Raw genomic sequence first — 72,089 nt, forward strand, 5'->3', positions numbered from 1 at the left:
TTCTACAACAAGGTGGTGCTTCATGCTGATGAACCTCTCGAAGCGGAGCTTGAGAAGGAGCGTGAAGCGGAGGCAAGACCAACCGGATCCGGAGATGAAAGCCAATTCACCTGGACCAGCTCCAAAAAAGCTGAGAAGAACAAGTCCAAGGGCAATGATGAAGGCGCTTCTTCTCCGGTGAAGGAGGGTGAAGAGAGTGATGATGATGTGGTTTCTTCTCCGGCTAAGGAAGCGGAGAAGAACAAAGCACAAGCTAACGATGAGGGTCATTCTTCTCTGACCAAGGAGAAGTGACAAACTTGTTCCTGCGGAAAAAAATCATAAACACTGCATCATTTTTGCCCCATCGAGGGTTTGTAATATAACTTAAATATTTTTTAAGTAGCTAGGACAAAACGAGTGCATGGGCGGAAAAAACTTATCCTGCTATCCGTTTGATATTATATGCATGTTTCATTATTTGAAAGCAAGTGCTAGTTTCTAAGTTTCCTGGCTTGCTTATTTGACCTTCCACGAGCCAGAAGACCTTTAGCCGGAAAAGACTCGCCGACGACGACGAAGCCTAATAGCGATCCGTTAATAACCATGGAAACAAGCCCCCAGCCAAGGTGTTGGAAGTCGCTGTCAGGAATCCATAAGTTTGCAACAAAAAACTCATCCACCAGAAAACTTAAGCTTACGTCCTAAAGGATGATTTTGAAAATCACAACTTTTATACACGCCTAGGCGGAAACATTCAGCTATGTGGTTTTAGTCGGAAAACATACACGATCCAAAAATGAACAACTAAAGGAGGTAAAAGACTCAGAGAGTGAACCATATGCTTTATTTCATCGATCATGTATCATAACTATTACAAATTATGTAACGAAAAAATTGCTAAGTGTGGAAAGGACGTAGCTGTGCTATATTCCAAGAACGATCTATTTCATCGTATATGTTGATGACGCGTGAAGCACACGTCCGTTGGGAACCCCAAGAGGAAGGTGTGATGCGTACAGCAGCAAGTTTTCCCTCAGTATGAAACCAAGGTTATCGAACCAGTAGGAGATGAAGACCACGTGAAGGTTGTTGGTGAAGGAGTGTAGTGCGGCGCAACACCAGGGATTCCGGCGCCAACGTGGAACCTGCACAACACAATCAAGATACTTTGCCCCAACTTAACAGTGATGTTGTCAATCTCACCGGCTTGCTGTAAACAAAGGATTAAACGTATGGTGTGGAGAATGATATTTGCTTGAAAAGAACAACAGAGAACAATGATTGCAGTAGGTTGTATTTCAGATGTAAAATAATGGACCGGGGTCCACAGTTCACTAGTGGTGTCTCTCCAATAAGATAAATAACATGTTGGGTGAACAAATTACAATTGGCCAATTGAGAAATAGAGAGGGCATAACAATGCACATACATATCATGATGACTACTATGAGATTTACTTAGGGAATTACAACAAAGAACATAGACCGCTATCCAGCATGCGTCTATGCCTAAAAAGTCCACCTTCGGGTTAGCATCCGCACCCCTTCCAGTATTAAGTTGCAAACAACAGACAATTGCATTAAGTACTGTGCGTAATGTAAACAATACAAATATCCTTAGACAAAGCATTGTTGTTTTATCCCTAGTGGAACAGCACATCCACAACCTTAGAACTTTCTGTCACTGTCCTAGATTCAATGGAGGCATGAACCCACTATCTAGCATAAATACTCCCTCTTGGAGTTACAAGTATCAACTTGGCCAGAGCCTCTACTAGCAACGGAGAGCATGCAAGATCATAAACAACACATATATGATAGATCGATAATCAACTTGACATAGTATTCCATATTCATCGGATCCCAACAAACACAACATGTAGCATTACAAATAGATGATCTTGATCATGATAGGCAGCTCACAAGATCTAAACATGATAGCACAAGAGGAGAAGACAACCATCTAGCTACTGCTATGGACCCATAGTCCAAGGATGAACTACTCACGCATCAGTCCGGAGGCGGGCATGGTGATGTAGAGCCCTCCGGTGATGATTCCCCTCTCCCGGCAGTCTTTGGAGGTGATCTTGAAACCCCCGAGATGGGGTTGACGGCGGTGGCGTCTCGGTAACTTTTCTCGTATCGTGGCTCTCGGTACTAGGGTTTCGCGACGGAAGGATTATATAGGCGAAGGGCGAGTCGGGGGGACGCCCGAGGGGCCCACCCCATATGGCGGCGCGGCCAGGGGTGGGGCCGCGCCCCCCTATGGTGTGGCCGCCTCGTGGCCCCTCTTCGTCTCCTCTTCGGTGTTCTGGAAGACTCCGTGGAAAATAAGACCGTGGGCTTTTGTTTCGTCCAATTCCGAGAATATTTCCCGTGTAGGATTTCTGAAACCAAAAACAACAGAAAACAGGAACTGGCGCTTCGGCATCTTGTTAATAGGTTAGTGCCAGAAAATGCATAAAAATGATATAAAGTGTATATAAAACATGTGAGTATTGTCATAAAACTAGCATGGAACATAAGAAATTATAGATACGTTTGAGATGTATCAAGCATCCCCAAACTTAGTTCCTACTCGCCCTCGAGTAGGTAAACTTTAAAAAGGATAATTTTTGAAGTGACTTGCTACCATCATAATCTTGATCAATACTATTGTAAAGCATATGAGATGAATGAAGTGATTCAAAGCAATGGTCTATAGTTTGTTAACAAATAGATAATGACTAAACAACTGAATCATATAGCAAAGACTTCCATGAATAGTACTTTCAAGACGAGCATCAACAAGTCTTGCATAAGAGTTAACTCATAAAGCAATAGATTCTTAATAGAAGGTTTTGAAGCAACACAAAGGAAGATTTAAGTTTCAGCAGTTTCTTTCAACTTTCAACATGTATATCTCATGGATAATTGTCAACACAAAGTAATATGATGAGTGCAAATAAGCAAGTATGTAGGAATCAATGCACACAATTGACACAAGTGTTTGCTTCTAAGATAGAAAGAAGTAGGTAAACTGACTCAACATAAAGTAAAAGAAAGGCCCTTCGCAGAGGGAAGCAGGGATTACTCATGTGCTAGAGCTTTTTATTTTGAAAACATGGAAACAATTTTGTCAACGGTAGTAATAATTCATATGTGTTATGCATAAAACCTCCTGTAAGTTGCAAGCCTCATGCATCGAATATTAATAGTGCCCGCTCCTTGTCCTAATTAGCTCGGATTTCCATGGATTATCATTGCATTACATATGTTTCAACCAAGAGTCACAAAGGGGTACCTCTATGCCACCTGTACAAAGGTCCAAGGAGATAGATCGCATTTGATCTCTCAATTTTGATAGATCTCAACTTGAGGACATCCATACCGGGACAACATATAAAACAGATAATGAACTCCTCTTTTATGCTTTAAGCATTCAACAACAGATAATATTCTCATAAGAGATTTGAGGTTTAATGTCCAAGATGAAACTTCCACCATGATATATGGTTTTGGTTGGCGGCCCAAAGTTCTTCTCTAACAATATGCATACTCAAACCATTTAACTCATGGCAAATCTCCCTTACTTCAGAGAAGACGAACATGCATAGCAACTCACATGATATTCAACAAAGGTGTGACAGGTTGATGGCGTCCCCAGAAACATGGTTACCGCTCAACAAGCAACTTATAAGAACTAAGATACATAAGCGACATATTCTTTACTACAATATTTTTTTATGCTACTTTCCCATGAGCTATGTATTGCAAAGACAAGGAATGAATTTTTTTAAAGGTAGCACGCAAGCAATTTACTTTAGAATGGCAGAAAAATACCACATAGTAGGTAGTTATGGTGGACACAAATGGCATAGGTTTTGGCTCAAGGTTTTGGATGCATGAGAAGCATTCCCTCTCAGTACAAGGCTCTGGCTAGCAAGGTTGTTTGAAGCAAACACAAGTATGAACCGGTACAACAAAACTTACATAAGAACATATTGCAAGCATTATAAAACTCTACACTGTCTTCCTTGTTGCTCAAACACTTTTACCAGAAAATATCTAGACTTTAGAGAGACCAATCATGCAAACCAAATTTCAACAAGTTCTACGGTAGTTCTCCACTAATAGGTTTAAACCACATGATGCAAGAGCTTAAACATGATCTACTTGAGAGCTCAAAACAATTGCCAAGTATCAAATTATTCAAGACAACATACCAATTACCACATGAAGCATTTTCTGTTTCAAACCAAATAGCAATAAATGAAGCGGCTTTCAACTTTCGCCATGAACATTAAAAGTAAAACTAAGAACACCAGTGTTCAATATGAAAAAGCGGAATGTGTCTCTCTCCCACACAAGAAATGCTAGGATCCGAATTTATTCAAACATAAACAAAAATAAAAGCACACAGACGCTCCAAGTAAAGCACATAAGATGTGACGGAATAAAAATATAGTTTCACTAGAGGTGATCTGATAAGTGGTTGATGAAGAAGGAGATGCTTTGGGCATCCCCAAGCTTAGATGCTTGAGTCTTATTGAAATATGCAGGGATGAACCACGGGGGCATCCCCAAGCTTAGACTTTTCACTCTTCTTGATCATATTATATCATCCTCCTCTCTTGATCCTTGAAAACTTCCTTCAACACCAAACTCAAAACAATCTCATTAGATGGTTAGTGCATAATAAAAAATTCACATGTTCAGCGAGGACACAATCATTCCCAACACTTCTGGACATTACCCAAGGCTACTGAAATTTAATGGAGCAAAGAAATCCACTCAAACACAGTAAAGGAGGCAATGTAAAATAAAAGGTAGAATCTGTCAAAACAGAATAGTCCGTAAATACGAATTTTTTCGAGGCACTTAAAATGCTCAGATGAAGAATCTCAAATTGAATGAAAGTTGCGTACATATATGAGGATTACTCATGAATTTTTACAGAATTTTTAGATTCTCCTGCAGCGAGAACAGCTCAAATTCGTGATAGCTAAAAATCTGTTTCTGCGCAGAAATCCAAATCTAGTATCAACTCTCTATCAAAGACTTTATTTGGCACAACAATGCAATAAAGTAAAGATACAAAGGTATTGCTAAAGTAGTAACAAGCACCTTGACTCAAATATAAAACAAAAATTGCAGAAATAAAATAATGGGTTGTCTCCCATAAGCGCTTTTCTTTAACGCCTTTCAGCTAGGCGCAGAAAGTGAAAATCAAGTAACATCAAGAGAAGAAGCATCAACATCATAATTTTTTCTAATAATAGAATTAAAAGGCAACTTCATTCTCTTTCTAGGGAAGTGTTCCATACCTTTCTTAAGAGGAATTGTTATTTAATATTTCCTTCTTTCATATCAATAATAGCACCAACAATTCGAAGAAAGGGTCTTCCCAAAATAATAGGACAAGATTCATTGCATTCAATATCCAAGACAACAAAATCAACGGGGACAAGGTTATTGTTAACCATAATGTGAACATTGTCAATCCTCCCCAAAGGTTTCTTTATAGAATTATCAGCAAGATTAACATCCAAATAACAATATTTCAAAGGTGGCAAGTCAAGCATATCATAGAGTTTCTTAGGCATAACAGAAATAGTTGCACCAATATTATATAAAGCATTACAATCAAAATCATTGACCTTCATTTTAATGATGGTCTCCCAACTATCTTCTAACTTCCTAGGAATAGAATCTTCAAGTTTTAATTCCTCTTCTCTAACTTTAATGAGAGCATTTGTAATATTTTTTGTAAAGGCCAAGTTTATAGCACTAGCATTAGGACTTCTAGCAAGTTTTTGCAAAAACTTAATAATTTCAGAGATATGACAATTATCAAAATCAAAACCATTATGATCTAAAGCAATGAGATCATTGTCCCCAATATTCTGAAAAATTTCAGCACTTTTATCACAAACAGTTTCAGCAGTTTCAGGCAATTTTGCATGTTTTGTATTAGAAGTAGAAACATTGCCAACACCAATTATTTTACCATTGATAGTAGGAGGTTTAGCAACATGTGAAGCATCAACATTACTAGTGGTGATAATAGTCCAAACTTTAGCTACATTATTCTCTTTAGCAAGTTTTTCTTCTCTTTCCCACCTAGCATGCAATTTAGCCATCATTCTAATATTGTCATTAATTCGAACTTGGATAGCGTTTGCTGTAGCAAATGACTTAATATCTTTAGTTTCATTAGGCATAACTTTCAGTTTTAAAAGATCAACAGCAGCAGCAGGACTATCAACCTTAGAAGCAAGAACATCAATTTTACCAAGCTTTTCCTCAACAGATTTGTTGAAAGCAGTTTGTGTACTAATAAATTCTTTAAGCATGACTTCAAGATCAGAGGGTACACTCCTACTATTGTTTTAAGAATTACCATAAGAATTACCATAACCATTACCATTATTAGAAGGATATGGCCTATAGTTGTTATTACCAAAATTATTCCTATAAGCATTGTTGTTGAAATTACTATTTTTAATGAAGTTCACATCAACATGCTCTTCTTGAGCAACCAATGAAGCTAAAGGAACATTATTAGGATCAACATGAGATCTACCATTAACAAGCATATACATAATAACATCAATCTTATCACTCAAGGAGGAGGTTTCTTCAACAGAATTTACCTTCTTACCTTGAGGAGTCCTTTCAGTGTGCCATTCAGAGTAGTTGATCATCATATCATCAAGAAGCTTTGTTGCAGCACACAAAGTGATGGACATAAAAGTACCTCCAGCAGCTGAATCCAATAGGTTCCTTGAAGAAAAATTTAATCCTGCATAAAAGGTTTGGATGATCATCCAAGTAGTTAGTCCATGGATAGGGCAATTCTTTACCAAAGATTTTATTCTTTCCCATGCTTGGGCAACATGCTCATTATCCAATTGCTTAAAATTCATAATGCTACTTCTCAAAGATATAATTTTACCAGGAGGATAATATCTTCCAATGAAAGCATCTTTACATTTATCCATGAATCAATACTATTCTTAGGCAAAGATAGCAACCAATCTTTAGCTCTTCCTCTTAAGGAGAAAGGAAACAATTTCAGTTTTATAATGTCCCCATCTACATCCTTATACTTTTGCATTTCACAAAGTTCAACAAAATTATTAAGATGGGCAGCAGCATCATCAGTATTAACACCAGAAAATTGCTCTCTCATAACAAGATTTAGTAAAGCAGGTTTAATTTCATAAAATTCTGTTGTAGCAGCAGGTGGAGCAATAGGTGTGCATATGAAATTATTATTATTGGTGCTAATGAAATCACACAACTTAGTTTTCTCAGGAGTATTCATTTTAACAATAATAAAAATAAGTAAAGCAAACCGAATTAAGTAAAGTAAAACAAGTAACTAATTTTTTTTTGTTTTTGATATAAAGAAAGCAAACAAGACAGAAAATAAAATAAAGCAAGACAATAAACAAAGTAAAGAGATTGAGTGTGAGAGACTCCCCTTGCAGCGTGTCTTGATCTCCCCGGCAACGGCGCCAGAAAAATAGCTTGATGACGCGTGAAGCACACGTCCGTTGGGAACCCCAAGAGGAAGGTGTGATGCGTACAACAGCAAGTTTTCCCTCAGTAAGAAACCAAGGTTATCGAACCAGTAGGAGATGAAGGCCACGTGAAGGTTGTTGGTGAAGGAGTGTAGTGCGGCGCAACACTAGGGATTCCGGCGCCAACGTGGAACCTGCACAACACAATCAAGATACTTTGCCCCAACTTAACAGTAAGGTTGTCAATCTCACCGGCTTGCTGTAAACAAAGGATTAAACGTATGGTGTGGAGAATGATGTTTGCTTGCAAAGAACAACAGAGAACAATGATTGCAGTAGGTTGTATTTCAGATGTAAAAAAATGGACCGGGGTCCACAGTTCACTAGTGGTGTCTCTCCAATAAGATAAATAACATGTTGGGTGAACAAATTACAATTGGGCAATTGACAAATAGAGAGGGCATAATAATGCACATACATATAATGATGACTACTATGAGATTTACTTAGGGCATTACGACAAAGTACATAGACCGCTATCCAGCATGCATCTATGCCTAAAAAGTCCACCTTCGGGTTAGCATCCGCACCCCTTCCAGTATTAAGTTGCAAACAACAGACAATTGCATTAAGTACTGTGCGTAATGTAAATAATACAAATATCCTTAGACAAAGCATTGATGTTTTATCCCTAGTGGCAACAGCACATCCACAACCTTAGAACTTTTCATCCGTCCTGATTCAATGGAGGCATGAACCCACTATCTAGCATAAATACTCCCTCTTGGAGTTACAAGTATCAACTTGGCCAGAGCCTCTACTAGCAACGGAGAGCATGCAAGATCATAAACAACACATATATGATAGATCGATAATCAACTTGACATAGTATTCCATATTCATCGGATCCCAACAAACACAACATGTAGCATTACAAATAGATGATCTTGATCATGATAGGCAGCTCAAAAGATCTAAACATGATAGCACAAGAGGAGAAGACAACCATCTAGCTACTGCTATGGATCCATAGTCCAAGGATTAACTACTCACGCATCAGTCCGGAGGCGGGCATGGTGATTGATACGTCTCAAACGTATCTATAATTTCTTATGTTCCATGCTAGTTTTATGACAATACTCACATGTTTTATATACACATTACATCATTTATACGCATTTTCCGGCACTAACCTATTGACAAGATGCCGAAGCGCCAGTTCCTGTTTTTGTTCTGTTTTTGGTTTCAGAAATCCTACACAGGAAATATTCTCGGAATTGGACGAAACGAAAGCCCAGGGTCTTATTTTTCCACGGAGCTTCCAGAAGACCGAAGAGGATACGAAGTGGGTCCACGAGGCGCCCAAACCATAGGGTGGCGTGGCCAGCATGGGGCCCGCGCCGACCTATGGTGTGGGGCCCCCGTGCCTCCTCCGACTCTGCTCTTCCGCCTACTTATACTCTCCGTCGCGAAAACCCTATTACCGAGAGCCACGATACGGAAAAAGTTCCAGAGACGCCGCCGCCAATCCCATCTCGGGGATTCAGGAGATCGCCTCCGGCACCCTGCCGGAGAGGGGAATCATCTCCCGAAGGACTCTACATCACCATGATCTCCTCCGGACTGATGTGTGAGTAGTTCATCCTTGGACTATGGGTCCATAGCAGTAGCTATATGGTTGTCTTCTCCTCTTGTGCTATCATGTTTAGATCTTGTGAGCTGCCTATCATGATCAAGATCGTTTATTTGTAATGCTACATGTTGTGTTTGTTGGGATCCGATGAATATGGAATACTATGTCAAATTGATTATTGATCTATCATATATGTGTTGTTTATGATCTTGCATGCTCTCCGTTGCTAGTAGAGGCTCTGGCCAAGTTGATACTTGTGACTCCAAGAGGGAGTATTTATACTCGATAGTGGGTTCATGCCTCCATTGAATCTGGGACAGTGACAGAAAGTTCTAAGGTTGTGGATGTGCTGTGTTGCCACTAGGGATAAAACATCAATGCTTTGTCTAAGAATATTTGTGTTGATTACATTACGCACCATACTTAATGCAATTGTCTGTTGTTTGCAACTTAATACTGGAAGGGGTGCGGATGCTAACCCGAAGGTGGACTTTTTAGACATAGATGCATGCTGGATAGCGGTCTATGTACTTTGTCGTAATGCCCTAAGTAAATCTCATATTAGTCATCATTATATGTATGTGCATTGTTATGCCCTCTCTATTTGTCAATTACCCAACTGTAATTTGTTCACCCAACATGCTATTTCTTATTGGAGAGACACCACTAGTGAACTGTGGACCCTGGTCCATTCTTGTACATCTGAATAAAATCTACTGCAATCATTGTTCTCTGCTGCTCATTGCAAACAAATATCATTTTCCACACCATACGTTTAATCCTTTGTTTACAGCAAGCCGGTGAGATTGACAACCTCACTGTTACGTTGGGGCAAAGTATTTTGATTGTGTTGTGCAGGTTCCATGTTGGCGCCAGAATCCCTGGTGTTGCGCCGCACTACACTCCTCCGCCAAAAACCTTCACGTGGCCTTCATCTCCTACTGGTTCGATAAACCTTGGTTTCTTACTAAGGGAAACTTGCTGTTGTACGCATCACACCTTCAACTTGGGGTTCCCAACGGGCGTGTGCTTTACGCGTCATCAAGCTAAATTTCTGGCGCTGTTGCCGGGGAGATCAAGACACGCTGCAAGGGGAGTCTCTCACATCCAATCTCTTTACTTTGTTTTTGTCTTGCTTTGCTTTATTTTATTTTCTGCTTTGTTTGCTTTCTTTATATCAAAAAACACAAAAAAATTAGTTACTTGCATTTAGTTTATTTACTTTTTGTTTATTTCACCATGCTTCCTCCTAAGTTCACTCTGAAAGATATACCGGTAGGGCAAGGGTCTATCATTGGAAGAGATAATATAGAAGAATTTTTCACTCATGTTAGTATGGTTGAAGATTTTGAAGATAGACACTTGGTAAAAGTTGTTCCTACTTATGATAGTGCTACTGCCTCTTTAGTACACATGTTGGAAACTAGATTTGTTAATCTCAATCCTATAATGCAACATATGTTTCTTACACTCTCTGCTATGGAAATGAGAGAAAAGAGAGATTTTGTCTTAGAGGTCCTTCTTAGAGAATTTGGTGATATAGCTAAAGAAGCTAGAAAAGTTTTTATTAAGCATAAGAGGCTTGGCTTTTGTACCGATTTTGCAAAAACACTTGAAAAGATGGACATGGATAGATTAAAGTACACTAATAACGTCAATGGTGAGGGGGAGATTAAAGTACCGATACCTAGTAAGCTCCTAGGAATGCATGAAGCTCTAGAAAATAACTATGCTTGGCTTGTTCCTGAAAATTTGTTTGATGAGAATAGTAAGCCTAAGAGTAAAGAAAGAGGAGTTCCTTACATAGACAAGATACAATGCATAGTTGAGAAAACTCCAAACCCCTCTGTTGATGCTTCATCTCTTGATAATACTTGATTCACACTTTCTGCGCCTAACTGAAAGGCGTTAAAGAAAAGCGCTTATGGGAGACAACCCATTATTTTACTTCTGCACTTTTGTTTTATATTTGAGTCTTGGAAGTTGTTACTACTGCAGCAACCTCTCCTTATCTTTATTTTATTGCATTTTTGTGCCAAGTAAAGTCTTTGATAGTAAGGTTGATACTAGATTTGGATTACTGCGCAGAAACAGATTTCTTACTGTCACGAATTTGAGTAGCCCCCTCTGTAGGTAACTCAGAAAAATCTGCCAATTTATGTGTGTGATCCTCAGATATGTACGCAACTTTCATTCAATTTGAGCTTTTTCATCTGAGCAAGTTAAGTGCCCCTAAAAAATTCGTCTTTACGGACTGTTCTGTTTTGACAGATTCTGCCTTTTATTTCGCATTGCCTCTTTTGCTATGTTGGATGGATTTATTTGTTCCATTAACTTTCAGTAGCTTTGTGCAATGTCCAGAAGTGTTAAGAATGATTGTGTCACCTCTGAATATGTGAATTTTTGATTATGCACTAACCCTATAATGAGTTTGTTTTGAGTTTGGTGTGGAGGAAGTTTTCAAGGGTCAAGAGAGGAGAATGATACAATATGATCAAGAAGAGTGAAAAGTCTAAGCTTGGGGATGCCCCCGTGGTTCATCCCTGCATATTTCAATAAGACTCAAGCATCTAAGCTTGGGGAAGCCCAAGGCATCCCCTTCTTCATCGACAACTTATCAGGTCACCTCTAGTGAAACTATATTTTTATTCCGTCACATCTTATGTGCTTTACTTAGAGCGTCTGTATGTTTTTATTTTTGTTTTTGTTTGAATAAAATCAGATCCTAGCATTCTTTGTTTGGGAGAGAGACACGCTCCGCTGTTGCATATGAACACTGGTGTTCTTAGCTTTACTTTTAATGTTCATGGCGAAGGTTGAAACTGCTTTGTTCATTGTTATATGGTTGGAAACAGAAAATGCTTCATGTGGTAATTGGTATATTGTCTTGAATAATTTGATACTTGGCAATTGTTTTGCTCAAATAGATCATGTTTAAGCTCTTGCATCATGTACTTTGCACCTATTAATGAAGAACTACCATAGAGCTTGTTGAAATTTGGTTTGCATGATTGGTCTCTCTAAAGTCTAGATATTTTCTGGTGAAGTGTTTGAACAACAAGGAAGACAGTGTAGAGTCTTATAATGCTTGCAATATGTTCTTATGTAAGTTTTGCTGTACCGTTTCATACTTGTGTTTGCTTCAAACAACCTTGCTAGCCCAAAGCCTTGTACTGAGAGGGAATGCTTCTCGTGCATCCAAATCCTTGAGCCAAAACTATGCCATTTGTGTCCACCATACCTACCTACTACGTGGTATTTCTCTGCCATTTCAAATTAAATTACTTGAGTGCTACCTTTAAAATTTCATTCCTTGTCTTTGCAATACATAGCTCATGGGAAAATAGCTTAAAAACTATTGTGGTAAAGAATATGTAGCTTATGTATCTTATTTCTTATAAGTTGCTTGTTGAGCGGTAATCATGTTTCTGGGGACGCCATCAACTATTACACCTTTGTTGAATATCATGTGAGTTTCTATGCATGTTCGTCTTGTCTGAAGTAAGGGTGATTTATCATGATCAAATGGTTTGAGTATGCATATTGTTAGAGAAGAACATTGGGCCGCTAACTAAAGCCATGTATCATGGTGGAAGTTTCAGTTTGGACATTAATCCTCAATATCTTATGAGAATATTATCTGTTGTTGAATGCTTATGCATTAAAGAGGAGTCCATTATCTGTTTTCTATGTTGTCCCGATATGGATGTCCTTAGTTGAGATCTATCAAAAATGAGAAATCAAATGTGATCTATCTCCTTGGACCTTTGTACAGGCGGCATAGAGGTACCCCTTTGTGACACTTGGTTGAAACATATGTTATGCAATGATAATCCATGTAAATCCAAGCTAACTAGGACAAGGTGCGAGCACTATTGGTATTCTATGCATGAGGCTTGCAACTTATAGGATGTCTTATGCATAACACATATGAATTATTACTACCGTTGACAAAAAAAATTCTATGTTTTCAAAATAAAAGCTCTAGCACAAAAATAGTAATCCATGCTTCCCTCTGTGAAGGGCCTTTCTTTTACTTTATGTTGAGTCAGTTTACCTACTTCTTTCTATCTTAGAAGCAAACACTTGTGTCAACTGTGTGCATTGATTTCTACATACTTGCTTATTTGCATTCATCATATTACTTTGTGTTGACAATTATCCATGAGATATACATGTTGAAGTTGAAAGCAACTGCTGAAACTTATATCTTCCTTTGTGTTGCTTCAAAACTTTCTACTAAGAATTTATTGCTTTATGAGTTAACTCCTATGCAAGTCTTATTGATACTTGTCTTGAAAGTACTATTCATGAAAAGTCTTTGCTATATGATTCAGTTGTTTAATCATTGTCTTTACCATTGTTTCGAATCACTTCATTCATCTCATATGCTTTACAATAGTATTGATCAAGATTATGATAGCATGTCACTTCAGAAATTATCCTTGTTATCGTTTACCTACTCGAGGGCGAGTATGAACTAAGCTTGGGGATGCTTGATACGTCTCAAATGTATCTATAATTTCTTATGTTCCATGCTAGTTTTATGACAATACTCACATGTTTTATATACACATTACATCATTTATACGCATTTTCCGGCACTAACCTATTGACAAGATGCCGAAGCGCCAGTTCCTGTTTTGTGCTGTTTTTGGTTTCAGAAATCCTACACAGGAAATATTCTCGGAATTGGACGAAACGAAAGCCCAGGGTCTTATTTTTCCACGGAGCTTCCAGAAGACCGAAGAGGATACGAAGTGGGGCCACGAGGCGCCCAAACCATAGGGCGGCGCGGCCAGCATGGGGCCCGCGCCGGCATATGGTGTGGGGCCCCCGGGCCTCCTCCGACTCTGCCCTTCCGCCTACTTATACTCTTCGTTAGAAAACCCTATTACCGAGAGCCACGATACGGAAAAAGTTCCAGAGACGCCGCCGCCGCCAATCCCATCTCGGGGGATTCAGGAGATCGCCTCCGGCACCCTGCCGGAGAGGGGAATCATCTCCCGGAGGACTCTACATCACCATGATCGCCTCCGGACTGATGTGTGAGTAGTTCATCCTTGGACTATGTGTCCATAGGAGTAGCTAGATGGTTGTCTTCTCCTCTTGTGCTATCATGTTTAGATCTTGTGAGCTGCCTATCATGATCAAGATCGTTTATTTGTAATGCTACATGTTGTGTTTGTTGGGATCCGATGAATATGGAATACTATGTCAAGTTGATTATTGATCTACCATATATGTGTTGTTTATGATCTTGCATGCTCTCCGTTGCTAGTAGAGGCTCTGGCCAAGTTGATACTTGTGACTCCAAGAGAGAGTATTTATGCTCGATAGTGGGTTCATGCCTCCATTGAATCTGGGACAGTGACAGAAAGTTCTATGGTTATCGATGTGTTGTTGCCACTAGGGATAAAACATCAACGCTTTGTCTAAGGATATTTGTGTTGATTACATTACGCATCATACTTAATGCAATTGTCTGTTGTTTGCAACTTAATATTGGAAGGGGTGCAGATGCTAACCCGAAGGTGGACTTTTTAGGCATAGATGCATGCTGGATAGCGGTCTATGTACTTTGTCGTAATGCCCTAAGTAAATCTCATATTAGTCATCATGATATGTATGTGCATTGTTATGCCCTCTCTATTTGTCAATTGCCCAACTGTAATTTGTTCACCCAACATGCTATTTCTTATTGGAGAGACACCACTAGTGTACTATGGACCCCGGTCCATTCTTTTACATCTGAATACAATCTACTGCAATCATTGTTCTCTGCTGCTCATTGCAAACAAACATCATTTTCCACACCATACGTTTAATCCTTTGTTTACAGCAAGCCGGTGAGATTGACAACCTCACTGTTACGTTGGGGCAAAGTATTTTGATTGTGTTGTGCAGGTTCCACGTTGGCGCCGGAATCCCTGGTGTTTCACCGCACTACACTCCCCCGCCAACAACCTTCACGTGGCCTTCATCTCCTACTGGTTCGATAAACCTTGGTTTCTTACTGAGGGAAACTTGCTGTTGTACGCATCACACCTTCCACTTGGGGTTCCCAACGGGCGTGTGCTTTACGCGTCATCAGTGATGTAGAGCCATCCGGTGATGATTCCCCTCTCCGGCAGGGTGCCGGAGGTGATCTTCAGAACCCCCGAGATGGGGTTGACGGCGGCGGCGTCTCAGTAACTTTTCTCGTATCGTGGCTCTCGGTACTAGGGTTTTCGCGACGGAAGGATTATATAGACGAAGGGGCAGAGTCGGGGGACGCCCGAGGGGCCCACCCCATATGGCGGCGCGGCCCTGGCCGCGCCCCCCTATGGTGTGGCCGCCTCGTGGGCCCTCTTCGTCTCCTCTTCGGTGTTCTGGAAGACTCCGTGGAAAATAAGACCGTGGGATTTTTTTTCGTCCAATTCCGAGAATATTTCCTGTGTAGAATTTCTGAAACCAAAAACAGCAGAAAACAGGAACTGGCGCTTCGGCATCTTGTTAATAGGTTAGTGCCGGAAAATGCATAAAAATGATATAAAGTGTATATAAAACATGTGAGTATTGTCATAAAACTAGCATGGAACATAAGAAATTATAGATACGTTTGAGACGTATCATATGTCATCTGGATCTTCTTGCTTGCGTTTCCGGTACCAATTGGCAGGTCTATCATTTTACTCATGGAAATCAACGAGGTAATAAGATCCGTTGTGCAACACTTTTCTGATGATGAAAGGTCCTTTCCAAGGAGATTGCAACTTATGCTCTTTCACCTGCCGAAGGCGGAGGACCAAGTCACCTTCCTGAAAAACGAGCGGTTCCGAACTCGACGACTATGATAGCGTCGTAGTTTCTGCTGGTAAATGGTGGAACATTGGTCAGCTAGATTCCGAGCCTCTTCGATCAGGTCCACATATAGCTGTTGAGCCTCATCAGTAGTTTCTTCATTGTAGGCGGAAACTCACGGGGAATCATGGATGATGTCGGAGGGGAGCACAGCTTCAGATCCGTATACTAGAAAGAACGGTGTAAATCTAGTTGACCTATTAGGGGTAGTTCGTAAACTCCACAGAACAGAATCTAACTCCTCAGCCCAAGCTCCGGCTGCACGGCGCAGCGGCTCTTCAAGGCGAGGTTTGACTCCGGTTAGTATGAGGCCATCGGCTCGCTCGACCTACCCATTGGATTGTACATGAGCCACATATGCATGGTCAAGCCGGATCCCTATGTCATTGCAATAATCCTTTAGTTCTCGCTATGTCATATGCATGCCCATTGGATTGTACATGAGCCACATATGCCATTGTCTGTGATTATTCTGTGTGGGATGTCGTATCTCACTACGAGGCTGCAAACAAATTTTAGTGTCGTAGCACCATTGGATTTTCTCACTGGCTTTGCCTCGATCCACTTACTGAACTTGTCAATAGCGACCAAGAGGTACTTAAAACCGCAGGGAGATGATTTCTTTAATTTTCTGACCATATCGAGTCCCCAGACCGCGAACGGCCAAGTGATAGGGATGGTCTTCAGCTCCTGATCCGACACGTTTGGTTGAGTAGCATAGGACTGACAACCTCGACAAGTTTTCACTATCTTCTCAGCATCTTCTTTAGTTGTTAGCCAGTAAAGACCTTGCCGGAGAGCTTTTGCAACGAGGGATCTGAGAGCGGCGTGATGCCCACAATCACCTGCATGGATCTCTCTAAGGATTTTGATGCCGTCTTGATTTGAGACGCATTTCAGAAATACCCCGTTTGCACTTCGCTTGTAGAGCTGTCCATAAACTATTGTGTAGGATCTTGCTCATCTGACGACCTGTCGTGCGAGGACTTCGTCCTCCGGCAACTTCTGGTCAATGAGGTAGTCCAGAAAAGGTTGGGTCCAAGCCGGAGTGATAACCAACACCTCCTTAGCTGGAGACACCGCCACATCTGGGTTTTCCGGGTTAGCGCCCTTCACCAAGGGTATCCATAGATGCTCAAGGAAAATTCCGGGCGGAATGGGTTTCCTGCCGGATCCAAGCTTGGATAGCATATCTGTTGTTGTGTTATCATCTCTCTTGATGTACTTCACTTCATATCCGAGGAAGGACTTGGCAATCTCGTCAACTTCAACTCTGTAAGCCGCAGTAACGGAGTTTATGGCGTTCAAGGTTCCGGCTACTTGTTGTGCCACCAGGTCGGAATCTCCGCAGCATATAATGTGCTTGATCCCAATTTCCTCAGCGATGCGCAGACCGTGTAGTAGAGCCTTGTATTCCGCCATATTGTTTGTAGTTTCGAAGTGAATCTGCAGAACGTATTGCAGTTCTTCTCAGGTTGGTGAGTTCAGGGTAACTCCAGCCCCCGAGCCTTGATGCTGGTTGGATCCATCAAAATGCATAACCCAAGTTTCAGGTTCCGGCATAGGGGTTCCATCCGGAGCCTCAGTCCAATCGGCGGCAAAATCCGCCAATATCTGGGACTTGATCGAGGTTCTGGCTTTGTAGTTGATGTCGAAGGCGGAGAGTTCCATGCCCCACTTTGCTATGTGCCCTGTTGCGTCGGAGTTTGTTGATGATGGTTGACAGTGGAGCTTTGCTCACAACTGTCATAGGATGCTCCTGGAACTAGTGTCTCAGCTTCCAGCTACCTAGGAACACTCCATAGGCTAGCTTCTAGGAACACTCCATAGGCTAGCTTCTGAAAGTGAGGGTATCTTTGTTTGGATTCCGTCAGTACCTCGCTAATGTAATAGACTAGCCTTTGGACTCTGTATTCATGACCTTCTTCCTTTCACTCCACCACGATGTGACTAATAACCTTGTTGGAGGCTCCCAGGTAGAGGAGCATACACTCTGACTCTTCTGGAGCTTCCAAGATAGGCGGGGAAGAGAGTATGTCCTTCAACCCTGAAGTGTTTTGGACAAATCAAAAGCGACATGATAATTGGACAACTGACACAGACACTTGACACCACAACTTAACATAGTTTAGAAAATAGTAGCCAGCAAGTAACAAATAACAACACAAAGGTAAATTGCATAGTCTCAGCCAACATCTAGCACCACCATCAGCCAACAGAAATAGCTACAGCAGCTAGCGGACAACACAACAAGTGATTGGTTCTTTGGGCCTACTAGACCAGCATAAACATCAGCTTGCATCTTGCAGCTATTAGACCAACATAAACAACAGCTTGCAGGAAGCATCCATCATCATCTAGAGAGCATAAACATCAGCCATCAACCGCCACTCCAACAGAAATAGAAGCAATGCATCTTCACTCTTGAGTGATGATTGAAGTAGACTCATCCTACACACACACCAAATGATAGAGAAACATTAGTAAACTATGCACTTGTAGTTTTATATCAACGCATTTTAGTAATTTACCATCTCTTCTTCATCATCCTCAAGAACACTCTGAAATGTAGCAAAGAGAGTAGAATCCCATCCACCTGATGAAATAACAAACATTAGTAAATGGCAAGTTATTTGCAAAGTAAAAAATCAAATGCAAGTGCCAAACCATATTACCTAACAAATCAGCACGAGACCAAGCTTGCATGCACATGAGAGCTTCAACCACATTAGGAGTAAGTCTACTACGATGCACATTTAGTACTCTTCCACTAGTACTAAATGCACATTCCGAAGCCACATATGTTATTGGAATAGGCAATATATCACGAGCAAGTTTTTGCAAGGTAGGAAACCTCGAGCCGCTAACCTTCCACCAAGTGATGATATACAATTCTTGTGTTCTAGGTAAGCAAGCTTCTTCCAAATACAAGTCCAATTATGTATGGATTGATGAAGAAGGCACAGTGGGACGACTAGACATATACAGATCATAGAGTTTCATGGCTTCATCTTCTTCTGCAATTGGCTCAGCAACATAAGCATCCCATGTATCCTCACCTTCAACTTCATCTTTATATTGCTTCACTAATCCAATCAGTAACTTCCTCACCTTCTCTATTTCTGCGGTTGCATGCTCTCTTCCATAGAGGGGACCATAAAGAGCATTAAGAATATTAAGTTTATACCTTGGATCAAGAACTGTTGCAACGGACATAAGACCATGGATATCTTTCCAGTACTTCTGGAACTTATCCTTCATTTCCTCAGACATTTTTGTGTGTAAGCTCATTGTCACTGTTACCCCATTTCCTTATGGCTAAGCGAATGGTAATCACTTTAGGGAAAAAAAGATTTGATGTGACATAATTGGTGTCCGAGAATAACTCAGTTATATCAAAAAAGAGCTTCAACCTATCACATATTTCGTTTGCAAACTTCCAATCATCTTTGGTTGGGCAACACTTAAATTTCTTTTCACGTGCCTTTAATTTTTCAAATATCTTTATGTATTGTACTGCAATGCTAATCATGGTATAAGTTGAATTCCATCTAGTCTTACAATCAAGAGTTAACCTTTTGTTATACTCTATGTTCAAAGTTTTTGCCATCTTTTCAAACTTCTCATGCCTTTTAGGTGTGGCTGACCAAAATGCAACACTATCACGAACCCTTTCAATATCGTGCTCTAAGACACTAATTCCATCTTTCACAATTAAGTTTAATATGTGAGCAGCACAACGCATATGCATTAGTTGACCATTCATCATGAGAGAGCTTGTGTCCAACTTATCTTGTAATATATCCATAGCCTTGTCATTTGATGTGCAGTTGTCCAAAGTGATGGTGGAGATCTTCCTCTCAAGGTGCCACTCAACGAGACATTCATACAAGGCTTCACATATAACTTCAGCTGAATGTGGACATGGCACATAAGCAAACCTATTTAACACAATAAAACATAAACAAACCATTAGTACAACATAAACATGGAATGGTAATTGGTAATAGTTAGTATTGTGCTATGTTCAGATTTTACCTCATAAGAAAGCTCTTCAGGTTCCAAGAATCAATATAGTGTGTTAAGAATCATCAATATAGTGTGCAGTAACAGCCATATAACCTCTCTTTTGATAGCCTGTCCACAAATCTGTAGTGATAGCCACTCGGTGTTTGAAAGTTGCAAAGAAATTCACCATCTTCTCCCTTTGAGCAGAATGCATAGCCACAATATCATTCCTAATAGTATTTCTGCACACCATCTTAAACAGTGGCTGCAAAGAAGAACAAAATCTGCGAAACCCACTATGATCTACAATAGATAAAGGGTACTCATGTTCACATATCATCAATGCAAGATCTTTCCTGGCCTTCTCTTGGTCAAAAATGATGTTTTCTACATTCACTTTGCCACCTTCACCTTTTGTCAACCTTAATTTTTGTTGCTTTGGGCCCATAGGTGCATGCCTAGCAGGACAAGAATCCAAATGTGAACGCAAGTGAGTGGTGCCAGCTCTAGGTCCCCAAGCAAATTTTTTGTGACAGTAATTGCACTCGGCTTTCCATCCGCCATTTTCAAATTTTGATTCCATCTCTTGCCATACTGCAGATGTTAGCTTCCTCTTACAACTAACTCTACCAGATGTAACCTGAGATGTCGGAGTAGCAGCTTGAGATGCCGGAGTAGCAGCTTGAGATTGCGGAGTAGCAACTTCAGATGTTGGAGTAGCATGTTGAAACACCAAAGCATCAACGGAGATTTCATTCCCATTCCCTGAACCAGCCACAGCTGAACCTTCTGCTCCATCTTGAGAAGCCAATGATCTGTACATGATACAGAACAAATAAGTTTCTGAATTGCAAAAATATATATGACAATCCTACCACTAATAAAAAACTAGCAGAACACAATTAAGAATATTAGACAGTGTTGGACAATCTAAAATATATTAACACTAGTACACATTAGACTATTTTACGTCATTAGCTAGTTCCTGTACCCAAAGAAATTTTAGAGGACAAGACAGTGAAAACATGTATCCACCTCGATGCTAGTATACATCCACTGATATGCTAATATACATCTAGACCAAGCTAGCTAGTGGCCTCCAAAACATTCTGCTACAGGGAGAAAACACTCGCCTGTCATCCACCAGAACCAGTGCGGCAAATCAAGTAAACAACATTACGATTCAACTAGCAGGCAGCGTTAATAGAGGAATTGGAGGATAGCTAGGCTACAGTTCATCACATGATTCAAAGCATCTGTAGCTAGCTGAATTGAAAAATCAAGAGATACACGTCTTACCGGCCAGCGTTGCCACTAGAGCGGAGAGTTGGAGCCATCAGGATTTGTAGATGTGGCCGACTTGCTGTGGTAATACAGCCTAGACTGGCCCTCCTGCCGCCACGCACGTCACAGGTAAGCCGTTGCCATGCTCAACACCACCATAACCTGCAGCGACGGTAAGCGTGAAGAAACAGGGGAATTTGGGGAGGGCCTGATGGAGATCAGGAGATGGATTGCGGTTAGGTTCTCGCCGGCTCCATGGCTTCCCGTGGAGGAGAGATGGGGATTGGGGAGATGCTGAGAAAGCCTTGATGCTGAGGGACGGGGATGGAGTGAAGCCATGAGGGGATCGATGATTAATACGAGCTCGGGGAGCGGCGGCGACTGAGCAGACTGAGGGGATTGCGCTAACGATTGGGGAGACGAGGGGAGTAAGAATTAATTTGGCCGTCGGGGCCTGGGCTTGGCCGCTTGGCTGACGTGCCCTTCTTAATTGTTTGGTTACTGGCTTAGCTATGGACCCACATGTCAGGTGTTACGAGCAGGTATACCCGCGAATATCCGTGCCCGCGGTAAAAATTGCCATCCTTGGATGGGACTAGCATGTAATGGCGTGGCAACATGCCACGCCAGATGGTAGCTGCAATTTAAAAAATGAGGATATAACATTGTAAGTTTTACTTGCACGGCGAGTATTAGGAATGTATACCACTCACAATAATAGCAGAGTTCATCTCATGTCATACCAAACCACAATAAAAGAATGCCAAGCACAAACTGTCCAGGTTAAACTGCTAATTTATCTGCCAATACAGATGGTTCGAGACTCCAGCTATGAAATAAGAGTTCATAAACCGTGTGAAATACTTAGCTAGCTCCCTCAAGTAGGAAACTGAGAGAGACAGGGTAACTGCATCCTTCTAAGAATTGGATTTATTAAAAGACATCTAAAAACAAACAAAAAAACTAATTTTATGGATAGACTTATAAAAGAAATTGAGAAAGCAGAATGAAATACTCCGATTGACACACCAACAAGAATGGAAAATTGCCTCATCTATGTTGGTCCAGTGTCCAACCATTTGTGAACCTATGCATTTAGTTGCCAAAAACAACCGAATATTTTCAGGTAAAGCGGGGCAAAGTAAATGCAGATAATTCTGTACTGCTAATATTTTACCAATTGGCTCACCATCAAGTTCATGTGTATTATGAACTTTAAATAATGGATGGTATGAGTTAATTGATATATCTAGGAATAGCAACTAACCATTTCAGCCACTAATTATAGTTAAAATGAAAAGCCCAAAAGGAAACTAAACATTATAAACCTTTCAATAACATACAAAAGCATAAATTCATAAACTCAAAAAGATAGACTTATAAGAGAAACACACCATGGCTCAGCTTTGGAAAGTATTATGAACTCAGGGATTGAGGTCTAGCATGTTCTCCATGCCAAATTTTTAAAAAGATCTCCTATCAGATACTATAAAAGGTTTCCATGCCAAAGAAGAATAGATATATCTCCGTGCCAAAGAACAACAAATATACATCACATAGTAGTGCTACAGTTCTTTCAAGGAATTTCCCTATAGGAGACTTAGTTAGATTTTGTCAAAAACATTGCCTTGGTAAAAAAAATTACATCTGCATGTTCGTATAATGTCCTTGAGATCCCCACATCAAACTACCCATCAATAACTGAACTAATTGTCATTTTCGAATAACGGATTTCTAATATTGTCACAGTTTCTACGACGATAGTAAGGCCATAAAAAACGTCTTCCACTTTCATGCATGAGAGACTCCATGGTTCTCGGATAGTGTCGGAAGAAAACAAGTTTTTTCTCGTATAGTGTTGGATTATGCTCTTAAACTATTTATGTTTTTGAATGAGAGCAATGAACCAAGATGTGAATGTTGGTGTTGGGGATATGTCAACTAGTTGTGCACATCAGCGCCTTGATTCCCGGTAAGCTCGGGTGGCCCACAAATGATGGTGAAGCCTATGGCCTAACTAGACGGTCCAGTTGACGGAGAAAAGAAGTGGTTTGATTCGGCATGGAGACAATCTACCGAATCTAATCCATGACATATGCCGGTCGGATCCGTGAAGTGCAAGACAAGGAATACAAGGTAGTCTAGACTTAATCATACCTGGTAGGATCTCTACACCTACAACCCTAGATCTGGAGCCTTTATAAGCTGGATTCTGGGAGCCCTTGAAAGAGAACTGAACTCATTGTAATCTCGCACTTGTTACCTGAATAATTCCATACAAGCAATAGTAGGACCTCGCCATCGTCGTGAGCTTCCCCTCCCACTGGAGACTCCGGAGTACCATCGATCACGCAACGATAGTTGGCATTCATCCATAATACTATGTTATAATATTGTGTCTCATTAGACTTTCTAGCTTTTTAGTCACTGCTGATTTTGTGATATTGTATTCTAATTTTATGCGAGAGAGACTCCATGGTTCTCGGATAATGTTGGAAGAAAACCAGCTGAGAAGTAGCCTTTTTTGAACTAGATGAGAAGTAGCCGACCTACTACAAATCAGCAACAACTAAGAAGATAATTGTTTGTGTCGCTTCCCCAGCCTCCCTCCCCTGGGGCTATACCTAGGCATTATTGCTGCCGCAAAAAACCCAGGCCCATCTCGGTCAAGCCGTCGGCCCTAACTTTCAAGCCCAAGCCTAACCCATCAATGCAAAAAGCCCGTCGGGCCTCGGGCAAGGCCTCTTCCATATTTCACGCAATTCTCATGCCCAGACCCAGACCCGACCACCGGGCGTAAATCTTTGGCCCAGGCTCGGCCCGCAAGCATACTTGGGCTAGCCCAAGCCCAGAAATTTTGGGCCAGGCCGGACTTGGCCAGGTGTACCATGGGCTACCAAATGGACAGAGGAGAATGGGCCCATTTTCCCCGTGCCGGAGGGCCCCCCAAATTTCCCCTGCGGGGCTCTGGTTCCCTGGTTTTCTTAAGGTCCGACAGCCAAACAAGCCCTTGCAGAGAAGAAGGGGCACTCGTGCTCTTCCTTGGCTAGAGAGAGGAACCAGCGAGAGGGAGAAGGACCAAGGAGCCCCCACCCCCGCCCCGGCGCGCCGTCCCCCGTCCCCTGCCTGCGGTCCGCCGGCACCGCCGCCACTTCCGAGCGAAGTGTCGCGTGGGCGCGCTGTGGCGGCGCAACGGACGGGAATCGCCGTCTCCGTGGCGGTTACCGCTGGCCGCCGCGGCCCTCCGCAATAGCGCCGCTCGCAGCTTGCTGCTGCCGCTAGCCGTCCATCTCCCTGCCGTGTGCGCCTGGGGACGCCCCTGGACGCTGCTGCAGACACGCCACAGCTAGGTCACCGCGGCCGATAGGTGAGCGCCGCTAATTGAATAATTTCTGCTGGATCTTACTGTTACCGTGTACGTTGTGCAATACCTAGACCCGAACCCTATATGCTAAGGAAATCGAATTGGGATTGGACTTGTGTTTGATCTCCCTACTGAGAATTCGCGAAACAGTAAAATTAGGGACGGATTTTGCCAATGTTGTAAACATATAGTTCTCTAATCTGATGTTTCCGTGGAGTTTGTTCGCTAAATTATGGACTGGTTCGTACTAAGTCTTGGGCCGACTATATGGTTTTTGCTCTTAGCTTAGACAGTCAGTTCAGGTATAGAGTCCATCTTCCCCAGATGTCCACAGAAACATTTAGGGCCACTGTTAGCCATATGCAGGATAACCTAGGGTATAAATAAAACGATTCAAGAACCTCAATACCGAGTGTGCAGGGTTGCTTGTTAATTGCATTATCCCCGTGCATATCCTCACTATCGATAGTATATGAAGGTTCCTTAGCGATCGCACCAGAGAATCCCCATCCGCTTCTGGTCATTCCCCTGCATGTAACTAAGCAAATACCTCGATGGTTATTATAAGATATATGCATTTATATGTAAACCCTTTCTCATTTATGCTGTGTGTACATTCGTTTCTATTCATGGTGTTCGACGATGTGCATTATGCATAACTACCGACAATTAAGACCCAATTATGTGCTTTATGTATTGGAGGGATCAAGATGTCATAGCATGGAGCTTGCAGAATGTTACTCCAGCATTGTGTAATAGCACACATTAGTTTGCTTTGTTACACTAGTAGGCCTGTGAGTGCAAAGCATGTTCTTCCGGACAAAATTGTGCTCGCTTCAAACACCCGAAGTTTTGTATGGAAACATATAGAAATGCCGTCAACGTTGACAGCGATACATGTAAAAAGAGCCTTGACAGCGATAAATCCCAAATTCCAACAGCAGGGCCAATAAACCTCTGCATCAAGCTCTGAAACTTCTCTTCCACCGGTCTTCTCAGATCATTTATGTACGCCACTGTCTTTTTTTTTGTAATCACCATTCTTGTTCTGTGCAATCTATACTCTTCTTCGTTTCCTGCAAATTATCTCTGTTCTTCCCTCTTGTTTATTTTTGGTAAATGATTTGATCTGGGCACACCTGTGAGGTACATCTGAAGGTGAGTTAGCTGAGAGCCATGTGCCTTGGGAAGCAGAGCACATGATTGTAGGGTCTCTTTGAGGGTGGCAAGGAGCTGCTAAGCTCTCCTTGGGGATAGTTGAGGGATGAGTCGTGCACAACCTTGCTGGTGGATGCCTTTTTTAGTATAGATGAAGACTTTGCAGAACACTGTAGGGGATATTGTTCAGCTGGTACACTGTAGACGCGAATCCCTGCAACCTAGACTATTGGGTCGGCACTGATGAGCGGTTAATTTTGCGTCCCAATCATGGGATGCAACATTTCAATAGCAGTACACTATCTGGTAGTATAGATAAGCTTTCAACCATTCTAGAGTATGTTATTTCCTTTGCAGAACTATTTTGATAATCTCGTGTGTATATTGCTTGGTTGTTGTCCCGAGTGATAGTTTTGTTGTGCTTGAATCCCGACTATAACAAAATTGCTGAATTAACAGTTGAAAATACTTTGTTGGAACTTTCTTCCTCTGTGGCATTAAAATACGGAAATTTATACTTCTTCTATCAGGCTAAATACTGATCTTTTACGTAATCAGTTTTAGTACTTGATTTTTATTCGTTAAAGAATATAGCCACATGTTTTGTATTGGCTATTGCTGAGTGTGTGCTATATGGTTTATAGGTCATACATTTTATTTTCTGTACCACCAATTTTGGCTCTTCAGAAGTAAATATAATTATTAAGAATCGGTATTGAAGTCATGTTTTCCTTTTGATTTGATTTCATGTGATACAAATACTAGGTCAACCCCCCTCACAAAGAAGAAAGCACATCCGTGAGTCAGAAGGTTCTCGTTAACTTGAACCAGGGACATGCACATGGATGACGTGAGTTTCTTCTTTCCAAGTTTGTTTATTCCAGCTTGTCTGTTTTCATATTCGATCACATATTTATTCTTGCAAAGTATGCACATTTTTTTTGTTATTTACTTGTCTTTTCTTGTCATGATTGTATTCTTTCTAATATTGTGTTGGAGAGTGATGTATTTGTGTGCCAGTACAAACCACATGTTATATGCATGTCTTTGAATTTGTATTCCAAATGTAATTTCTTGTTTTTTTTTTAATAAACAGATCGTGTCCGATGCGGAAGATGATATTGCCTCCTGGGAGGAGATAAGCTCTGAAGAAACTGAGGATGTAAGTTCAAAACTCTGAATTTCTACTGTATCCTTCATCACTTGCAGCAGCACAACTGATTACAATTAAAGTGTGAAACGATGTTTTCCTTTCTCTAGTTGGTTAATTGTTTCAATCGTCTGAATCATGTAGTCTAATTGAATAACTTCAGGTGAAAATCTGTTTGATATGTGGAGATGTTGGTGAGAAGAAGAAGCTTGCTGTTTGCAGTAGATGCAATGATGGTGCTGTGCATACGTGAGTTTCTTTGTACTACTAGTAAGCTTGCATGTCCAATGCACATCTCAACTACCATCAATTATCAAAATAGCTGTCTAATATTTACATAGTTTTTCATCTGTGCATACTTTGTTAACAACAAAATGTTCGAGTGGAAGGTGCCATTAATAGTTAAACATCAATGGTTATATATCCTATGTAGCTAGCACGCAGTAATCACTTATTAGCTAATTCTATAGCCATATCATCTGCATGCTTCTATCCGCTGTCCATCAAGACATTGCTGCCTCCTACACAAATATGTTCACAGAAATTTTATATTGTAAATCCACTCAGTTCCTCTCCTAGCTACATGGATGTATTCCTCGAGATTTTGTACTACAGTAAGTCTCGAGGCAACACACAGGTAGTGATTGGAATGGACAGACATCCAAATTGAAACATCATGTGTCCAAATGAAGTCCAAATTAGAGTGGGCAGATATCCAAGTCGATACTGCACGTGTCCAACTGAAGTGCAAATTTAAAGTACATTGTTTAAGCAATATAGCACATGTCTACAAAAAAAAAAGACTATGAACAAGGAAAAATACCAAGAAAGTTTTTTTCTTACGAATGACTGAAGACAGAGAAATAAATACCATGTGTAGACTTGCTTATGTCTACTAAACCAAAGCTTGGCGTTCTCATGGATTAGCATTCGGTATGTATTTTATACATAGCCTTCTTGCCCAGTATTGCTGAAATCTTCGAGAAGAGCTGTGAATTTGAAGGTAAAGGCATACAATCTCATCTTTGCGGTGCAAACAATTAGAATTTTGTAACATGCCAAGATGATGGAAGAATCAACATATCTCGAAGTATCATGATAATATTTGATACAGCACATCAACTTCTTTATTTCTCACTATTATATTAAAAAATGAAATCACAGCAAGCGCTGAAGACATTGGGCTTATGAACTCAAATAAAAATGTTACTAAGGAAAACATTGAAAGCTAGTTTGCCAACACTATGGTCTATGAACACTTCAGGACATTGGTCACTTTGGCTGTAACTTGCAATCATGTTCCAACAAAATCGGCAGGTGGCTATGCAGTTATGTGTTTTTCTAAAGAAAACAATGTTGATCGGGATTGTATCTTCTTGTGTACAAATTTAAATCATCGAAAATCTGTATGTTCTAGTATCAGATAATTTTTTGTACCATTGTTCAGGAAATATTTTGTACCTTCAGTGTGGACTTTGACACCTTCAATGTTGTACCTTCCCTCAGTTAGTAGTAGAATCTTCTGAGATTTGAAATAGAATAAATTTGTTATCTCTATAAGGAATTAGCCTACCCCAACTTGTTTGGGACTGAAAGGCTTGGTTGTGGTTGTTGGTTGTATCTCTATAAGGAATTAAAAAACATGGTTAATTGGAATTCCTGAGCAGATTTGAGAACCAATGCAAAGTCAAACTGGCATCCACTGCTCTAACGGAACCATATCCCGAAACTGCTGGTTGTATCATAAATTTTAATACAAGAATTATAGGTTGAATCTCTATTGCAATTTTCAGGTTGAATCTCCAATGAATTTTCTGTAGGAAATATTTCACCCAAAGAATTTACATCAATGAATGAAAAAGAGATAGAGGGAATACAAAATTCAATTCAGTGCTCATACCTGCAAAGAGTGAGTGTATGCATGTACTAAACTATTAGCACTTGAATTGAGTTACAGTGTCATTGGAATTAGGCGTAACATCTTAGTCTTCTAGCATGCTTGCTGCCACAACTAAATTTAGCTGCCTCAAGACGCCGCCCATTCTTTGCACCATGTTGATGTTGTCTCAAAGAGCTTACTACCGTATAGTGCAAAGTTCTCTGCTGAAGAGCCAATTATTAGATTCATAACTACATAAGCTGAAGCATTTCATGCACTTGGTAGGCATAAAATAATGTAACGTACCAGGGTTACCTAATGGCCATCTGAAAGGTCCGCAAGATCGATAAGCATACATGCAAAATAGCTTCGTGCGCTCCATTAATTTGCGCTCTTCGTTGTGGTACCATGGACACTCCATCAGCCGGTCGTGCCAGATCCTCGTCCACATCCAGACTCACATTCTCAGCATGCATGTGTGGGCACAGCAGGGCTGGCCGCCGCCTCTGTCAACGACGGCTTGGGAATGTTGACGCGCCTGAAGCTGCGCTTGACGACCTCCTCAACCGCCACGATCTGCTCCAGTACCAACCACAGTGGCCTCGTCGATGTCTTCCTCCACCTCTGTGCATGGCTGATTACAGGAGGCTGTTGTGGTGTCAAAGCAGGACGCCGCTGTTGTGTTGGCCATCGTCTCCGACGCCACGATATGACCCGGCTCGAGTCCGTGGTAAGGTCGCAGCGCAGGGCCGAAAAGTAGCTCGCATGCCCCGGTGCTATGGTTACTGTGACTTCCTGAGCCTGCAGTCTGGTGCAAGGAAAGTTCAACAAGTAGAAAATACGAGGATGGAGGCAGACCAAGGGTGTGAAAAGGCGACTCTAACAGCGGCAGCAGCGATGATGCGGCGGACACATGATGGTGAGAGGATGCTGTGGGGTGGTCACGGAGAATCAGGTATTGTTGGCGATAGCGATTAGGGCGGGACGTTAGATCGTGTGGCGCTCATAGAGGAAGGGTATAGAAAGTTTGTTTAGGGTGGCTGATCAGTGGAGATACATCATCCGTTAAGCGTTGATTGTTAGATGGAGAAGTAAAGGTCATGACGATTGCGCGAGTGTTAAGTTTTACTCCTTCCGTCCACAAATAAGTGTACGTTTAGCTTTGTCTTAAGTCAAACTTTATTAAGTTTGACCAACTCCCTAGAAAAAAGTACTCGCAACATTTATGACACTAAATTAATATCGCTAGATTCTTCTTGACATGTAGTTCAATAATATAGTAAGTTGATGTCACATATATTGCTATTTTTGTATAAATTTTTGGTCAAACTTGAAAATGGTTGATTTCCAAAAAAGGTAAACCTACACTTATTCGCGGAGGGAGGGAGTACATCATTGGAAGATTGTGGACCATAAGATCCAGGGTGATTGGACGGCTGATGTTATTTGGATCCAACCCAACTGGTGCTTTTAATATTAGTGGAGAAATTTTTGGTCAAACTTGAAAATGGTTGACTTCCAAAAAAGGTAAACCTACACTTATTCGCGGAGGGAGGGAGTACATCATTGGAAGATTGTGGACCATAAGATCCAGGGTGATTGAACGGCTGATGTTATTTGGATCCAACCCAACTGGTGCTTTTAATATTAGTGGAGATTTGTTTTCTGTAATCCTAGCCTGTTAAGATTGTTAGATGGTACGTGCCATAAATATTGAGAGTTGCACCTTTGCTGTCTTGGCATGTAGACCTATTTACTTATCCATAGTTTCTTCTCGAAAGATACCGTTGTTCATTACCTCTATTTTTCTCTACAGTTATTGTATGCGGGTAATGCTACAAAAGGTTCCAGAGAGTGGGTGGTCATGCGAAGAGTGCCAAGCTGTGGTAGAAATTGAAATTGGAAAGAAGAAATTAGAAAAAGTTAAAGGAAATGTTGTCATGATTTCGATGGACAATAAGGTGGATGCTAAAAACGTTGCACATAAAGAATCACATGAAGATAATCAGGGCAATGATATTAATTTTAAGACAAAGGAAGAAGATGCAGGGATTATAGGTAAACCTAAATCAAGACTGCATTGTATGCTGTGCCCCATGTTTATCTCTTGCTCATCATAAATGTTCTTTATTCCCTATTGAATCAGAAGTAGGTAATGTCGCAAGTGGTTGTACGCCTTCTGTAAAGGAAAACGACAGTGGCTTGTGCATCACAAACAAAGTTCTTCATGACTGTGATCTGATGTCCACTGATATAAACGTCATTTTAAATAACAAGTCACTTGATGGAGGGGCACACAGCTTGGAAAAGCACAATAATGATGCTTCATCTATTTCCAAGGCTGAAGACGTGTCTAATATGGCTGCATGGAATAAAAGGTTAAACAGACAGAGCGACGCCAAAAATTCTGAACAGATCCAACTTGTGAGTGCTAAACTTAAATGTTTTGTTCTATTTCTACCACTTGCTTCAGCTCAAGGTCGCGTGTGAAATGCGATTAAGGCATTCCATCCTTTTTTTGACCACAGTGAATTTTGACTTCTTTTTAAATGGCAATAGGTGAAAGTATGCGACATATGTGGAGATGTTGGTGAAGAGGAGAAGCTCGCTGTTTGTAGTAGATGCAATGATGGTGCTGAGCATGTGTATGGCTTTGTTTACTTCATCGCTTTTTTTTCAGTATTGGTCATTCTTGGTTGATAGTTATCATATCACCATGGTTAAGGTCAAACTATTGGTTTTTTGACACACTGATAGACTCAACCCTACGTAATCATTACGCTTTCCATGTTCCACATAGCAGGAACTTTTCTTTCCTTAATGTCTTCTCAGAAGAATGGTGGTGTTTTTATTCTCTAAAGTTGCTAACTCCAGCTTTGTCCCAGTTATTGTATGCAGGTGATGATGGAGAAGGTTCCAGAGGTCATGTGGTTGTGTGAGGCATGCCAAACTGAGGTAGAAGTTGCAAAGGAAAGTATGGAACCAGAAAAATCTCAAGTACTGAATGGTCTGAAGAATAAGGCACCACCTCTCCATGGTAAATTTGAAACTATCATTATTTCAAGTAAAAAGCCTTTACCTACAATGTAGAATGTTCAATTCTCTTACCATTTTGGGCGCTGTCCCCATGAGCTGCTATTGGAGAAAACTATAATCAGCAAAGTTCCTGCAGGTTCACTCTTGAAGTCTGTTTCTTTCAAGAACCCAAAGGTCCCCAAGGTGAAACAATTGGTTATTGAAGTTCCTCCAAAGCCCAGAAATTCAGAGGAACCTCTGTCCTCTCTTACAAAACAAGAGGAGTCTATTAGCACACTTGCTAAGTCGACACAAATCAAAAAGGCAAACTCTAATGGGCCAGCAAATAAAGGAAAGTCTTCCCTCTTACTACATGCTGAGGAGCCAAGCATAATGACTTCACGAATTAGTGCAAATGTAACTAATAAGAGAGGCACTTATATATCTGGGTACCCCTCTGCTGCTGCATCATTGCCTGTGCCAGTTCCTTCAAAACTAGAATCCGCAGCTCAGCATCTCAATAAACGAAATAAAGTGGAGAGTTCAGGCATCGCTTATGCACAAGGCAGTACAAACTTTCCTGGTAAATTTATTTTTTCTTTCCTTTTCCTTTTTGTTTTTGACTATGCTTTTATCTCTATGCTGTAGGTCATGTGTTTATTGTGGCATAATTTGCACTGCAGGATAACTATACTTATTTTTTTCAGCTGTTTTACGTACCTCTATTAGTCATGCGCGAAGTGATGAGCAGGATGTGAGAAATGGTATGCCTACTGCTAGCAGTACAGCTTCTGGAGATTGTCCTGAGCTAAAATACAAAGAGCATCAGGCTACATCTGCCATGGGAAGAAGATATCCTAACAGCAGTTCAACTATGTTAATTGATCCGAAGGACAAATTGCCTATCTTTTCACCTTGTGATGACGGAATAGCTTCAAGTTTTCCAGAGTTGGCTTACATTTGGCAGTAATATTTTCACCTCTTATCTCATATATGTTTCGATGTTCTTATTCTAGAGAAACTATATTGTTATAGAGACCCGCCATTACCACCAACTAATAAACCTGACTGGGATCCACTTGATCGAAAAAGACGGAGGTCTAAAATATCATGAAGGTTCCGAACGTTTTTTGACAAAATTGACACAAGAACACAAGATGCTTTTAGTTTGTCACCAAATTCCAAATCGAAATTTCACGGGGAAAAGGACACATTCCTCGATCAATAGTAGCTAACTCACACTTTCTTCACTACTCCCTCCGTCCGTTAATAGATGTCCAGTGGTTCGTCTAAATTTGGATGTATCTATGCCTAAAAAATGTCTAGATACATTCGAATTTAGACAAATTTTTGACATCTAAAAATGGACAGAGGTAGTACTATATTGAACAACAATTTTTTTTTTATTTCGTTGTGGGTCAAATTTGGATTTGAATTATATGGTAGATGCATCTTGTGTGAATGTTGTCAACTTTTGTCGCTACTTGAGTGACCTTTTGGACCACCAGATTGTCAGACCTGACATATCACACCCAAAGGGGTGATCTCACATAAGTTATTCCCCACGTCTACATAATTCATATTGTGTTTTTTATCACCACATGTGTGGTTGATAGTTGCAGGCATCCATGGTTGCAACCACTTGTCTATTTAAATAATTATTATTATCATATGCATTAAAATTTATTTAAGTTATTTATTTTCGACCAGAGGTTGTTTTGAACTATGGAGGACTCGACAGTCACCTGAGCTTCTTGAGGGTTTGCAAGTACACTTATCATGTTCTGCTTCACCAAAAGTGCTGGAAATAGCAAAGAAATTCCCTTCTAAAATCTTGCTTGAGGAACTTCCTCGTCAGAATTTATGGCCCCCACATAACCATGAAAATGACCCTAGTATTGGTCTTTTCTTCTTTGCGAGAGATATTCAGAGGTATTCCCCTTGAAGCTTTTCTTTTCTTCATATTGCTTCAGTTGTTCAAGAAGGATAATAGTTCACACAAACTTGTAATTTAAATTGCTTATGTTTTTGCCTGCAGTTTTGAGAGTCATTACAGTAAGTTAGTAGGTAATATGCTAAAGGATGATTTAGCGCTCAGAGGAAACATTGGAACAGCTGAACTACTCATATTTCCTTCCAATATCCTGTCAAAGAACGTTCAAAGTAAGAGGTCTCACCAATTCTAGTGATACTTTTAACTCATCACAATTTTAGTGCGATTGATCTTATTTTTCCTTATTCTCATATAGGGTGGAACATGTGCTATTATCTATGGGGTGTATTTAGAGTCAGAAGAAGATATCCTAACCTTCCGCCTCATGTACCCACAAGTAAGCGTTCTAATTTCAATGGGGATTTCTTGGCTGTGGATTAGAGAACTCATGCTCACACTTCTTCTGGTCATTCATTCTCCAAGGAGCAGTATGATAGTGTTGAGTCAGACCCCAGTTTCTTCAAATCAGCTACTTGCGAAGACACCCATCTCTTATTCCGTTGGTGAGAACTCTCATGAGCCCTTTTGTGGAGGGCCTTTAGAAGGTCTGCATCATAAATCAATTATTGCAAGCTTTTCAAGAAATAACAATACGAATAACAATAGCACTATCAATGAAATTTTCACTACTCCAACAAGAAAAGAACAGGTGAGTGCTTCTTGTTCTACCTCTTAAAACTTGTTTAGTAATTTATTTTACTTTAATATGTTGCATTTTTGTTTGTCATAGTTGACCACAAGCTAGCAATGTTTCTAAATATTAGTTTTAAAGTTCTTTATTATTCGATTGTAATGTTTTATCATTAAAAAATCTATTGGCCTTGTGCTAAATTTGAACTGTATTTTAACATAAGTTATTTTTTTGATAATTTTTTGATATTTCATAATTTATATAGTTTATATGTATCGGTAAGAATTTCTAAAGCATACGAAATATCTTAGGTACCGCTTTCTAGTTACAATTAGGTATGCATAATTACCGAAACTTTCTATAGTACAAAGTGAAGCATCAACATGATTTTTTAATTATTTTTTTTGTACTAAAGTTGTCTTGCAAGTTATAACGATTTAGTAATAAGTAGCCAATGTGTGCATGCTCTATACTTGGTATTGGAATAGAACCCCTTAGATTAGTCACTGATAACATTAAATGATGTGGTGGATTCTATTACATTTGTATACATATTATTTGGTTAATTGATCCAATGTGCTGGGTAGCATCTGATATGCATGTGTATATAAGTGCTACCGTTAGTTTATGAAATAAAAAGTTACACGGAAATCTAGTTAACATGGATTCTAGTACATCGTGTATGACTTCCATTGGTGAGAGACTACCACCAGGCTAAACTTGCCACTCCCGATGAGATTGGTTTATTTCTACGCGGTAAACGGTGTGTGGCGTGGACTTGCTCATGTAAATTGGGCTTTTTATTATTTTAAGATATCCATTAGCCTTTTAGGCCTAATGGATAATTTTATTTCTTATCACTAGTACTCCTCCATTTCATGAAACTTGTCTGAGATTAATAAAATTGGATGTACCTAGTTGCTATTAGTGTGTAGATACATCCGAATTTAAACAAATCTCGGACAACTTTCGTGAGACAGAGGGAGTAATATACTTTCAGTTCTTGCATTGCACGTCTTAGACTTCCCATGGCCCCTCTTTACTTGGACCTGACCCGATATGCAGTACAACACTCAGCCGGGCAATTTTTGTCCCATCAAACAGGTTTTTACTACCAGGGGAGCTATATCATCATCCGGCAAAGAGTTTCAGTGGTAATGAGATGCAGGCCTGGTAGGGTTGGGTCGCCAGGGCAGGTGCAGGTGGGAGGTACGAATCGGCGGGTGTGTCTGCTTTCATTCGCTTGAGGAGTGGGATATGCTGCTTTGGTGCACACAACGGCATGACGTCATGTTTACTCGCCTTTTGGTTTCGGGATGCCTATGAAGGGCCTGTCCTTTCTCATCTCAACTCTCCTTTCACCGCTCTTACCTTTCTTCATGAGACGAATTCAAGGTCAAGTGTCCAGAATCTCTGGATCGATATGGACAACCTGAATATGAATCGGGCCTGGTTTAGTCTCCTTTTTTTTTTGCCAAATTCTTTTAGTCCTCCTTGAATGAATTGGACCGCTTCCTTGCCCGTTCAGAATTCCAACCCATGGGTAGCCTAAAGTAGCTTTATTAAGAATTTTTTAATGGGGTATGATGTTTGGCTGATATTTTGTTTAAAGTTGCTTTATGAAGAAATTTAATGGGGTATAATGTTTGGCTGATATTTTGTTTAAAGTTGACATAAAACAACACGTGTAGTCTGCGAAAGAAAGTTCTTTAGCCGTAGTTCACGGGGGTGTTGTTGCCTGCAATTGCTTTTAGCTACAAACGGTTTGCTGACATATAGGTCAGAGGGTCCAAAATGACCTAAAAATTATTTAAGACGTGGAGGTATGACGGTAGCCGTGACACCTGCCTGGGGTCCTCAGCCAGATGCGATGGGGATGGGGAAGACAAGCTGTGGGAGAGAAGATGATGATAAGTAGGTCCTACCTATTTTTGCAATCCATCTGTGGGGTTGGGAGATTTTGGACCAGTGTGTTGACTTCGGGCTGGCCCCCACATACAAAACGTATATGGTGTTAACTTTTTTTCAAAAAATGATTTAACATTTGTAAATTGCAGGATTATTTCATTTAAGCTAATAAAGTTATGTGTAATGGTACCTTCATCCCAAGGTTTAAGGCTTATATTTATTTTGAGAAGTCAAACTAAGTAAAGTTTGACCAAATTTTTAGAAAATGTATTAACAAATATGATATTTTGTAGACATCATATGAAAATATATTTCATTATCTATATAATGATATTGATTTTGTATTTTGCATGTTAATAATTTTTGGTAAAAACTTGGTCAAACTTCACATAGTTTGACTTTCTAAAAAAATATAAGTTTTAAGTCTTGGGATGGAGATAGTATATCAAAATCTTTAGAAAAGTCCCATCTATTTGATTATGAAAAGTTCACCTATTTTAAAAATACTTTTAAAACGATTGTTGATATAAATAAAAAGAAATATTTTCTGTAATTATGGAATTAATGAAAATACTATGCTTATATTAAATTGTTAACCATGAAAATACTTTGCAAACTATTCTTGCTTGCATTACATCGTGACATGTATTGAATGTTATTTTTCTTCTTGATGTATTTCTTTTAGTGACCAAGCTCAGTTGAATAGAAAGCCAAGTAAACTCCTATTTGATAAAAGAAACCCTACTTTGCAAAGTTGTTTTCATGGTTCACATAAAATGGTGAAGCTTATGCAAAATCCTAGACCACTCAACCTTAAATCAGCTTCACATAAAATACTATTTTCTAACTTGTGTATCATGGATCTACACAAGTATAAACCCAAACATTATATATATACCCTAAGCCTATATGCCATTTAAGTGATTAGTGTAAAACTAATAGGAAACCATATCCCATTATGGTATAACCCTAAGCTAAAACCTAAGCCTTAGAAAAACATAAGTACATGAAATCATGCTCATAAGATTCTATTCTCAAATAAGAAACCAACTATTAATATTAGTTCGGTAAATTAATTCTTTACAAAGGAAATACTAAATGAAACCAATTCTATAATTTGATAAGTAAAGAAACTCTTTGAAAAGTAATTTGAACACCTAAAAATTTAAATATCAAACCATACATATGTAAGATATTTCTTCTTCTTCTTCTTCTTCTTCTTCTCAATATTAGTAATGATTATTTATAAATATTCAAACAAGGTAAATTAAATAAACTACTCAATTATTTATTACTTGTGATCTTTTAGTAAAAAATAATCCTTCATAATAACCTACAAAACAAACCCGAATTCAAATTTGAATTCAAATAACAAAACAGAAAATAAAACTGAAATAGAAAATGGAGGAGACTTACCCCAGCAGCAACCTTGGAGCAGCCTAGCACCATCTCCACACACCAGCCCGGCCCAGCCCATGTACCTGTTCGGATGAAATAGAAGAAAAACGAGACCGTCGTCTTCTCCATGGTCGATAACGCGATGGAGCTCGCCGACCACATCCTTGTTGACGATAAGATCAACCCCGGACGTCGTTAGTCATTCCAGAACCATGCCCAATCCATCTCCCGTCCGAGCCTATCCAAAACCGTCACGATTTGTGCCTGAAACCCTAAACCGCATGACCGCCACATCCTGGCCACCAGTCACCGATGCTCGCCATCGATATAGACCTCGTCGGGTGCTGTAAATAGGAGGGGATGATCGCCGTGGAAGCCCTGATCTTCGCCACCTCACCTCATCCTCTCTCATTTCCTCTTTCTTCCACAAAACCCAACTCTCTATCGCTGATGACCATCATGGCACCATCGATTAAGAGCACCCTGGAGCTTGTAGCTTGGTAGAGGAGGAGCGCCTCGTCGAGAGGAGCATCTGGGCGCAAGCAGGAATCAAGGGGAGCCCGGAGCTTGGATAATTTGGTTGTTCCCTTCCTCAGTACCTCGCCGGTAATGGTGAAATCGAGCTCGTCTTCGTCGACAATCAAATCCGGTGACCACACCATCGTTCTCAGAGTCTTGCGCATCTATAGAGCTTACTCTCGCTTCCTAGAACCATCTGTAGCTCCATTTGGATTGTTGGCCGGAGTGCACCGCTGTGGGACATGAATTCCGATGAAGCTCCGACGACCTATAGCTCATTCCACCACCACCATAGTGTTCCCCATCCTCTTCTCGTTCGAACGAAACCAACGGTAGGTCTGGGGATGCCCTGTAGCGGTGGCGTCGTCGTCTCATGGTCGCTGACATCAAGCCGGTGTCAAGCCATCGATGCAGCTGACATGGCAGTGGGGTGCCAGACACTCGTTGACTGCTCTTTGCCCACGTGGCAATTGACCCAGTCAATGGATCCACCAGTCAGTAGCTAGGGTTAGCTCGGTATGTTTAGTATTTGCACTTTAATTCAAAATCCAGAATATTTCTGAAATTTTGCCAAAATAAATAAAATTCATTTCAATTCAGAAATAAGATATCAACATGCTCACAAAAATATACTCTATTCAATAAAAATATAATATGAAAATGTTTGTCCAAAATGAAAATTCAATTATTTAAACCTGTATTAATAATGTATATACTTTTATTCAAAATACAATTTGAATTTAACAATTAGTTAAGTTTCAAAAGTAAATAATAACTATTCAGTAAGTGAATAAAATATTAAGATTTATTTTCTTTATCATATTTTCATTAACTTAAATATTAGTGATATTTTAAAACCCTAAATTACCATTTATCATTTCTTTTAAATACTAACAAAGCAAGAAAGTATTAAAAATTAATATTATTTTTGTAATCAATAGTTGTTTATCTACTTAAACTTTTTAGTAAACAAGTTACTATTTTAAAAATTAATAACAATTATAAAACCCGGATTCCTGAATTAAACCCCAAGTAGTATTTATCTTAATTATTAAATATTTTAAAATAATAAAATGCTAAGACCATATTTACTTTATTTCAAAGTAATTAATCACTTTAACTCCATTATCAATTATTATTTTAGGAGTTGTATCACAATTTAGAAACCTAGTTCAAATATAAGTAGGAACTTGGTCTCTTTATTTGATGTGATCATCTTAAGTTGTTTTTAACTCTAAAACCCTAGTTATTTATAACATGTGATTATATACCAATTAACCATAGTTATAGTACTAAACGAGCAAATAAAATCATGTTAATAATTTGTCAAGACATTATCAACTCAAATGCAAATGAAGTTATCATTTCATGCTTCCATCCTTGAATAACATCCTATGTAACCAACTATTACCACCTAGGTGTAAGCCTAACTTGCTACCCTCATGTAACACCATTAACCATTATTCTTAAATACCACACCATTGGAATCAACATTAACCCACAACTTATTAGAACCATGGTGATCAACCAAGATACCAACCTTGGATAGCAATTCACATTATATGCTCTTATTCAACTAAACCCTACCTAAGGATAATAAACCACCTAGTTTAGAAACCATTATGAATTAGTTAGTGAAACAAATAAGTAGGTATAGTAAACACTAATAGTTAACTTATAGCACCACCTTCACAACCATCATTTAATATGATACCCTATAGTCAACCATAGTAGTAACCATGCATAGTAATTAAAATTGTTGTCCATGTTCAGCTATATTGTGCCAATACTTGATGTATATAGACCCATTCTATTTAGTAACCAACTAGTTCTGAATTGGTAAATTAAATGAATCTAATAGTTAATCCAATAGTAAACCCTAGAAACACATAGCTCATATTGTAGTAATTCTTCTTCTTTATTAAACATGTTCTTCAAAAGTTATTCTTTTGAAGTAAATGTCAAACAAACCATAGAAGCCAATAGCTTTTACTTGAAATACTTCTTATTTATTATGTAAGTTGTTCTTCAAGAGTTATTCTTTTGAAGTACATAATAAGTAATCATAAACCATGCACCGTGAAACTTAAAACTGACAAATGTTCTTTACATATTATTCCACTACAATTCCTTTGTGTGTATGATTGTTATGATGTATTATATCACTTGTTTATGATACTAAGATAACCAAACCTAATAAGAACCTTGTTTGAGAACCACTCTAAAAGTGAAACACACCTTAAAGAAATTTTTACAACTCACCAATCCTAAATCATCGGGGTTAGGTTACGTTCTGGGCGATTGCATCTCATACTATGCATTATAGCATCTTGGCCAGTTCTTTAAACATTGTCCTTACTGGACGATGATGGTATTTCAGCGTTTGGAGTTATCTCGTATCGAAGCTTTTGCCTGCATAATCTTGCTGTCAAGAAAGGCAAGTTCATCGCTTTCTTATGTTATTTGATTATTTTTATCAAACTATATGCAAAGTACTATACTTATCACTCCTGCATTAAAAATCAAAAACATTACTTTAGAATTATGAATATGACTATGTGGTGGGCAATGGAACTATGGTATGTGTTGATTGGTGGAGATTCCATTGCAAGGGTACTACTCATCTAGGACTAATCACCAATGCCATCTAGTGATTCTAGCACCATACATTTCGGTTAACCATGAGATCTATAATGGCTCTAGGGAAGTCAGCTGTATCTTTTCCCTTCTACATATCAATGGACTTGATAGAGCCTGGCTGGCAAGGATGGCAATGGGCAGGGTATTGGTAGGGTAGAGCAATACCATACTCATACCCGTATAGTCGATGGGTACAAACTTCTACCCATACCCGTGCCCACGGGTATAAAAGTTTACCCATATCCATACCCGGCGGGTACTCGGTGGGTAGGTTAAATTGTACACAAGTCACTCGCAATTTTACATTTATCAATAACAAATTCGATTGAAAAAAGAATTATCTCAACTCGATAACAAGTAGTTTAGTACATAACAATTAAAAAATATGAAATCTCATTCTCAAATAGTAACTCATAAGTAAATAAAAGTAGATGTGTCACGTAAGAAATTGACAATAACGGGTATAAAGCTATACCCATCCCTACCCATGACTTAACGGGTAGGGTATGGTAATACCCATGGGCATAAAAGTGTACCCATACCCTGTCCATGCGGGTACGGTACCCACGGGTACCCGTACCCGTGGATAAAATTGCCATCCTTATGGTTGGGTGTTGTGATAACACCGCAGTAGGTTGGGAAATCCTTTTAAATCCTCATCCATGTGGATGAAAGCGCTCTACCGTCTATGATGGGTTGTCCGTAGCACATCGAGTGTAAAGTTGTATGATCGCGAGATGTCTACCAGGGATGTGTGGATGGACACAAGGGTGAATATGCATGCTCGCGAAGAAGGCAGTGATTGGCTTGGTTCTTATACTGGGTCTCATACCAAGAAAGTGTAGACGGGAAAGCTCGCCCGGTTGGCAACAAGGATAAGTTCTCTTTTGCGAAAAGTAACGCATCTCTACAGAGTGTATCAAATTGTGGCTTGTCACTCCCTGTTCCGGAAAGGGAACTACGAACGCGGCAGAAAAAGAACTTCGTGAAATTCTGGTCAACCTGTGAAGACTGACGGACATAGTTTTCTTAATAAAATAAAGCTTTTGAAGAAATGATTATGAAAACTTGCATTCTCCAATGACTTTGTGGTCTGTGGCTGTAGCTAGTGCATGATACACCTATTTCCTATAATGAACTTGCTGAGTACGTTCGTACTCATTCCCTCCCTTTTAAACCCTCTTCTTAGATCAAAGTTACCGAAGGAGAAACTAACGTGGAACTCGAAGACAAAGGAGTCAACTGCAACAAGATGGAAAACCCAAACAATGAAGTCAGTGGAATCAACTTCTGCATCAGCTAGAGTGGAAACCTAGACTAGTAATAGAAGGGAACCATTTCCCTAATCTTAGCACCTAAGTAGCTAGAGTTTTATAGCAAACCAAGTATCTCTAAGAGTTAGTGTTAGCAATAAGATAGACTACAAGTTGTTCTTTTGGAGTTTTATTTGAAGTTTTACCTCATTGTAAAGTAGGAGGCTATGTTGATCTTCTGTAAACAGTTCGTGTATTTTTCTATAGACATGCCTTGAACTCGCATATGTTTCTGTTGTACCACTCTGAGGGATGTAATATGAGTGGAACGGTGTTTCACTTGTGTTATGTCAACGATTTGCGTACTACACCATGCAGTGGTATGCTGGGTCACCGCAGCTGGTATCAGATTAAATGCTTGGATCCTAGGATTAAAAACCCTTCAAAGAAGACATATAGATTTGGTAGTGTCTATAGGAAGTTGTCTTATCTAAACCAACTATTGTTATGATTTGAGATGGGTATTCACTTGAGAATAATCTTGACACACTTGAGTCAATCTTTCTTATCTATCATTCTTAAGTACAGTTGATGAATTAACTTGCTTCAGTCCAAATTAGTAGAACACCATTGGAGTTTAAGGTAATAGGTGGTAGTAGACACAGTTGGTATACAACACATAGTAGTCCAAAGAGAGGATACAACCATAAGGAAAATATGCTATTGGAAGAAGTATACCAATGCAAGTTTTTGTTAAGTAAGAGTTATTCAAAGTACTAAGATAAATGATATTAAGTGAGGAAGATAAGTTATATGAGGTAGCATATACCTATGATGAGTCAATCATGGGAGGTACGGATATAAGGCTACTTTTCATGATAGAGTTGGTAATCATGTATGATTCACTTGGGAGTCATGACGTGATGGATTAGAACATGATAAATGAGTTAACATGAGTATGATGAGAAGTAAGATTTTGAAAGATAGTTCAAGAATTCAGGCTTAAAACCATGGCAACTATGTCAAGTATGCTAGAACTATAGTCCATAGTCCGAAGAAGGCTTTATTAGAGCATATCTTATAGAGAAACCCTGGCGTTATATGTGATATGCTCTAACAATCATGTGTTTAGAGTAGCCATGTTACGATCTTGAGAGATTATGTGAGGTTAGTATTCAACATAATGAAAGTTAAGGTAGTACTTTCAAAGGAAATTAGGTTGACTACAACTATTCTAGACCAATTTGTTTAATTTTATCTGATTGCAAATGAGCAGTTAGGGTAAATGTTGAGATAAATAGTAGTAATCCATATATACGTGCTAAGTATTACGATATAAACCTATATTATGTGGTGTTATATACTACACATCTGAGCCTGATGTTTAGGGATGTTTTACCCTATTACTATATTCGGGCATATAAAGATGTGTATTATAAGCATAAAGTTGAATCTTCTTGGATTTTATTGGATTTTCATTGATTGACTAGATCCATACACGAAGTTTAACTTTGATATGCAAATGCATGTTGCAATATCAAGCTCTTACTTGATGTTATAGATCTAGAGGGTAAAATTATTCGAGTGAGGAAGTGATGAATTTTGAAGATTTTGAAGACAAGATGAATGTTCACTAGAAGAAGGAAGTAAAGTTGTGAAAAGCAACCACAATACTTTGTAGGAAGGACTAATCAAAACTCATTGTTACCTTAAACAAGGAATACTTCAGCATGAAAGGAGCATGAAAGTGAGAAAAATGGTGAATATGGAGCAGTAGAACTGGAGCCATATTCATTATGGAAGGGAGAATGCAAGTGAAGTCACTTATGATACTATCTTTATAGTGTCCACGAGTGGTTTTCTTGCAAAACAAACCCTGGAAGAAGGAAAATGGACAAGTTAAATCGCAGCTAATATATTAAGACCGCAATTGATAGAGGATAATCATGAAGAGATATCACTTGGAATGAGGTAGATGTTGACTTGAACTATAGAAGAGTTCACATCTGGTATCAGATAAGCCACATCTGGTACCAGATAGTTCGCAGTTGGTGTAGTGATATCAAGAAATTGTTATCAAACAAAACCATACCACCCAAATAGTGTGATATATAACCATTTTTCGGAGGATTCACATCGGATAACCACAATTGTGTGGATACACCGCAAAGATTCTTTGTGAGACCCTAGAAAAATCCTAACAATAAGCCAGACCAAGAGCAATTGTCAAACCTTGGAGTTTAATAGTTAGAAGAGAAGGGAGCTTGAAGACCATTAGTAAACTCCAAGGGGGGAAGGAAGGCTGAATGAGAAGGATTAAGATATGATAGTTGGAGTATGATAGATGAAGAAGAAGGTCTGAACTGAGAGAAAGTACAATCTTATTTTCATAAGGTTGTCGAGAAGTACCCATATAACAGTATTCTCAGGAGGTTGTCAGACCAGGAGTCGAGGTTCATATCTCGAAGAAGTAAGGGTTAGAACCTAACTTGAGCGGGTAATCGATAATTACTCAGAAGTAAAGGATCACAAGTAAGTCAAAGATAATTAAGTTGGATGAAGAAGATGTGAGAGGACAATCAAAGCTTAAGAAGACAAAAGACCGAAGGAATTTCACAATACCAAAAGTAATGATTATTAGAAAGCTTCCTTTCATGGAACCTAAAGAAATCAAAAGGAAAATCATTAATATAATTAGAAGCCATGATTGGATGGACTAAATGAATCTAATCCATGCGTAGGAATAAACCACCAGGACCATGCCTATTGTAAGTACCTTGCTAAGTACCATTACTATAGTTATGGTAGTAAGGGAAAACAATACCTTACCTTAGACAAACCTTTCAGAACCAAGTTTTGGATTCCTAGATAGGAAACTGTCACCACGACCATTAGCAAAGTCAATTAGTAGAAGAAGATGTCCTAATGTAAGGATCTTTGGAGAGAAAGACTATAAGCTTAGAGTGTTGGAAGAAATCATATAATTGAAGAAAGTATCACTGCCAGACATCCAAATACTCCAGAAAGGATTTGCACAAGGGATATATTCAATTATATCTAAAGAGATCACTACGAAGTTTGAAAGAGACCGTGATCTGTTCAAGTCAGTTCCACATTTCGAAACATGAGAGCGTTCGAACTTCGGGACGAAGTTCAGTTTAAGAGGGATAGGCTGTAATATTCCAGGTTTAGTGGCTACAAGATGAGAGAACACCAGAATGTGCATTGCATTCATGCATAGAAAATCCGGGAAATTTTAGCGCTTTCAAATAAAACTAATCACAGTAACTGAAGTTTCACTTGACTTGCTGGAATTAAAGTAGCTCATCAAGTCAAGCGCTAGAAACCTCAATGTGACCTTTGCTAAAACCATTTTTTTGGGTAGACATAATTTGATCCATATGTTGGATCAAAAGGAACTAGAACTATTACACAACACTTTAAGTGAGGATCAAATACCAAATCCTATAAAGGATCATAACATGGTATTCTTTACAACAACACATTCTTTAAAAATCAAACCCAAACTTATTAACACTTAAAAGTTAGCAACTACATGTGTGTAATTTAATTCACTGCTAAACTTATTACCAATAAGGTAAACCACAGGATCTAAAGTGCATAAAGGCCACACTATCCATACAAATTATAGTTCATACTATTTGAATAAAACTAACTATGAGTGTTTTGAAACTCATATGATCATGCCTTGGTGAAATCAAATACCAACTATCCAAATTTTGGAATAACCTTCAACCTTGACCTTTTGACCAATATTATAATATAAATCCAATCTAATATGATATAGTGTCTTAACCACAATAATAAAACCATCCACAAGATATTTAGTAACAAATGCCACTTGGCTATCCAAAGATAAGTCATATGAGAGGATAATGATCATGCCACATAGGATGAAAATATCTACATGATTTGCATTCCAAGCTATGCCAAGCCTATAAAAGGAGCCACACCCTTCATCCATTTGATCATCTAGTACCATGTTACAATGAAACCAAAACCTTGATACCACCCATACATTAGCTAGGATCAAGATGAAGAAGCTAGGAGGTGGAGGCATACCACACGCTGGTTTATCAGATTTCCAGAAGAACAAGCTACATAAGATACCAAGGTAGAATTCTTAGGAAAACCATATATTTAGAGGATCATATCATCATCTCTTGAGTAGGACCTTAGGCTATTCCAAGACATTGAGAAGTGAGAGAAGTTATAATACTAACCATAGCCATATCCATACAATAATACTAGAGAAGTACTAATCCTAGTTGTTCAAGACAACATTTGATCTTGGAGGTGAGAACCCTATTCCGATAGCAATACCTTAGGAAACCAATTACATAATCACCACAAATTGGTATTGATCATAAACCCTAAGAATCTAGGATGAGTGTGATGAGAGGAATAATAAAGAGAGAAGAGAGATTAGTGAGGAATAAGTTGATCATGTCTAATGCATGACCATGCTTTGTAGATATGGAAGATAAGTTAAACTTTATTTGATAAGCAGATATCATCCATCACATAAAATGATAGGTAGACCACTAATAATCATCTTTATACCATTCTCATTATCAAGGATAGAAACCAATGAAGAACAACAAGCCTTTGTTTTTACAAGCACTTAAGACAACCCTAGTATTGTCTTGATCCAAGAATCTTATTAGTGGTGAGGAAGAGCAACCTTAACCAATTAAGCATAGTGTAAACTCATACCCATAGCCTATTCCTATACCTCAACCCTAATTCGAGAAGCACTTGGGATCATAAATAGAACCCTACCATACCTCATATCCACTTATGCTTCAGTTAGTGAAGCTTATGCAAAATCCTAGACCATTCAACCTTAGATCAGTTCCACATAAAAACTATTTTCTAACTTGTGTATCATGGATCACAAGTATAAACCCAAGCCATATATATATACCCTAAGCCTAAATGCCATTTAAGTGATTAGTGTAAAACTAATAGGAAACCATATCCCTAATTATGGTATAACCCTAAACTAAAACCCAAGCCTTAGAAAAACATAAGTACATGAAATCATGCTCATAAGATCCTATTCTCAAATAAGAAACCAACTATTAATATTAGTCTGGTAAATTAATTCCTTAGAAAGGAAATACTAAATGAAAGCAATTCTATAATTTGATAAGTAAAGAAACTCTTTGAAAAGCAATTTGAACACCTAAAAATTTAAATATCAAATCATACATATGTAAGATCTTTCTTCTTCTCAATTGTAGTAATGATTATTTATAAATATGCAAACAAGGTAAATTAAATAAACCACTCAAGTATTTATTACTTGTGATCTTTTAGTAAAAATTAATCCTGCATAATAACCTACAAAACAAACCCGAATTCATATTTGAATTCAAATAAAAAAACAGGAAATAAAACTGAAATAGAAAAGGGAGGAGACTTACCTGTCCACTGCAGCAGCCTAGCAGCAACCCAGGAGCAGCCCAACACCATCTCCACACACCAGCCCGGCCCAGCCCACGTACATGTTCGGATTAAATAGAAGAAAAACGAGATCGTCGTCTTCTCCATGGTCGACAACGCGACGGAGCTCGCTGGCCACATCCTCGTCGACGATAAGATCAACCCCGGACGTTGTCAGTCATTCCAGGACCATGCCCAATCCATCTCGCATCCGAGCCTATCCAAAAACATCAGAATTCGTGCCCGAAACACTAAACCGCATGACCAACACATCTTGGCCACCAGTCACCGACGCTCGCCGTCGATATAGACCTCGTCAGGAGCTATAAAAAGGAGGGGAGGATCGCCGTGGAAGCCCTGATCTTCACCACCTCACCTCATCCTCTCTCATTTCCTCTTTCTTCCACAAAACCCAACTCTCTGTCACCGGTGACCATCATGGCACCATTGATTGAGAGCACCCCGGAGCTCGTAGCTTGGTCGAGGAGGAGCTCCTCGTCGAGAGGATCATCTGGGCGCAAGCAGGAATCAAGGGTAGCTCGGAGCTTGGATAATTTGGTCGTTCCCTTCCTAAGTACCTCGCCGATAATGGCGAAATCGAGCTCGTCTCCGTCGACAATCAACTCCGGCGACCACACCATCGTTCTCAGAGTAAGCTTGCGCATCTATAGAGCTTACTCTCGCTTCCTAGAACCATCTGTAGCTCCATTTGGATTGTTGGCCGGAGTGCACCGCCGTGGGACATGAGTTCCGATGAAGCTTCGGTGACCTATAGCTCATTCCACCATGATGTCTACGCACGCTTCTATTCCTGTAGACAGTGTTGGGCCTCCAAGAGCAGAGGTTTGTAGAACAGCAACAAGTTTCCTTTAAGTGAATCACCCAAGGTTTATTGAACTCAGGGAGGTAGAGGTCAAAGATATCCCTCTCAAGCAACCCTGCAATTACGATACAAGAAGTCTCTTGTGTCCCCAACACACCTAATACACTTGTCAGATGTATAGGCGCACTAGTTCGGCGAAGAGATAGTAAGATGCAAGTGATATGATTGATTGTAAGTAGTAATTGCAATCTGAAATAAAGATGGCAGCAAGCAAACATGTAATAAAACTTGTTGGAAACGGTGTTTCAATGCTTAGAAACAAGGCATAGGGATCATACTTTCACTAGTGGACACTCTCAACAATGATCACATAACTGAATAAATAAATAAATAAATGTACTTTCTACACTCTCTTGTTGGATAACAAACACCATTCATTGTGTAGGGCTACAAAAGCACACCTCAAGCCGGAGTAAACAAGCTCCACAACATCCGGAGTTCATATTAAAGTAACCTCTAGAGTGCATAATAGACCGTTGCAATTTAGACCGAGTACTAACATAGCATACACACTGTCAACAATAGCTGTGAAAGGGGGAATAGATCGCATCAATACTATCATAGTAATAGTTAACTTCATAATCTACAAGAGATTACAATCATAACCTACGCCAAGTACTACATGATGCACACACTGTCAACATTACATCATGGAGGAGGAATAGACTACTTTAATAACATCACTAGAGTAGCACATAGATTAATAGTGATACAAAGCTCATGATCACATAAAGATCACACCATGGGAGAGAGATATGAACCACATAGCTACCGGTAGAGCCCTCAGCCTCGGGGGAGAACTACTCCCTCCTCATCATGGGAGGCAGCAACGACGATGAAGATGGCGGTGGTGTCGATGGAGATGACTCCGGGGGCAATTCCCAGTCCCGGCGGCGTGCCGGAACATAGACTTCTGTCCCCCGAAACGGAGTTTCACGATGGCGGCGGCGTCCCTGGAGTCTTTCTGGAGTTTCGTCAATTGGTGTAGGGTTTTTACGTCGCGAGGGATTTTATAGGCGAAGAGGCGGCGCAAGGGGGTGCCTGGGGGGCTCACACCACACCTGGGCGCACCCCCCTCCAGGCCGCGCCGCCCTGTGGTCTGGAGGCCCTGGGCCTCCTCTCCGTCTCTCCTTCGGTGTTCCGGGTCCGTCTCGGTAAAATAAGATGTTTGGCTTTTGTTTCGTCGAATTCTGAGAATATTGCCCGAACAGCCTTTCTGGAACCAAAAACATCATAAAACAGGAACTGGCACCTCGGCATCTTGTTAATAGGTTAGTCCCGGAAAATGCATAAAATCATTATAAAGTGTGAGCAAATCATGTAGGTATTGTCATAAAACTAGCATGGAACATCAGAAATTATAGATACGTTGGAGACGTATCAAGCATCCCCAAGCTTAGTTCCTACTCGCCCTCGAGTAGGTAAACGATAAAAAGGATAATTTCTGAAGTGACATGCTACTTACATAATCTTGATCATACTATTGTATAGCATATGAAATGAATGAAGTGATTCGAAGCAATGGTAAAGACAATGACTAAACAACTGAATCATATAGCAAAGACTTTTCATGAATAGTACTTTCAAGACAAGCATCAATAAGTCTTGCATAAGAGTTAACTCATAAAGCAATAAATTCTTAGTAGAAGGTTTTGAAGCAACATAAAGGAAGATATAAGTTTCAGCAGTTGATTTCAACTTCAACATGTATATCTCAAGGATAATTGTCAACACAAAGTAATATGATGAGTGCAAATAAGCAAGTATGTAGGAATCAATGCACACAGTTGACACAAGTGTTTGCTTCTAAGATAGAAAGAAGTAGGTAAACTGACTCAACATAAAGTAAAAGAATGGCCATTCGCAGAGGGAAGCATGGATTACTATTTTTGTGCTAGCGCTTTTATTTTGAAAACATAGAAACAATTTTGTCAACGGTAGTAATAATTCATATGTGTTATGCATAAGACATCCTATAAGTTGCAAGCCTCATGCATCGAATACCAATAGTGCTCGCACCTTGTCCTAATTAGCTTGGATTTCCATGGATTATCATTGCATTACATATGTTTCAACCAAGTGTCACAAAGGGGTACCTCTATGCCGCTTGTACAAAGGTCCAAGGAGATAGATCGCATTTGATTTCTCGTTTTTGATAGATCTCAACTTGAGGACATCCATATCGGGACAACATAGAAAACAGATAATGGATTCATCTTTAATGCATAAGCATTCAACAACAGATAATATTATCGTAAGAAATTGAGGATAAAAGTCCAAACTGAAACTTCCACCATGATACATGGCTTTGGTTGACGGCCCAATGTTCTTCTCTAACAATATGCATACTCAAACCATTTGATCATGATAAATCACCCTTACTTCAGACAAGATGAACATGCATAGCAACTCACATGATATTCAACAAAAGTGTAATAGTTGATGGCGTCCCCAGAAACATGGTTACCGCTAAACAAGCAACTTATAATAAATAAGATACATAAGCTACATATTCTTTACCACAATAGTTTTTAAGGCTATTTTCCCATGAGCTATGTATTGCAAAGACAAGGAATGAAATTTTAAAGGTAGCACGCAAGCAATTTACTTTGGAATGGCAGAGAAATACCATATAGTAGGTAGGTATGGTGGACACAAATGGCATCGGTTTTGGCTCAAGGTTTTGGATGCACGAGAAGAATTCCCTCTCAGTACAAGACTTTGGCTAGCAAGGTTGTTTGAAGCAAACACAAGTATGAACCGGTACAGCAAAACTTACATAAGAACATATTGCAAGCATTATAAGACTCTACACTGTCTTTCTTGTTGTTCAAACACTTCACCAGAAAATATCTAGACTTTTAGAGAGACCAATCATGCAAACCAAATTTCAACAAGCTCTATGGTAGCTCTTCATTAATAGGTGCAAAGTACATGATGCAAGAGCTTAAACATGATCTATTGAGCAAAACAATTGCCAAGTATCAAATTATTCGAGACCATATACCAATTACCACATGAAGCATTTTCTGTTTCCAACCAAATAACAATGAACGAAGCAGTTTTCAACCTTCGCCATGAACATTAAAAGTAAAGCTAAGAACACCAGTGTTCATATGAACAAGCGGAGCGTGTCTCTCTCCCACACATGGATTGCTAGGATCCAAATTTATTCAGATAATGAAAATAACAAAACGAAAATAAAACACACAGACGCTCCAAGTAAAGCACATAAGATGTGACAGAATAAAAATATAGTTTCACTAGAGGTGACCTGATAAGTTGTTGATAAAGAAGGGGATGCCTTGAGCATCCCCAAGCTTAAATGCTTGAGTCTTCTTGAAATATGCAGGGATGAACCACGAGGGCATCCCCAAGCTTAGACTTTTCACTCTTCTTGATCATATTGTATCATCCTCCTCTCTTGATCCTTGAAAACTTCCTCCACACCAAACTCAAAACAATCTTATTAGAGGGTTAGTGCATAATCAAAAATTCACATGTTCAGAGGTAACACAATCATTCCTAACACTTCTGGACATTACCCAAAGCTACTGAAAGTTAATGGAACAAAGAAATCCATTCAACACAGTAAAAGAGACAATGTGAAATAAAATGCAGAATCTGTCAAAACAGAACAGTCCGTAAAGACGAATTTTTTAGAGGCACTTAACATGCTCAGATGAAGAAGCTCAAATTGAATGAAAGTTGCGTACATATCTGAGGATCACTCATGAATTTTCGCTGATTTTTCTGAGTTACCTACAGAGAGACCTACTCAAATTCGTGACAGCAAGAAATCTGTTTCTGCGCAGTAATCCAAATCTAGTATCAACCTTACTATCAAAGACTTTACTTGGCACAACAATGTAATAAAATAAAGATAAGGAGAGGTTGCTACAGTAGTAACAACTTCCGAGACACAACAAAACAGTAGCAACATAAAAACATGGGTTATCTATAAAGAAGTGCTTTCTTTATAGCCATTAAGATGGGCTCGGTAATTTTAATGATGCTCACATAAGGATGAGAGTTGAAGCAAAGAGAGCATCAAAAAGCAAGTATGAAACAAATTTAAGCCTAACCCACTTCCTATGAAAAGGAATCTTGTAAATAAACAAGTCATGTAAGCATAACGCAACAAGCATAGAAAGGCAACACAAGCGCAACTTCAAGATTCTCAACATAAAGAGGGGAAACTTAATATTATTATGATGCATATAACCATGTTTCCCTCTCTCATAATAACTTTCAGTAGCATCATGAACAAACTCAACAATATAACTATCACATAAAGCATTCTTATTCACATGCATAAAAGTATCATTACTCTCCACATAAGCATAATCAATTTTATTAGTAATAGTGGGAGTAAAACTATCACAATCATCATTGTAATCATCATAAATTGCAGGCATGGTATAATCATAATAAATTTTATCCTCCATAGTAGGTGGCACCAAAATACCACTATCATTATAATCATCATATATAGGAGGTAAAGTATCATCAAAGTAAATTTTCTCCTCCATGCTTGGGGGACTAAAAATATCATAACCAGCTTCCCCAAGCTTAAATTCTTCCATAGCATTAGCAATAATAGTGTTCAAAGAGTTCATGCTAATAACATTGCTACAACTATTTTGCAAACAAAGTTCCATGGGTTTTTTAATTCTCTCTTCAAACACATCATGTCCTAATTCAATATAAATTTCATAAAGATCTCTAATTTTTTGTTGTTGTTTTCCATTAAGCCTAACTAGTGAAAATAAAAACAAGAAACAAAAAGATATAATTGCAGGATCTAAAGGAAATAGCTTCGAGCACTCACACACCGGCAACAGTGCTAGGAAATAGCTTAGTAGTCGGAGGATGTGAATACCTTTGACCTTACCTCCCCGGCAACGGCGCCAGAAAATAGCTTGATATCTACGCACGCTTCTATTCCTGTAGACAGTGTTGGGCCTCCAAGAGCAGAGGTTTGTAGAATAGCAGCAAGTTTCCCTTAAGTGAATCACCCAAGGTTTATCGAACTCAGGGAGGTAGAGGTCAAAGATATCCCTCTCAAACAACCCTGCAATTATGATACAAGAAGTCTCTTATGTCCCCAACACACCTAATACACTTGTCAGATGTATAGGTGCACTAGTTCGGCGAAGAGATAGTAAGATGCAAGTGATATCGATTATTGTAAGTAGTAATTGCAATCTGAAATAAAGATGGCAGCAAGCAAACATGTAACAGAACTTGTTGGAAACAGTGTTTCAATGCTTAGAAACAAGGCCTAGGGATCATACTTTCACTAGTGGACACTCTCAACAATGATCACATAACTGAATAAATAAATGCTACTTTCTACACTCTCTTGTTGGATAACAAACACCATTCATTGTGTAGGGCTACAAAACCACACCTCAAGACGGAGTAAACAAGCTCCACAACATCCGGAGTTCATATTAAAGTAACCTCTAGAGTGCATAATAGACTGTTGCAATTTAGACCGAGTACTAACATAGCATACACACTGTCAACAATAGCTATGAAAGGGGGAATAGATCGCATCAATACTATCATAGTAATAGTTAACTTCATAATCTACAAGAGATTACAATCATAACCTACGCCAAGTACTACATGATGCACACACTGTCAACATTACATCATGGAGGAGGAATAGACTACTTTAATAACATCACTAGAGTAGCACATAGATTAATAGTGATACAAAGCTCATGATCACATAAAGATCACACCATGGGAGAGAGAGATGAACCACATAGCTACCGGTAGAGCCCTCAGCCTCGGGGGAGAACTACTCCCTCCTCATCATGGGAGACAGCAACGGCGATGAAGATGGCGGTGGTGTCGATGGAGATGACTCCGGGGGCAATTCCCCGTCCCGGCGGCGTACCGGAACAGAGACTTCTGTCCCCCGAAACGGAGTTTTGCGATGGCGGCAGCGTCCCTGGAGTCTTTCTGGAGTTTCGTCAATTGGTGTAGGGTTTTTACGTCGCGAGGGATTTTATAGGCGAAGAGGCGGCGCAAGGGGGTGCCTGGGGGGCCACACCACACCTGGGCGCGCCCTCCCTCTAGGCCGCGCCGCCCTGTGGTCTGGAGGCCCTGGGCCTCCTCTCCGTCTCTCCTTCGGTGTTCCGGGTCCGTCTCGGTAAAATAAGATGTTTGGCTTTTGTTTCGTCGAATTCCGAGAATATTGCCCGAACGGCCTTTCTGGAACCAAAAACAGCAGAAAACAGGAACTGGCACCTCGGCATCTTGTTAATAGGTTATTCCCGGAAAATGCATAAAATCATTATAAAGTGTGAGCAAATCATGTAGGTATTGTCATAAAATTAGCATGGAACATCAGAAAATTATAGATACGTTGGAGACGTATCACACCACCACCATAGTTTCCCCATCCTCTTCTCGTTCGAATGCAACCAACGGTAGGTCTGGGGATGCCCTGTAGCGGCGACGCCGTCGTCTCCTGGTCGCCGACGTCAAGCCGTCGATGCAGCTGACGTGGAGGTGGGGTGCTAAACACTCCTTGACTGGTCTTTGCCCACGTGGCAATTGACCCAGTCAATGGACCACCAGTCAGTAGCAGTAGCTAGGGTTAGCTCGGTACGTTTAGTATTTGCACTTTAATTCAAAATCCAGAATATTGCTGAAATTTTGCCAAAATAAATAAAATTCATTTCAACTCAGAAAAATACAAATAAGATATCAACATGCTCACAAAAATAAACTCTATTCAATAAAAATATAATATGAAAATATTTGTCCAAAATAAAATTTCAATTATTTAAACTTGTATTAATAATGCCTTTTCTTTTATTCAAAATACAATTTGAATTTAACAATTAGTTAAGTTTCAAAAGTAAATAATAACTATTCAGTAAGTGAAGAAAATATTAAGATTCATTTTCTTTATCATATTTTCATTAAGTTAAATATTAGTGATATTTAAAAACCCTAAATTAAAAATTACCATTTACCATTTCTTTTCAATACTAACAAAGCAAGAAAGTATTAAAAACTAATATTATTTTTGTAATCAAAAGTTGTTTCAAAATTAATAACAATTATAAAACCCTAATCCCTGAATTAAACCCTAAGTAGTATTTATCTTAATTATTAAATATTTTAAAATAATAAAATGCTAAGACCATTATTAACTTTATTTCAAAGTAATTAATCACTTTAACTCCATTACCAATTATTATTTTAGGAGTTGTATCACAATTTAGAAACCTAGTTCTACTATAAGTAGGAACTTGATCTTATTATTTTATGTGATCATCTCAAATTGTTTTCAACTCTAAAACCCTAGTTATTTATAACATGTGATTATATACCAATTAACCTTAATCATAGTACTAAACCAAGCAGATAAAATCATGCTAATAATTTTTCAAGACATTATCAACTCAAATGCAAATGAAGTTATCATTTCATGCTTCCATCCTTGAATAATATCCTATGTAACCAACTAGTACCACCTAGGTGTAAGCCTAACTTGCTACCCTCATGTAACACCATTAACCACCATTCTTAAATACCACACCATTGGAATCAACTTTAACCCACAACTTATTAGAACCATGGTGATCAACCAAGATACCAACCTTGGATAGCAATTCACATTGTATGCTCTTATTCAACTAAACCCTACTTGATGATAATAAACCACCTAGTTTAGGAACCATTATGGATTACTTAGTGAAACAAATAAGTAGGTATAGTAAACCCTAATGGTAACTCATAGCACCACCTTCACAAGCATCCTTTAATATGATACCCTATAGTCAACCATAGTAGTAACCATGCATAGTAATTAAAATTGTTGTCCATGTTTAGCTATAATATGCTAATACTTGTTGCATATAGACAAATTCTATTCAGTAACCAACTAGTTCTGAATTGGTAAATTAAATGAACCTAATAGTTAATCCAATAGTAAACCCTAGAAACACATAGCTCCTATTTGTAGTAATTCTTTTTATTTATTAAACATGTTCTTCAAAAGTTATTCTTTTGAAGTAAATGTCAAACAAACCATAGAAGCCAATAGTTCTTACTTAAAATACTTCTTATTTATTATTTAACTTGTTCTTCAAGAGTTATTCCTTTGAAGTACATAATAAGTAATCATCAACCATGCACCGTGGAACTTAAAACTGACAAATGTTCTTTACATATAGATCCACTAAAATTCCTTTGTGTGTATGATTGTTATGATGCATTATGTCACTTGTTTATGATACTAAGATAACCAAACCTAATAAGAACCTTGTTTGAGAACCACTCTAAAAGTGAAACACACCTTAATTTTTTTTTACAACTCACCAATCCTAAATCATCGGGGTTAGGTTACGTTCGGGGCGACTGCATCTCATACTATGCATTATAGCATCTTTGCTAGTTCTTTAAACATTGTCCTTACCGGACGATGATGGTATTTCAGCATTTGGAGTTATCACGTATCGAAGGTTTTTCCTGCATAATCTTGCTGTCAAGAAAGGCAAGTTCATCGCTTGCTCATGTTATTTGATTATTTTTATCAAACTATATGCAAAGTACTATTATCACTCCTGCATTGAAAATCAAATCATTACTTTACAATTATGAATATGACTATGTGATGGGCAATGGAACCATGGTATGTGTTGATTGGTGGAGGTTACATTGCAAGGATACTACTCATCTAGGACTAATCACCAATGCCGTCTAGTGATTCTAGCGCCGTACATTTCGCGTTAACCATGAGATCTATAATGGCTCTGGGAAAGTCAGCTGTATTTTTCTCATTCTTCATATCAACGGACTTGATAGAGCCTGGCTGGGTGTTGTGATAACACCGCAGTTGTCACATCCCAAAAATTTGGAATGTGAAAATAAAATAAAGAGAGTGTTTGTTTTTTTGTCATAGTTGATATTTCACAAGGATTTTAAACTTTTGTGTTTATTAAAAAGGATATTTCCAAAAATAGAGTTTTCATAAACCTTGGTTTTAAAAAGATTTGCCAACAATACCCTATTTTGTTTGAAGGTTTTGAAAATTATAAAATCATTATTTTGAGAATACTTTTAAACCGTAAAAAGGCATTATAGCCACATAGACATCTAGATCAAATTTTGATTTTATAAAGTTTATATTTTTGTTTCAAATTTGGTCTCATATTGAAGTATTTTCATAACGAATCTAACGGTACCTCATTTGCATTTTTTCGTTTATTTTTGATCCTCCAAAATTGTTTTTTTTTCAATTTCTGGTAAAATAAAAAAAGGCTGAGTCGGCCGAACCAGGCCGAACGGCCCAGCTGCCGCCCGCTCCCCGCCCCCGCGTGGCCCAGCGCGCCCCGCACCGGCCGCCCCGGCCCACCCTGGCCTCGCCCGCTCCCATCCCACCCAGCCGCCTCGCTCGCCTCCAGCGCACGCGCGCTGCCTCGCGCCCACGTAGCACCGCCCCGAGCTGCCGCCTCCGCGCGTGATTTTCGCCCGCGCGTGATTTCCGTCGCCCGTGCACCGCACCTGGACGCTCTCTACTCCAGCAGCAGCCTATATAAATACCTTCCCTGGAGCCCTGTACGCCGCACACACAAGCCACCCGACGCCACTCTCTTTCTCTCCCTCACACCACGTAGAGCAGCTGCTGCTCTCTGCGGCTGCCCGCGCGGAGCAGACGGCGCGACGCCGCAGCTTCAACATCGCCGGCGCGGTAAATTCCATTGCCCCTTCATGTTTCTGAAGTGTTAAGTTCAGAATAGATGAATGGTGTTTCATCTTAGAACGGTGCATCTAAATCAGTCCTAGGTTAGCTGCACATCCGAACCAATCGTGTTAAGTAGTTTGATCTAGCTCATGATAATCTTTGAAATTTCGTAACTATAGATCCAGATCTCCGTTTTAAATAGTGGTTTTTGCGTTAGGTTTGTAAAATTATTATATATAACTCTCGTGTAGGAAGTTTTTCCATCCTAACAACTTGTTCGGACAACTTTTCGAACACCATTAGAACTTAACCGCGAACTGTAAATCCATATCTTTAGTTCTACCCGTTGGTTTTCGACAAACTTTATACCATTGGAATCAGTAAAATGCGTAGATCATTATGGAGATTTTGCATGTCAGATTTACACACTTTGTTAATATCGTTTTTCTACTATGAAAAATCTTTTAGACATATTCATCTTGTTCCATGATCACATCTCTCCACAACATATTATCCTAGTCCATATTATTGAAATAACAATTGAGTTATTTGAGTAAAGTGTGATATATCCTATTTTAGATTTTTACCTTGCTCTAGTAGGTGGAGATACTCTACCTCATATCACATGTGTTGAACCATTGTTATCCATTAGGATCCGCGAACCAAACCCCAATATCATTCACGCATATCCGACCTCATGGCATTCAACCCTTCCACTTAGTTTGAACTATTCAAATTTCAAATTAGTTATTTGAGTAGTTCAATATATCATTAGTTCATACCCAATGCTATATGTGATCTTGTGCTACTTTGATAAGTGTTGCCACACTATGTCAAATTGCATTTGAGACTATGTGAAAGCTATCCACATGGACCATCCTAAATACTATCTATGTTCTGTGTTAACATATTTCTTTCCAATATATCTAATTGAACATTTTCCTTATGAGTATTTGACTTCATGACCTTGCCATTCCAACACCTCAAGACCATACCTTGCAAACCAAACCTCATGTCACACCTTAGTACCATAGAGCGTTTTCCAAATTGTTTGTCTTGATTGTATTATGTTGTTATGAATTGTGTGTTTATGTTGTGCCATCTTTTATCTTATAGTTCGTACGGAGAGCTACGTGATTTGATTGAGAAAAGTGAACCGTCTTCGTGTACCAAAAAGGCAAGTGACACACCCTCACAAATGTCCTAGATTTTATTCATGCACCGTAGTGATTTTTGTAGTAAGTCTAGGGATATGCTTTTGCTTTTGTGATCCCAGTAGATAGCTACTTCCACCTGACTATATTTTTTTCGTCACTGAATTTAGTTGATGCTTAGCTATGCTATGAAAATGTTTTAGTAGTGGTTATGGAAAAACAACTAAATTCAATGAACTACCTGGGTGGAATGTGGCTTGGATTGGATTATGTTGAGTGGTTACACCGGAGTCATATCTATGGTGGTCGTGTGTATCACAGTTGTGGACGGCCACCCAGGAACAAAGAGATAATAGACAACCTTACTCATTAGCTTACCGTACAGCCACATGCTATATGGGCTCTGGCTTGACGGAGTATGTTGTGTGAACCTGGGCCCTACGTGACATGATGATGTAGGGGAATGTAGGTTGGAGCGGGTCCGTAGAGAAAGGTCTGGGTGATCACTTCGGAAAAGTCTCGTCCTAGTCAACATCTGTCCATTTGAGCAAAATGTGCATCATGGAAGAAGAGCAGACTAGGTCATGTGGGTAAATTTGTACAACCTCTGCAGAGTGTTAAATCTAAGTACTTAGCCGTGTCCCTGGTTACGAACAATTTGAGCGAACTGACAAGGCACATGTTCGAAAGTCTCCTCATCCCAACTTCTTAAATAAAACTTGATGGGGGTAAACAGGGAAATGACAATTGGTGTAAGTGACTATTGGCTAGTAGGTCTCGTGGGTCTCGTGCCATATCTATGGCATGTGTCTACAGGGGTATATCGCCCAAACCAAGTTGATCATGGGTAGGAGGATTCACCGGGGATTTACCGGTGGTTTCTAGGTTCATTGATTTCTATCAATGGTATCGCTTAATTAGTATGAAAGAAAATGATTTGACAAATGATAGGATAAAACTGGCTTTATGCAAATATGTCTGAGCTCTACCAGCCAAATGTACACTTAAGTGTTAGGTCACCATTTGAGTCCACTATAGTGTCATCTTGCCAATACAATTCAAATGTATTGACTATTCGTGGCTGCAACTTTTTATGTTGCAGATGTTTTGAAAGACGAGTGAGCTACGATGGTTAGGGTTACGAGTCTATCCTCAACATGCTCGCATGTGGCACATGAATACGAAGGACTCCATGGTTTCTATGTTTATTCGTTGTGAAACTCTGATGATCTGCTAGCCTTGTGCTATGCAATTTGTAATCCTTTATGTAAATTCTGGATCAAACGATGTAATAAAGACCTTTATTGTTTGGTTTTACATCTTGTACTGTGTGTGCTAGCGATTGATCCAGGGACTAGCACAGATACGCACAGAGATCGGCACCTTAAAAGGTGAGGTCGCTACAACAGTAGGTTGGGAAATCCTTTTAAATCCCCATCCATGTAGATGAGAGCGCTCTACTGTCTATGATGGATTGTCCGTAGCACATCGAGTGTAAAGCCGTATGATCGGGAGATGTCTACCAGGGATGTGCGGATGGGCAAAAGGGTGGTATGCAGGGTCGCGGAGAAGGCAATGATTGGCTTGGTACTTATACTGGGCTACACCAAGAAAGTGTGGACGGGTAAGATCGCCCGGTTGGCAACAAGGGTAAGTTCTTTTATGGGAAAAATAACGCACCTCTGCAGAGTGTATGAAATTGTGGCTTGTCACTCCCGGTTCCGGGAAGGGAAGTACGAACGCGACAGGAAAGGAACTCCGTGAAGTTCTGGTCAACCTGTGAAGACTGACGGACATAGTTTTCTGAATAAAATAAAACCTTTTGAAGAAATGATTACGAAAAGTGCATTCGCCTATGACTTTGTGGTATGTGGCTGTAGCTAGTGCATGATACACCTATTTCCTATAATAAACTTGCTGAGTACGCTCGTACTCATTCCCTCCCTTTTGAACCTCCTTCTTAGATCAAAGTCACCGAAGGAGAAACTACCGTGGAACTCGAAGATAAAGAAGTCAACTGCAACAAGATGGAGAACCCAAACAATGAAGTTAGTGGAGTCAACTTCTGCATCAGCTAGAGTGGAAACCTAGACTAGTAATAGAAGGGAACCATTTCCCTAATCCTAGCACCTAAGTAGCTAGAGTTCTATAGCAAGCGAAGTAGCTCTAAGAGCAAGTGTTAGCAATAAGATAGACTACAAGTTATTATTTTGGAGTTTTATTTGAAGTTTTACCTCATTGTAAAGTAGGAGGCTATGTTGATCTTCTGTAAACAGTTCATGTATTCTTCTATAGATATGCATTGGACTCGCATATGTTTCTATTGTACCACTCCAAGGGGTGTAATATGAGTGGAACGGTGTTTCACTTGTGTTATGTCAACGACTTGCGTACTACACCATGCAGTGGTATGCTGGGTCACCGCACAAGGTCATCTAGCTACAAAGTCAAGTGAGCTCGTACTTGGTGGAGAGTTTTGAAGGATTCTTCAACAAAAGTTGTGTACTCCATGTTTTGTATTTTTTTTAGCTATTGCATCACAAATCATGTCTCCATGCGCTGGTTTGCCATTTTTTAATTTTTTTAAGAATCACATTTGCATCGATCAAATTTGCGGTGCTTGTTGTTTGTGGTAGGTGGACTCAGGGCAATGTTTGGCCATTGTTTTGGGATTCGGCACCATCAAGACATCTTTTCATATTTTTCAAACAAAATCGAAACTTTACTTTATCTATCCCTAGTTCCAATTTGACTTTTAAGGATTTAGCTTAAAAACTATGTAGAACACCGCATAAGATGGGTTCATGATTCAAAAGTTTATCGTGTCATTTGTACTAGACTTTCACAAAAAAAAACACCCGTTTAGGAGCATTTTGGGTCATTTGACCACTAATTCTTAATCGAAGTCAATATTTTGTGGCAAGCCAAAAAATAATAGTTTGCAAATGTTGCGACTGCAAATATGCATCCCTCTTTAAAAGATGGTTTATATATTCAAAAGTTTGCTATGGATCTTGTACTTACAAGCTCTATAACTCCTACTTGATGGCAAAATTTGTGAAACATTATTCTACAAAAGCTTGGTACTTCATGTTTGCTATTTTTATAGGTAGGGCATTACAAACCATGCCTTCATACGCAGATTTGCTATTTCTTTTAGCCACCTTTGGCTCGATCTCAAGTTTAGGTCAAACTCGCGGTGCTTGTCTTGTGTGGTAGGTGGATGTAGCAGAACATGTTTGGCCATTTTCTAAGGGTTTTGCACCGCTTGACACCTCCTTCTAGATTTTTAAAATATTAAAGTTTATTTTGTGTAACTCTATTTTAAATTTGAATTTTAAAAAATTTAGCTCACAAATAATTTAATATATGGTTGTAGATTGAGATACTTATACCTTATATTTGCCCATTCGACCATATCACCCCATGCGAAAAGTGGAGTGGTAGCGGTGTGCACGCTGCACTTGGTAGCCACTTCACACAAAAAACACACGTTGGCCACTAATAAAAAAATCACATTTTTGTGTACGAAATCAAAAAGTAATGGTTTGGAAATATGTAGGAAATGGAAAGATTAACTAGTCTGCAGAAGATGGTTCATGATTCAAAAGTTTGCCATGCCACCTGTACTAAACTTACTGAAAAAACACCCATTTGAGGCCATTTGGACACTAATTTTGACAAGCAAAAAATAAACAATAGATGACAAAGTTGTTGGGATTGCAAATATACAACCCTCACCAAAAGGTAGGATCTATATGCTATGGATCTTGCACTTGCCAACCTCTCTAGTGTAGACATCCAAGTGAACTCCTATTTGATGGCAAAATTTGTGAAGGATTGTTCTACAAAATACTCCATGTTTGGTGTTTTTTCCCTAGGTAGTGCATCACAAACCATGCCTCCATGATGCAGGTTTGCCATTTTCTGATTTTTTAAATCACATTTGCCCCGATCTCAAGTTTAGGTTAAACTTGCAGGGCCTACCGTCTGTGGTATGTGAATGTAACACATATATTTGGCCATTGTTTTGGTGTTCCACGACATTAGGGTACCTCCCTGTATTTTTTCAAAAACAATCAGAAATTTGCTTTGTATACCCTAGCTTAAGTTTGAATTTAAATGGATTTAGCTTAAAATAATTCAATATAGGCTGAAATAATTACTCATACCCTGGATTTGGCCATCCTACCTTGTCCTCCACATGCGAAGAGTGGAGTGGCAGAGGTGTGCTGTAACACCCTAGGTTTCTAAACAAATACGGGGTAGATTTAGAAAGAGATGTGCATTGCATCGCAAAACTAGAAAAAATCGCGCTTAAATGCATAACACCTAAGGGGGTCAAAGTTTCTCTCTCGATGCCACTAGGGTTTAGGGTTTCGAGAGTGAAGACATGACGTCTTTTGAACTTAGAGTTTTGAAAGGGGAATGAATTCGAATTGATATTCAAATCTAAAAATTGCAATTGAATAAGGTCATGAATATTTAAAACATTATTGAAATAGAAATATAATTGGAATTCAAATAATAAAAGAATATGAATAAATTATTACAAATAGCTCAATAGGGAAACCTTGAGCTTTATTGATCATCACACACAACATACATCGTCTTTACAATATTATATTACAACATATTAATTCTTAAATGAATAAGAAAAATAAAAAGAAAGATTACAATGATTAAGCCTAGTCTAAACCTAGACTACAATTCTTGCCTTGATCTTTCTTGTCCATGGATCTTCTTGAATTCCTGCACAACAACAACAAATGGAACAAGTGGCAATGCCACTTGGTTGTCTAGAAAAACACCAACCAGGAGGATAATCTCAAACCCTAGTCGAGCTGATCCACAGGGTTCAAGTTCCTACTTGAAGCACACACACAACTCACAAGGCCTAGTCATGCCCTCCAACACACACACACCAGGTGAATCACTAGCCTTGGTGTCGACCAAAGGAAAACCTGGCCAGTGCTATAAATAGCAACTCACAAGAAAAAATATTCATCTGTCGACAACACCACCACAAACAACAGTGTGCAACATAGCCAGAGATGTTCTTCATCAAGAACACAAATTAGAACCAGATATGGGGGTTAGAGCAAGTGGAAGCAACAACAGCTAGGAGGAGAAGGTCAAGATCAACAGCAACAGCTAAACCACTACATCAACAATCATAATCTAGGAGCTGGAGTGAGGTATATCAATATCAAGAACAAGCCTAAGGTTCTATTCTTAAATGCATATGCATATCCAACATGAAACACACATAGGGCAGGAGTTACCCTGTTTAATCATCATCTGGTCATAGACCAAGTGATGCTGGCAAGAGAGGCATCTGCCAGAGATCAAAACCAAGCCAGTAACCAACACAGACCCATCAGTAGCACAACTACTAGGTAACCAGGAAAGTGTCAATCACTGGAAGCATACCTAAATCACCTAGGTACACTAGCTCTTTTGCAATCATCATAAAAGTAACAGACTTGCTATTGTCTGTATAGGCTTTCAACATCAAATTCATAATGGCAGTCATGAAATGATCACCTCTTATGCATTTATCCATTCACATCAAAGCCACATATTTGTGTGAGCAACCAAAAGCAGCAGTGAGACACTATCGTGGTCACATAAACCACAAACACATCTAGCAACAACCAATTAAGTCATCATCACCCTAAAATGGGTTCAGACTATGTCATGATCTCCAAATGGATCATGAAGTTAACACAACTTAAGAATTCCATCAATTGAATCACCATTGCATAAGAAACTCATCAAGTTTCATAAATATTTAAGCTCATGAATCCTTCCAGAATAATTTGAATAAGCATCAGTTAAGCAGCAACAAAAATACAAAAATACCACCAAGGTACCAGAGGCACCTCAGTTCCTATTTATGGATCATCATGCTTTTATAAGCATTAGCGCCTCACCAGTACATGGTAAGCAACTACAAAGAGTCATAGATAGTTACAATAGATTAGGTCAAGCAACAACAGTACATAGCCAACATGCCAGCAAGCTAGCCACTAGCAAGAGGGGATCCAAATAGATCACTTGGAGGAGGTGAAGCTCACATTAGCACACAACATCAGCCACAATTGCTAGCACAATAAGCTAGTGCTAGCAGAAAGTGTCCAGATGAACACTATATGAAACTACAGGGGCATAAGCAAGCTAGAACCAACAACAATAACAAGTAGATAAGCATAGCAGGGCAGCATGAGCAGCAGTAGACCTAAGATCCCAAGGAGCAGCATAACATGACCAGTGGCCAGTAGAAGTACAATAGTTGGTCCAGGCCAGTAGCTAGAGCCAAGAGGAGAAGAAGAACAGAGGAGAGCATAGAAGGGGAGAAGCCAAGTACCTGGTGGAGCACCTGGAGACATTCATGTCGGCACGATGGCACGGGCTAGTCACGGTGACACCGAACCGCGATCAGGACGGTACCGTACCAAGTGCCACCACCACCAGCAAGTCGTCGAACATCACTAGCGCCTCCAAGGACGCCAGCTCGACGAGAATCTCCGCAGCCACCGAAACCCTAGATGTTGTGAGGGTCGAGCGCGAGCGGAGGAGGCCGCGTCTTCCAAATCGACATGGACAGGAAGCTGCAGCATCGAGCGGCGCTTCGAACGTGACCAACGGCGAGGTCTAGGACAGCCGGAGTTGGCCGGAGCAAGCCGGCAACGGCGAAGGCGATTTGAGGATCGCGAGAGCGAATGTGGATTAGGGTTAGGGTTATGCGGGAGAGGGAGAGGTGAATCGAAGCCGATGGACTGAGCCATGCCGAGCTAGTCCGGTCTAACCCGTGGGTTGGCCTGACCAGTGGGCCCGGGGGTATTTTGGTCTTTTGGCCAAGGGGTTTTTGAGGAAATTCAGAAAAAACCTTTCAAAAGCCATATAAAATCTCTAAAAAAATAAAGAAAAATAGGAATACTACTTAAAAACTCATTCTCTATTCAGAACAAATACTTCTAAGAATTTTTTAAACAAAATTGAAAATAATAACTGTTAAAAAAACATAAAGGAATCTTGTATAAGAAAAATTCAACTCTTTAAACCTAGAAAAGAATTATTAAATTGGTCCTTATTTTCTTAACAATTAATCAAAGAAATATAAAAAATTGAACATAACTCCTTTAAATCACCAAAAGGTATTTTTTATAACCCTTAAGGAGGATCAATAAAATCTAAACTTAACCCTTTCTAATACCATAACTCTGAAATTCAACAGTAAAAAATCTATCATTCAAATGGGGGGGTAATCAACACTAAAACTCGAAAGCATGCATCATTTGGATCTTTAACCATTTCCCTTATCGGGCAATGATGTTAATTTTCAGAAACCAAGGACCTGGGTCAGTCCACACCATCCATCTACAATACCTTGCAGTCTTCAGGCAAGTTCATCACTTGTTCATGTCACCTTGATTATTTTTATCAAATTATTGCAAATATATACTTATCACTCATGTATTTAAAAGCAAAGTATTAATTTTACAATTATGAATATGTCTATGTGGTGGGCAATGGAACCATGATATGAGTTTGGTGGAGGTTCCACTTCATTGGGTTCCATTGCATTGAGTTTGGTGGTGATTCTTGTGTCGTAATACTCGTGTTTACCATAAGATCTGGAGTGCGATGGAGTAGTGGAGTAGTCAGATGTTATTTCCCCTCTCGCATATCAAGGGTACACCTTACCGGAGGCCGGCTGTGATAGCAGGGGAGCCCTGTATTGTTCCCACGGTTTGGTGTATCTATGAGGGGTTGTAGGGTGTGTCTGAGGGTCATGCGCCGAGGGGTAAGCGACCAAGGTGAAGTCGGTACCTAAACTCCGCATGGCTACAACAAACGGGTGGGTATGTGAGGTCGCGAGAAGGCACACTGATTGACTAGGATGTTATACCTCGCCCATACCAAGGAAGTGTGGACGAGCATGCGACTCGATTGTGCAACAAGGATAAGCTCTCTTATGGGTATAGTAACGCACCTCTGCAGAGTATCAATTGTGGCTTGTCACTCTCTGTTCCGGGTTTGGAGCTACGAATGTAGCTGGAAAGGAACTCCATGAAGTTCTAGACACTCGGTGGAGGCTAACGGGCATAGATTTTCAGAATAAAATCAACCTTTGAAGAAATGTTTACAAAAACATGCATTGTCTATGACTTTCTGGTCCATGGTTGTAGTTAGTGCATCAAACACCTCTTTCCCTATAATGAACTTGTTGAGTACACTTGTACTCATCCCTCTTTGAATCCCCTGTTTAGATTACCTGAACAACACGGAGGAGACCAACAAAGGAGCTAAGGACGCGGAGGACATCTACTACGAGGAGCTAGATCTATCGGGAGGCATCGAAGGGGTGGACTACCTGATCGAGTACGGAATGGAGGAGATCAACGAGGAGGCGTAAGAGTAGAGTCATCATCTTAGTAGTAGTCGAGCAGCACCACACCTTATAGAATAAAGCTTAGAATAAAGTTGCTCGATTAGTTATGGTACTTAGTGTACTTCTACCACTAGCTCATAAGTTAAGTACAGTTCAACTAGAACTACCGAGTTATCCTCTATGGGCCCAGGAGGAGCTCTGTTGTGATGTATATATATGGCTTGTAATATCAAGTGAGTGAATAAAGGACCGGCTATGTTTTTGTTGTACCACTCTGAGGGATGTAATATTTGTGGATTGGTACTTCGTAGTTGTTATGTCAATGACTATCATACTAGAACATGCAGTGATATGCAGGGTCACCACATGTGCACACTGCGCTTGGTAGTCACTTCACAAAAATCACCTTTTAGACCATTAATAAAAAGGTGCGTGAAACCTAAAAATATTTTTTTTGAAAAGTTGTAGGAAATGAAAAGATGCAAAACTCTGCAAAAGACGGGTTAATGATTCAAAAGTTGCCATATCATTTGCACTGGACTTACAAAAAACAGCCATTTAGAGCCATTTGACCACTAGTTCTTATTTAATGTTAAGATTTTATGTGGCAAGACAAAAAAAATCATAGTTGGCAAAGTTGTTGGGAATGCAAATATCCACCCCTTGCAAAAGACGCTTTGTATTTGAAAGTTTGTATGGATCTTGCACTTACCAAGCTCTTTAAGATACCTGGGAAGGAGACCAATTTATCCCCTGTTTTGACCCCCGTCGCTCCGTCTCCTAACCCTACTCCATCGTCTGCTCCGCCACCACCCTCGTCGTGCTGCCACCACCTCGCCGGCTTCAACGGCGATCCTATGGCAAACTATCCCTGCGACCCCCACCCCCACCTGCCTCCTGGCGCGGACATTGTGCCGCACTGCATCCATCGTTGTCGCCGGGCGTTCCATGTCTTCACCAACACCCCTCTGATAACCTGCGATGATTGGGAGATTGTCATCCTTGAACCTGAATCTGATCCAGCCCAATTTGCTGGTGATGCTGCACTCATCCGCGCCTTCCTCAACGACCAAGGCCATCATGCTCTGCGATGGGTGCTGCTCTAGTACAGTTCACTGATACTTGCTCTAGGGATGCTGCTATAGATCGAAGTCCTTTCTTCATTGGTGATAGCATTCTTAGGGTGATCCCCCAGAACCGTGGCCTAAACCATAGAAACTGTACTTTCACACATGATGTTCGGCTCATGATGGTTAATTACCCACAAGAGGCTTGGCATGTAGAGAAAATTAAAGAATCTATCAGTGAGTTTGGAAAATTTCTTGCTTGGAATCGTGATGAATCTAATAGAGCAAGAATCCTGGTTAAGATTAGAGTTCCAGATTTACTAGAAGTACCTATCATCCTAGTGCTATGCCACAATGATAGTGATGAGGGTCATGGATAATCATGGACTGTTGTTAATTATATACTGCAAGCCAAACTGATTGGTGGACTTGGTGGAGATGAAGACCCTCTGCCTCCTGATGGAGGGAATCCACACCCACTGCCAAATATCCCCTTTGGAGGAATCTGGGATGATCTGGTTGATGGAAATAACCATATGGGTGAAAATGTTGCACCTAACATGGGAAATGCTGCACCTGCTGTTGATGGAGAACCTATGGTACACACACCTCCCCAGGACAATGTCCAAAACAATAATGAAGTGGAAGCTGTTGTAGAAGTTGTTGATGCTATATCTGCCTTTCACAAGATGTTGACGGATGTGCTGACAACCTTCCCTGATGCTTTGGACAAGTTGAGTCATGAGAATGTAACTGGGGCAAGGATTCAGATGGTTGATGTAAGTGTTGATGGATATGCTAAGAGAAAATACATTGTTACTGTTTTTACTGCACAAGAGCCATCAATTGCTAAATCTTCAGTCACTATATCTGAAATTTATGATAATAGTAAAGAAACCTCTGCTGTTCTGTCTGCCCAAATCAACTCTGCAAATGAGGCTATGCTATTGGATCAGATACTAAACGGTACAGATATGCCTGATACAATGTCAAGCACTGAACAACAAGACACCAACTTAATAGCTGCTTTTACACCAGCTTATAAGAGGAAAAATGAAGAGGCACCAGTGGATATCAAAGAGGTCAGACGTAGCCGACAGATTGCTGTCATTGCTGCAGGGTATAAGGATAAAAATGTTGCCGGAGCTGCTCTTGCTAGGGAAGCAGCGAAGAATATGCAGAAGAATAACAAGGCAGAGAAGGAAAAAGGGAAAAATAAGGCAACATCAAAGATGACAAAGAAGAATCTATCTCATGAATTTGAAGCTGATGTAATTGATAAGTCTGCTCCACCACCTCCAGAATTTCCTATGAAAACAATTCAAGCTATTGCTGTTGATCAGTGCCAGATTCCTCCTAGTGAGGTGTCTGAGGAAAAACTACTGGATAAAAGTGGCTAGATGAATAGCCAGCATTACTCTCAGCAGTTGGGTTGTCTGCTCTACAGCCTAGTTATCCTTAGTTATATTTCCGATCATTTTGCTACCCCTTGTTTGAGAAAATTTTTCACTCATGTAATAAGTACCAGCTGTGCTATGAATTATATTACTTATGTCAGTTATATCAGTTACATCATCTATGATGACTATATTGGGCATGTCTATGATCATTTGTTCTATATTATGTGTGATGCTACTGTTGATTCTTATGGAAATGCAAAGAACAACCCAATAAGGAATTTCTATATGGAGATTGTTTATGTATGTCAGTGGCTAGTTATGCTGTCACTAAGAATATCACAACTGATAAGCTTATATAATGAGAATATACTAGACTGGAATATTAGAGGGATTAACTCCCAGGAGAGATGGGATGATATCAAGCAGAGGGTGGAAGAATGCAATTGTAATATTCTATGTCTGCAAGAAACGAAAAGGGAACACTTTGATCAATTATATATTCAAACATTCTGCCACAGGAAATTCAACAAATTTGCATATAATCCATCTATTGGCAATTCAGGTGGTATCATTACAATCTGGAATGGAAATGTCTTTGAAGGGAAAACTGTCCCACATAACCTTTTTCAAGAACTGTGGAGTTCACATGTAAAATCTCTGGCAAAGTCTGGTATTTAACCAATGTTTATGGACCAGCACATAATGACAACAGAGAGGATTTCTTCAATTGGATGGCTGAGTTGGACTCCTCCTCTTTCCATTACTGGATGATTCTTAGAGACTTTAATTTGATGAGAAACCCAAATGATAGAAGCAGAAGTGGTGGTGACTCAAACAATATGCTCCTCTTCAATACTTTCATCCAAATGCATGATTTGGAAGAAATACCACTGAAAGGAAGATCATATACCTGGAGTAATATGCAGCAATCACCTCTCCTTGAAAAATTGGATTGGGTATTTACATCTGCTAATTGGACTACTGAATTTCCCAATACATTGTCCTTCCCTCTATCTAGATTGGGTTCTGATCATATTCCCATTCATGTGCAAATTGGAACTGATATTCCCAAGGCCAATCTCTTCAGGTTTGAAAATTATTGGCTTGACTTCAATGGATTTCATGATACTGTCAGTAAATATTGGACTTCATCATAATATAAAAGAGATACTGCATTGATGATCAATGGAAAATTCAAGAAGCTCAGATATGGACTGAAGAAATGGAGTAAAAATATATCAAACCTTGGTAATCTTATTACTAAATGAAATTTTACCTTGGCCCTCCTTGATGGATTGGAAGAGCAAATATTACTCTCTACTGCAGAAAAGAATTTCCAGAGAATCTTGCAAGACCATACAAGAAAATTGACAGAAGCAAGAAGAATATATTGGAAAAATAGAGCCAAAATTAGATGGGCAACCTTGGGAGATGAAAATACTAAATATTTTCATACTATTGCAACAAAGAGCTATAGAAGAAATCTTATCACATACATTAAATCTTCTGATAATGTTATGGTTTATAACCATGATCACAAGGCTGCTATTATTTGGGAATCATATAAAGAAAGACTTGGTGTGAGTGAAAATGTTGCAATGAATATCAACTTGGCATAGATTATACAACCAGTTGATCTTGCTCATCTTGAGGCACCATTTACCAAAGAGGAAATAGACAATGTGGTTAAAAAAATCCTATTGATAAAACACCAGGGCCAAATGGTTTCAATGGAAAATTCCTCAAGAAATGTTGGCCAATTATTAAAGAGGATTTCTATAAGCTCATTGAAGATTTTTACAGTGAGAAAATGAATTTGGAAAGTATTAATACTGCTT

General features: G+C 39.5%; 1 protein-coding gene and 1 pseudogene across 5 annotated transcripts; one reads left to right on the forward strand and one right to left on the reverse strand.

Moving 5' to 3' along the window:
* Positions 1 to 18,070: 18,070 nt before the first annotated feature.
* On the reverse strand, positions 18,071 to 21,702 carry LOC139830483 (zinc finger BED domain-containing protein RICESLEEPER 2-like; annotated as a pseudogene).
* A 2,572-nt stretch (positions 21,703 to 24,274) lies between these two features.
* LOC127293179 (ASI1-immunoprecipitated protein 2) lies at positions 24,275 to 42,450 on the forward strand. Of its 5 annotated transcripts, none has more exons than XM_051322749.2 (15): positions 24,277 to 24,624; positions 26,545 to 26,629; positions 26,876 to 26,941; positions 27,093 to 27,178; positions 30,625 to 30,866; positions 30,958 to 31,232; positions 31,368 to 31,453; positions 31,694 to 31,845; positions 31,981 to 32,406; positions 32,531 to 32,789; positions 33,534 to 33,755; positions 33,862 to 33,986; positions 34,073 to 34,153; positions 34,240 to 34,465; positions 35,552 to 36,022. In XM_051322749.2, exons 2-14 carry the CDS (start codon positions 26,615 to 26,617, stop codon positions 34,248 to 34,250), a joined length of 2,046 nt encoding a protein of 681 aa, XP_051178709.1. In that variant the 5' UTR covers positions 24,277 to 24,624; positions 26,545 to 26,614; the 3' UTR covers positions 34,251 to 34,465; positions 35,552 to 36,022. The 5 variants fall into 5 exon arrangements, with proteins under 5 accessions (XP_051178711.1, XP_051178709.1, XP_051178708.1 ...); XM_051322748.2 differs by lacking the exon at positions 35,552 to 36,022 and adding an exon at positions 42,102 to 42,450 and having other exon boundaries at positions 24,278 to 24,624; positions 30,955 to 31,232; XM_051322747.2 differs by having other exon boundaries at positions 24,278 to 24,624; positions 30,955 to 31,232.
* The last annotated feature ends 29,639 nt before the right edge of the window (positions 42,451 to 72,089 follow it).

The sequence above is a fragment of the Lolium perenne genome, chromosome 4 (genome assembly GCF_019359855.2).
Source record: "Lolium perenne isolate Kyuss_39 chromosome 4, Kyuss_2.0, whole genome shotgun sequence".
NCBI classification, from domain to species: Eukaryota; Viridiplantae; Streptophyta; class Magnoliopsida; order Poales; family Poaceae; genus Lolium; species Lolium perenne.

Coding starts and splice junctions, on each gene's coding strand:
- LOC127293179 (XM_051322748.2), top strand. Junction 26,942..27,092: donor GCTCTGAAGAAACTGAGGAT/GTAAGTTCAAAA, acceptor GAATAACTTCAG/GTGAAAATCTGTTTGATATG. Junction 31,846..31,980: donor TAAGGCACCACCTCTCCATG/GTAAATTTGAAA, acceptor AAGTTCCTGCAG/GTTCACTCTTGAAGTCTGTT.